General features: G+C 40.9%; 1 protein-coding gene across 1 annotated transcript; it reads left to right on the plus strand.

The window, feature by feature from the left end:
* The first annotated feature begins 8,103 nt into the window (after positions 1-8,103).
* On the plus strand, positions 8,104-36,047 carry C28H18orf63 (chromosome 28 C18orf63 homolog). The gene is made up of 15 exons (XM_010998891.3): positions 8,104-8,157; positions 9,116-9,198; positions 10,600-10,768; positions 12,514-12,592; positions 14,429-14,485; positions 17,790-17,901; positions 18,483-18,524; positions 20,037-20,113; positions 25,210-25,319; positions 26,152-26,248; positions 26,362-26,447; positions 27,642-27,825; positions 33,341-34,363; positions 34,549-34,638; positions 35,792-36,047. The coding sequence occupies exons 3-14, from the start codon at positions 10,635-10,637 to the stop codon at positions 34,603-34,605; spliced, it is 2,058 nt and encodes a 685-aa protein (XP_010997193.1). The 5' UTR covers positions 8,104-8,157; positions 9,116-9,198; positions 10,600-10,634; the 3' UTR covers positions 34,606-34,638; positions 35,792-36,047.
* Positions 36,048-72,089: the final 36,042 nt, after the last annotated feature.

The raw sequence follows: 72,089 nt of genomic DNA on the forward strand, positions 1-72,089 counted from the left end.
CTTGTATTGTCTCCTTTGTCTTTTATCACTAAGGTAAATCCTAAATGGCTGATAGCTCTTGGAATAGCCTGGAACAGCACCTCTCCAGCTGGGCGCCAATGGGAAGATTTACAAATGTTAGAGAGAAAAAAAAACAAGGCGGGGGGAAGGGAGCTATTCCAGCATATTAAAGTCATCTGATATTTTTAAGGCCTTTTTCAGCAATGGTAGTTAATTCCAAAATAAACTCCACAACAGGTTACACCTGTAGGTCATCCTTCCAGAAACTAGGCACTGTTCTTCACACTAGATGCTGCTGAATTAGTTTTCTATCCCCCTGCTCACCTCCTCCATAGGAATGCAAGCCCATGGAGAAGAGGACATTTCCCAAACTTTCCAAACAGTCTTTAGTCTTTTCATATGATGGAATACATTGATTTTCAAATACTGCACCAGCCTTGCAGCTCTAGAATAAACCCTACTTGCTTATGATTTTTAATTCTTTTTACATATTGCTGAATTACATTTTGTTAAGAGATTTTGTATCTGTAAGAGATGCTGGTATGTATTTTTCTTTTTATGCATTTTATTTGTCTGGTTTGGGTATCAGAGTAATATTGGCTTCACAGAATTAGTTGTGAAGTATTCCCTTTTCCTCTTATTTTTTTTTTTTTTGGAAGAAAATGTGTAGAATTGCTGTTATTCTTTAAAAGTTTGGTAAAATTCTCCAGCAAAATCATATGGACTGGCAGATTTATTTTTCAGGAATTTTTAAACTATGAATTTAATTTCCATAACAGTTATAGGACTATTCAAATCTGTTTCATACTGGGTGAGTTGTGGTAGTTTGTATTTTTCTGGGAATTGGTCCATTTCATCTAAATTGTCAAATCTGTATGTGTAGAGTTGTTCACGGTAGTTCCTTATTATCCTTTTGACATCTGCAAGGCTTGTTCTGATATATTCTGATTAATCCTGATATATTCTGTTTAATCCTGATAGTAGTAACTTGTGACTCCTCTCTTTTTATTGTTGTTGTCAGCATTGCTAAAGGTTTGTCAGTTTTATTGATCTTTTCAAAGCGCCAGCTTTTTGTCTTTTCTCTATTATTTAAATGTCCTTGGTTTCTGCTCTATATTGAGTCCTTCTGCTTGCTTTGGGTTTAGTTGGTTTTTTTCCTAGTTTCTTGATGTAGGAATTTAGATTACTGAATTGGGAATTTTCCTCTTTTCAAATATATGCATTTAGGTTATAACTTTCCTAAACACTTTAGAAGTAGTAAACCAGATTATGTATACTATTTCCTTAACAGTTCTCAGGACTGCTGAATCTCCCCATGACTCTGACAGAGCAATGAGTCTCTTGAGTGCATGGCTACCTCTATAATCCTATGTCAAGACTGTTTCAGATTTCAGTCCCAATTCCAAATAACTAAAAACAAATATTGGTGCTACTAACCTGGATCCTATCCCTGGTTTAGTAACTTATCAGAATATGACTATGACCCAATTATTTATCTCTTGTAAGCCACTGCTTATAAAATGCTTAGCACAAGGTCTGGCACATAAAAAGCAATCAACAGATTTCAGCTAGTGCTATTATCATCATTATTATTCAACAAGACTTCCTTATTTTAATTTCTCTGCCTCTTTCTAGCTTCATCCTTTGTCATTTCGCCCGCAACCTTACAGCCTAGCAGCAATGAGCTGTTTTTAGATCTCCAACATAGCATTCTTTCCTCACTCCCATACCCTTGTTCAAGCCCTGTCCTCTGTCAGAGGACTCTCCTTACCTCCTTTCTCCTGGCCAAGGACTCGGGACCCTTTATGACTCAGCTTAGGAGTCAACTGCGGAGGAGGCATGTGCTGACCATACCGTTCCCCTCCCAATGGTGCCCTCTCTGCTCCTTTATTCACCAGTCATCGCTTTCACACACTCACTGTATCATTTGTCTGTGTGTCTGTCTTTCTCACTGAACCAAGAGTTCCTCAAAGGCAGGAATGCTTAGTCACATCTTTTTCTCCAGAGCCTAGCATAGTGCCTGCTACTCAGCACATGCTCAGTAAATGTTTTTGAATGAAAAAAGATATAAATGTGATATAGAAGATGGCATGTAAGTACTTGGGAAAAATCGTAATTACACTGTAACTATACTGAGAAGTGTGGATTAATTTATCTGTCACTAGCAAGAGTATTAGCCAAGTTTTTAACTTTTCCCGGGACGTCTACTGAAACTAGAGGTAATCATCAATTAGATCCATTTCACCTGCGACCTGCCTTGACTGATTAAGCTTGCTTTGTTTTTACAAAAACTTGCATATCCTCTGAGTGTCACATAGCCTAAACAATAAGATGTTTGCCCAAGTTGTTTATTAGGAACTTGGAGTCATCTGTGTCCAGTTCAAGCTCCAGCCGGTTAAGACGGTTAAGATAGTGCAAGTGTCTATGAGGTGACGTTTTGACGTCAGAAGGCCAAAAACTCCACCCTCAGAACATTGCCCCCATTTTCTCCATGTCCCATGAAGAAGCCTGTAGCTTAGTCGTACAACAATGATTACCTCACCTTTTTCTTGTCTCCAATTACCTTTCCTCAAGCTCTCCACACTCCTCAACTTTACCCCACAAGTATCCTGAGCCTCTCGCCTTTGCGGAAGTGGATTTGAGGTTTGTTCTCCAGTCTCCTCACTTGATGGCCTCATGAATGAACTCTTTCTCTGATGCAAACCTCGGGGCCTCATCATTTGGATTGCTGCAAATCAGGCAAAACTTGGTTCAGTAACACTACTAAAAGTAAAACTGTTTCATTTCTTTCCCAGTCAAGGAAACAGGGTGGAAAGAGGCTAAATGCAGCAGAAGTAGCAGCATGAAAATAGTTTAAAATGAACAAGTGTATGGCTCAAGCACCAGTCCAAGGTGCTCATTGCATCCACATAAGTGTACAAGTAACTTGAGTGATGGAGAGGCAGTGGAGTTCTCCAGAGCTGGGAAGCCGGGAGTCCCGTGTCAGAAACACAGCTATGTACCTGAATGAAAACACCACCTAGGACCTCTAAGCCTGATGCTAGAGGAAATTAACGTTAGCCTCCAGGTGTGCTACTTCATCCCCACCCCCGCCCCATCCTTCTTTTGCTGATTCCCTCACTGATTACTGATACCACTCCCCACCACCTACCACCACCCTACTCTCCTTAATGTTCTGGCCTAAGGGTGGAAAAAGAGTCCTTTTGCTTTATTACAACAGGGCCAGAATATTCACATGAACTTTGCTAAAGGGTAGCAAAAAAATAATTTTCCACTACCTGAGAGCCTGATATAGTTTATTCACCTTTAATAAATGAAGCAGTGATGCCAATTCAAAATATCTGTCTGATTCTCAAATCTCAAGTGATTGTGGGTGCACACCCAATGAGGACCCTTTTTAGGGACCCATCCTTCCAAGTCCCAGTCTCTCTCTGTATGTTTGAGAGCAGCTGATTATACTCTACCCATAAATACAATCTTAGACATCCAAACTCTCACATCCAGGCCAAGATGCATGCTGAACCCAGCCTTAGCCCCCACTTAGGGCTTGTCATCTTAGTTCTAGTTTCCTGTCTAAAGATCTGACTCTTCCTCCAGGTAATTTTTCTGAGAAGTGACCTTCATTTTCATGTAGCACTTGCCTACCCACAAAATATGGCCTAATCTTTGCATGTCCTGGCGATTTAAACACGATGTAACACAATGCAACAATCTTAATCGTCACAAAAGAGATACATATAGTCAATTTAACACAATGCAACAATCTTAATCTTCATAAAAGAGATACATATAGTCAAACTAGTGGGTGGAATCTTCAAGAGAATTCTTTCCCATTTTGAATGCTGTGAGTGAGAAAAAGGGAAACTTAAGTTATCATATACCCGGTAAACTGAATAAGCCTGCCCACAAGCTTGTCATCAAAACGTATCCTGTGAGGAAAATTTTTCCCTGGATGAGAATTCTTGCTGGCCCTACAACATTATGTAGTTTTTTGTTACTTAAAAATTATGATATAATGTTTTATACATAGAAATGGATGTGCATATAAATTCTGAAGCATAATGACATACAAGAATACCAGTGAATGTTTCACAACTCAGGGACTATGGGCTTCTTCCATATCCCATCCTTCTGCCTCCCCAAAACCATTATTATCCTGAATTGTGTTTATCACATCCTTGCCTATTAAAAAAATAGTTTTGCATATATGGCTATATCAACAAACAATTTATTCAGCTTTTCTTGGAGAATTATTGAGCTTTATAAAAGTGGGATTATACTGTATTAGTCTTCTGGGACTTTATTCCCCAAAGTTATGTTTTAAAAATTCATCCATATTGGATAGAAGGAAATACAAAATAAATGAACAAGAATGCTCTTAGCAGCATTCTTCATAATAATTTCAAACTAGAAGCAATCTAATTGTCTATCAACTTTAGCAAGGTTAAGTATATACATACAATGTAATGCTATTCAGCAATGAAAATGAATACTGCTACCCTCAGCAATATGGGTTGATCTCATGAACATAACATTTACAAAAGAAGCTAGACACAGAGTTCATGTTGTATGCTATCAGTAATGTAAGTTTTCAAAACAAGCAAAATTAATTAATGGTGTTAGCAGCTGGGATGTGGTTACCTTGGAGAAAGTGGGTAAGTGGCTGGGAGAGGGCATGAGGATGGTTTCCTAGACACAGGTAATGTTCTGTTTTTAAATCTGGGTGGCAGATGTACAAGGATGGTCACCTTCAAAAAAACCATCAAAGTGTCTACTTAAATGTTCACATTTTAATTTTAAAAGGTTTATCCATGTAGTTGCATATTACTGTAATTTATTACTTTCTTCTTTGCTGTAGAACATCCAATTATGTAAATATAATTCAATTTATTTATCTGTTTCCCTGTCACTGAACATTTGAGGTTTCATTTGCTTTTTGCAGTTACTTATTTTATTTAACAAACAGTGCTGCTACATATTTATTGGTGCACATATGCAAGTCTCCGTAGGGAAAATGTATATATGGAATTTCTTAGTCTAAAGGGATGTGAATATTCAACTTCAGAAGATTACATCACATTTTCAAATTTACATTCCTACATTCCAACCATGTATGAGAGATCATATTCTGCTCCTGACTAACCCTTGGTATTTTGCCAATACCATGGTACCCTGTTGTGGTCTTATTTAGATTTGATAATTAATTTGGTTGAGTATCTTTTCATAGGCTTATGAGCCATCCTTTTTCTTCTTTCTGCAAAATACCTGTTCGTGACTTTAGTGCTTTTTCTGTGAATAACTGTTTTACTCCAATTGATATGTGAGAGTTCTTTATATAATCTAGAAACTAATCACTTGTGCATTATTTTTGTGAAAACATCTTCTCTCAATTTGTGGCCTGTATCTCACTTTATTTTACTTTTTAAAAACAAGTTTTCTTTTCATTTTTTTTTTTAGCTTTTCATTATAGAAAAGTTCAAACAAATACACCACAAAAATGGAGAAGACAGTAAAACACATAAAAGAAAGCACAGATAATAATAGGAACCTTCATTCATTTTCAACAGTTATCAAAACATGGCCAGTTGTTTCCTCTTTATCACTACCTTTATCTCCCATAGGATCATGCTAAAGCAAATCCCAGATATATCATTTCATCCATAAATATTTCAATATGTCTATCAGATAAGCATCTTATAAACATTATCTTTAGATGTTATATTGTCATCTAGAAAATAAATAATTCCTTAGTACAATTAAATACACAGTCAGCATGCAAATTTCTGTTTCATACATAGTTTTTATAATTTATTTAAATCAAGATCCAAATAAAAGCCATACATTTCACACTTTCTGTGAAGAGAACTGGACTATATAGTACTTGGATGTTTGGTGATGTGGGCATAATTAAAAACTTCAAATATCTTTAATTCTGCTTTGTTAAAATTATTGTTGAAGTCATAGGCCATATGGCAGAAATATTAAAAACATGAAGTGTTGACATGCGTGCTTTTCAAAATGAAGAACACTTAGCTTTACCTTTGTTTAAATAGAAAAGAAAGACTAATGAGTATCTAGTTATTATAAAATTTAAGTTGAATCTGTATTTTTTACCTTGTCTTCACAGTTTTTTTCCCTATGTGTATATACAAAGTAGGATAAAGAGCTTTTCTGTAATCTTCAAAGGTTTGTTTTAATAATTCTAATGATTGCTGACAAAAAAACCTTCAGACTTAATGTTAAGCTTAGGAACTATAATTTGTTAGAAAGTTTGTTTTAGAAGATTGTATTTTGTTCACTTAATGTTTTAAACTGTAACAGGAGGCTCATTTTACTTATTAACTTGTAATAATCACTTACAATGATCTCACAGTTGTGGTTATAAGTAACTAAACAATATGTAAGTATTAAACATTCTGTTACTGAGTTAGGAGGATATTAAAAAAATTCCTCTTTGCCAAAATTTATTTTTCAAATAAAGTAAAAAAATAATTCTAATATATCAAACATTAAACCCAACACAAAATCTCATTCTTTCACAATGTAACTTCTTGAACCTGGTAAGATGTGAGGTTGAAAAGTGGCAAACCTTCTCTTAATAAAAATCTCCTGACATTTTACCTATGAGGTTTCTCCTCATCTCCATGAGTTTATATTGGAGTCTCCCGGGATTAGTGTAAGGACTTTTTTCTACTTTTTCACTCTCTTCCAGATCTGATCTGGTCTCAGGATTTTACCCGAGATAATATATACCATATATTACACACAGATCTTTCCCCAGAACTCCACTTCTCAGTGTCCAAAACAACTCCTCCTGATTTTCAGCCCCAAATTTTCTCCCCCCAGTCTTCCCTTCTCAGTTAATGGCAACCCCATCCTCCCAAGCCTTAGCACAAAAACCTTGGGAGTTATGCCTGACTCCTCTCTCAGACCCCACCTCAATCCAAATCCAAAGCCAATTAGAACTTCGAAGGATCCTCAAAATGCAGTCCCATCTCATCACTTCCACTGCGGACACCCTGATCCAAGACGCATCACCTCTCTCTGGGATCACGGCCATCGCCTCCCAGCGGCTTTCCTTCCTGTCCCTCTGTTCCCTTCAGTCCATTCTCAGCACGGCGCCTGGACGCACCTCCTACAACGTGCTCGGCTTATCGGGCCTAACACTGTCTGTCCCGCCTCAGTCTCTGGCCTCCTGTCGCTACTTCTCTTTCCAGCTCCATCGTGGCCAGCGGCTCACCCTCCTGCCTCGGGCCTTTGTACTCGGCATTCCCTCCTTTGCAGCGTTGTTCCCCGCTATCTGCGTGGCCGCCCACTCCCACCTCCTTCCTGGCCCACATGTCACTTCTCCATGAGACCTCCAGACCTCCTTAAGGCCTCTCCTAATACCCCGTGTCCTCCCTGCCCCGCTTTATGCTTCCCCAGGGCACCTATCACAATCTACCAGACCAATATTGTGCTCATTTACCTTATTGTCTACCCCCCGACCCCCAACTAAAAGGTAAGCTCCACAAGCGCAGGGAATGTTGTTTGCTCCGTGTTCAACCACTAACTCCTAGAAAAGCTCCCGGCACACAGCAGGCGCTTCATACATACCTATGAAATGAAGAGGTGCCTGTAAGGCAGGTCACCGGGCTGGGGCTCCACGCCACGCTGCAGGGCACGCCGGTCAGAGAGTCCACTGCCGGGCTCCAGCGGACGCGAAGGGCCGACCTGCGCGTCTGGGGCCCGGCAGCCCGCCAGTGCGCTCCGCGCGGGGCCTAGGCACCTGCGGCTCCGGAGCGGCTCTACGGCGGCAGACGCAGCTTGCTTCTCTCAGAAAGACAGCAAGGGCCTCGAGCCAGGCCGAGCCGGGCCACACCGGCGCCAACGCCAGCTCTTCTCTCAGGAAACGGCTGGAGCCGGCTGGTTGGCATCGGCCTTCAAAAGCTTTGGCGGGAAAAACTGAGGCGCGCGGGGCATGCTGGGATCGTGCGCGGCGTTCTCCGGGGATTGGGGAGGAACTCAGAGCTGCCGGGATCGCGAGGAGCGCGGGGCATGCTGGGTGCACTCAGAGCGGCTGGGGTCGCGGTGCATTCTGGGAGCAGCTCCACAGAGCCGCCAAGAGGGCCCTGAGGAAAGCCAGCCGACTGGCCGCGAGACTGCGGTCCCGCTGAGGTGGGTCGGGCCTGACCCGGGAGACAACTGCTTGAGGGAGCCAGAGGGAGCGGGCCGGCGCGGGAGGCCGCTGCAGGCTCGGCCGCCCACCCCACCGCTTCCTCACAGTGAGGGAGGAGGTTCGTGCGTCTGCCTCAGGAGGCGACGGCTTTGAAGGCATCGCTTTTACAGTTTTAAAACCATTTAACGACTAATGCTCCCACCGTTAGGAGCGACCCGGGCAGGGAAGGGGCGGGCAGGACCCCCGCTCCAGGGCCCTGCTCGCCCCGGGCGGGCGGGCGAGTCTGTGGAGGGCGTGAATGGCGAGCAGGATAGCCTGTGCGCCTTGAAGAGCGCTGGTCCTGGCTTTTGAAAAGGAAAAAAGGAAAGGATCAAAGATTCATTCTTTCACGAAGGCCTACAGGTTCCAGTTTTAGGGCATCTTATTTAACCAGTAATCTATAGCATCGCCTTTGAAAGAATGCATTTAAGCTAAATAAAGACCCCAGAGATGCTTCCACCCAGTTCCGCGCTGTGGGCAAGGAAATGCGGCCCCGCGGAGAGAACACTTGCTGGTGGACCATGGAAGCTATCGGTGGGACCAGCGTGAAATCTGAGCTCCTGACCGTGTTTTTCCCACCAAGGGCCTTCTCGGAGGTGGAGATCAGTGAAGCTCCTTGGGGCTGAAAGTTGCTTAGACGTCACGTCACTCCAGTGTAGAATTTTGTGGGTACCTGTTGCTCGTTGGAAACACTTATCACCAGGGTAGACGTGCTGCGGCTGTTCTCTGAACAAGGTTAACAGCTCATCCATGTGTATTATATGTGTCCGGGTTTTGAGCGTTACAATATAGTTCTTATACAATCTCAGAAAAGGAAACACTTTAAATTTGTAGGTTTTGCCAATTATGAACTGGAAAAAATAAGGTTTTGATATAATTCTAAATAATAAAATAAATATCTTGCCTATTTCTGAACAGGTCAACGTTGTTTTCGTACAATTTTCTGATCAGTCTTTGAAGATTGACGAGACAAGGGGAGGCCCGCTCACAGGAATTCTTTGGTAACTTTGCTGTAAGATTTAAAGGGGAAATGAGGCAGAAAGTAATCTTAGCGAGAAATGTGTTTTAAAAATGAAAGTAACAAGTCTCTAACTTTCGCCCCTGGTCTTTTGACCTATTTTCATTGAAATATGCAACACTGTACCTCTGGGTCTAAGCCACAGTCAATTCTTTGTTTTATATTTTACCTCATTCATTATAGGTATTCTTTACTAAAATGCTTCAAAGAAGTGAATTTTCAGCAAAATTGTGAAGTAGATTGTATTTGTCTTGGAACTTCGTACTTCATCTTTAAAAAAAATTCACAATAGTGAGCATATAGTAGCAATAGAAGAGAGAAAAGCAGAGAGGAAGAAGGAATGTTTTTATTTTTAACATCAGAAATCATCTTGATTAGGTCTTTTAACACTTTATAGGAGTTTGTGTTAACCATTCTAAGAGTACTTCCATTTTTAAAAGGATTAAGTGATCTTTAATGATGAAAATTTCAAACACTGTGGGACTTGAGTGAGAAAAATGTCAGGGGGCCGGAGGGCATTACCAGCCTTCCTCAAACAGCAGTAGAGAAATTGAGCTTAAATCTTTTGCTTTACTTTTACACTGCAGTTTTCTTTTCTGTTATACATAAGATAGACTCCAAAGGTACGCTCTGTGAATTATCAGCTGTAAAATGTGTCCCAAATAGAAGTCTGAAAACCAGATAATGAGTGGAAAAGGAAACTACATAAAAGTTGAGATCTTAGTAAACGTTTTATTTCATGTGAAATGATGAAAAATATATTTCTCGACTTTGAAGTGCTTTAGAGATAACCTAAAACAGCAGAAGACTTTGCTATACTTTTTGATTTTTAAAAAGTTATTATTGTCATAGGAAAGATTTTGTTTTCTGGAAAACAAAATGAAACTTAAGAACAGCCAGGAACTTTAGAAGTATTTTGTTAAATAAAGACAATATGGTAGAAATATATCTAATACCCAGGACAGAGTAGGCATTTAATACACATTGCTGGGTTTTTGTATTATTTGTACTCAGATTATTCTATTTGTGGTATACAACTGCAGGTTTAAAATTCTAGATTATATTTTGGGGTAACTAAATTGTTCTAAAATATATTGTGATGGTGCATAACTCTGTGCATATAATAAAAACCATTTAATTGTACCCTTTAGGTGAATTATATGTTATATGAATTACATCCTACTAAAACTTGTACCCCCAAAAGATTACCTAGATTATCATTAGAAAACCTCAAAGTTTAAATATCAGTGACATTCAACAGCTGATGTCTGCTAACTTGTTTTTATCATCTTATACCAACACGATATCAAATATTCTGTGATGGGTTGGTATTGAAACCCTATTGGTAAAATAGTTTACTAACTTTTTGTTGTTTGTTTTAAAGGCCTGATTGCTGAGACATTCGTTCAACAGGAAAATATGAATGACTCTAGGCAGCAGTCACTGTTCTTCATCACACTTCCAGACTTAAGCAAACTCTGTGCTGTCAGGATAATACTGAGTAATGAAGTGGTGGATACTGAGATTAGGAGTACCCAACTAAAGATATGCAGGTAAAAAATACATCTTGTAACTAAGACTTTCTAAATTTTTTGAGACCTGTAAGAGCTGTTTTAATAGTATCTCCTTTAAAGCAATATACTTAATTTACTCAATCTGTTTATATGATTTTAAAGTAAAGGAATTCAGTTTTGCTCTGACCAGGTATATTGGATTACATTTAGGGAAGGACTTAAAATACTTGAGATAGAATATCTCAGTACTGAGTTTCTATATTTGTAACTTCTTGTGTGATATTTTAATTTAAAAATTTTATAGATGTTAATCTATAAATCAGGATCCCAAAACATAAATATTTACTGAGTACCTACTATTTATGAAGCACTTTACAAGATACTGTAAACATTTTAGATTCATATTTTTAAATTTTCAGGTCAATGTAGGAGTATTTCTAAAGAGTATTTCTCCAAGAACTGTCTTGAAATATCTGAGCCAAGATAGTCTTTGAAAAACAGCTTAGTTGCAGCCTAAAGTACAACTCCATGATTACTGAGGACCCACCGTGTATTCATCTCTTAATTTGTTTGAGGCACTCAAAGAAGGACTATTAGAACACATAACAAGGTTATATCTGTAACTGAATTTCTTGGAGAGGAACAAACATTTATAAGCTAGGGGCCAGAAATAAGAAAGATGCTCTTGCCATTCCTCCATTTTTTTTCTTATTTACAAACATTTTCTTCTCCTCACTCTGTATCTTCCCACTCAAGTGCATACAGGAGTCTGTATACCCTTCCTGCTAAGGTGTAATTTGATACATACTGGAGCATTTACTTGTGACCCCCTTGGAAAACAAATAGGTAGAAAACCTTAAGACAGTTTTTCAGCTTTTGCCCTCATATTGAAGGTGGCCATGCCCTTGGAGTGAGGTGTTTTGACTCATCATTTCAGTAACTGATAAAGAGGCTGGAACAGAGAGAGCAGAGACATGGTTGTGTCAGACAAGGAAAAGCCTTGCAAAAGCAAGAACCTGCTGCACCACAGTTCTAACAAAGATAGGCCACGAGAAATAGGTTCACCCATCTCACTTTTTGATGTAACCCCACACTCACACACTCCTGGTTTTTAAAATTTGTTTCCTTGGTGATTAAAAATTTTGAAATTTTTTATATTTCCAACTCTATTCCCTTTCGTGTTTTTTTTCCCACATTTTCCAACAAAATTATTGATGGTAATTTGCATTGTGATGATTTTTGTTGTAAGTTCATTTGGCTACTGAATACTAACTTAAAACTGCTACCCACTTCATTCTGGCTTGCAAAAAGAATCCTTTTGAAGAAAAGGAATCTAATCAATAGTTCTAACATGGAGGTAATTGATAACTTCTTCTGACCACCACTTTAAAATAAAAAAAGAAAAGGAAAATGGAAGAAACAGTTAAAAGAGCGGGATTCTTCATAGTTTAGACTTTTTCAAGTCTAAACTTAAGATAGAAATGGAGTTTTAAAAGAGAATTTTTGGTTCACATATGAAAGATGTTAGGAAACAGATGTGGACAAGTTTTCATATTAATATATCCAAAACTTTATAATTCTCTCATTTCAAATCTTGGCTGATCACTTACAGTGTTTGAGGTACCATGGTAAATGTGGGGAGAGATATAGAAATCTGTGATAAAATTCTTGCCTAGAAGAAACTCAAACTTTTGATTGGAACTAAGCAAATTTTAAATGTTCTGATAAAGTAAAAACAGATAGTGAATAATCCGTTTTAAAATTAATACATTTCATCTCCACAGGCAATTGCTGTTTTTGTACCAAGATATCTTTACATCACCTGTACCTGGAATATTTACCCAAATTTGGGTGGTGATGGCGGTTAGTTTTTGTTTTGTTTTGTTTTTTTTAACATTTTATAAAGTATTATTACTAATTATTGGGAGCAATATTGATAAACAATAATTCAAGTATTAATTATTGTGCAAACTGAAGATGGTTTATGAAGACAAATTATGCTATGTTGTAGTTTGATCAAACCATTAATGACTCTTAACTTTGATATACCTGAGGTTTAAGATCCATTTTTGTGGCTCTAATTTCATATTTAGTTTTCTCTGTCATTAATGTTAAGATAAAGACTATTAATAAATAAAATATATTATAGCATCATTTTTAAAGGTAGCACAAGCTTAATCCTTTTCTTGTATTTTATTCTTTAGAATTACATTAAATATAAAAGAAGTTTCTCATACCAACAAATCTCCAATTGTTTTTGAAGAACTTAGGTGAACAGTTTTTTTTTTAATTTGGAAATTTCATTAACGTTAAAAGCTTTTTTTCTTACTTGGTAGAATCAGAAGAAATATATTTCCCAGTGCCATATATACCTAGGAATGATAAATGAAGTACCAAGAGTCTTTATAAAAATCGTATTATCCTGAGATTTTTGTCAAAAATCTTTCTGAAAGTCCTCTTATTTTGAGATTTTAATTCCCCAGAATCCACTGAAATTGACATTTATTAACAATGCCATTAGGCCATTCAAAATCTTCAGGTCTTTTATTTTTCTTCTAGGTTATATGGTTGTATGTCCATCTTTTATCTTCTCATCCTTAATGTTGTTTTTGAGAAAGACAAGTTCTTGGTGAACAAGAAGACACTAATGTATCTTATTTGTGTTCTTTTCTACCCAGAAATTTATGGAACAAGGAGGACATTGTTTTAGAGCTCTAGTTAATCCTGATATCTTTATCTTAGTAAGAATAATAAGAGGAAAATAGCTATCTAAAAATATGTTTTGCTTTCTTACAAAGATAGTACATGATATAAAAATGTTTACAAAAATACTTAAAGTAGAAAGTGGGATTATTATACATGCTATTTTGAAACTTACTTTTCATTTCCCCTTTAACAGCCTCTAGGATATTGTTCTGTGTCAGTATATATATCTTACCCATTTTTAAATCTGTGAAATATTTCATTGTATGAATGTATAATAATTTAATTATTACTTTCTAATGCACATCTGAGTCTTGTGCTGTTTTAAACAATGCTTCAGAAAGCATCATTGAAATTATATCATTACTTGTCTGGCAGTTTCTGTGGGTTAAATTCTTAGATGTTGGATTGCAGCACATTTAAACTATAATCTACATACTGCTAAATTGCACTCTGAAAAGCTTGTACTAGATTACATTTGATAAACAATGTGTTGAGATAATTTGTATTTCCACATCCTCACAAACACTAGGTATTAGCAGTTTTTACATATCTGCCAATCCGTTAGGTTAAAAATAATAACTTCTTTTAGTTTCTGTTTTTTTCATTGGTTAATTGAAACACCTTGGCCTTTTGAACTTTCCCCTTGATCTTCCACTTGTGTTCACTTTCTTTATTCATGTCTAAGACATTATTGTTTATTAAGAAAGGTATTGAATATTTGTTATATGAAATTTATTGGCCTTTTCCTTTATGTAGTTGCTGGGTTCAGGTCACTCCCAGAAAGGCTTTCCTCATTTTGCGAATGTACCCACAGATTCTATTTCAGGAAGAAAATGCTTATCACCTACTTCTTTTTCCAAGGCATAGAAACTGTTAGGATAATGGCCCTCTGCTGGGCCCTCTGCTGTATAATGTTTAAATTCTTTATGTAGTACATTATTTAATGATATATTTGTGTAAAGTCCTTTTTATAAATGTGGATTTTTGTTATAGATACCATTTTATAAAGCTGGAAAACTTAATGCCTACATTGAAAAATATGGAGCTAAGGTAAGTTTTAAAAAAGATAATAATTTCAGGTGGTATTTATACTTATTTTGTATTCCACTTCTTTTGTCATAAAACAAAAATTGGGGTATCTTTCTCAGAAGTTATTGCTATACATTTGAAAGAACCCAACATTTTTTCCCAGAGCAGTTATCTTGTGCACATTTAGTAGAGAAAGAGGGGAAGAGGCTTAATTTTGTTCAATACTTTCTTTCGTGCATTTTATGCATTTCGTGCATTTATAATCTCGTTTCCCATCTATATCTTCTAAGAAGTGAATATCCACATTTTTACAGATGAAGAAAATGAAACTCAGAAAGGTGAAAATATTGTCCACAATCACATAGCTAATAAGTAGGGGAACCAAACAGTATAGATTGTATTCTCCATGGTGATGAGTGTCTGGATCTTAGTGAAGGAAAAAAATGAATGTGTGGAGTTGAGCACCTCTCGTGTCTCAGTTACTCGGCCATGGAGGCTTTGCTGGAGCTCCCTTCACATCTCCCCCTGTCTCTGAGGCACTGTATCCTTGGTAATTCTAGCAGCCCATCCAGGCATCACTGCTGGCCTCTGTTCCAAGATTAAGTGGTGTTCGGGATAATGAGGTTTTTGGTCATCTCCAAGATGAGATGCTTTCTATAAGTTCTAGAAGGACAATAGTGCCTCAGCAATATCTGGTGGGGCTTTGAAGTTCCCTGAGAAGTTTTTGAATAACCTGAAAGCTGGTTTCAGCCATCATTCACAATCTGTGGGAAAGCAGTATTCTTTAGGAGCAATGAGGAAGTATTTTAGTTGAATCTTTTTGCTTAGACAAGTCTTTGGTCATCTAAGGAATCTGATTATCCTGAAACAGTTATATATGAACTATGAGGACCAAATTTAGAGTATATCATTCACCTAAAACTAGAACCTAGATCTTCCGGGGCCCCCTACAAAATTCTGTCCTTTATTGTGGAAAGCAGCTCTTGGTTTAGTGGAGACTCCCTTGCTATCTTACTGGCCTTCTCTTGGAGAATTTAATCTTCTTATTAATATATTGAATTAAAGGTCAAAATCATGGGGTTTTTTTGACAAATCTGTTATGAAAGATTAGATAAAATATTATTTTAGAGATGAATGCTAAAGATCAGTACAGTTATTTTCTGAGCATAAGAATAGATAACATTTTGACATTGATTTAATAAAAATATTTATACCAAATATCATCATTTTATATATATCTTAAGATTCCGAGAAAAAATTAAAAATTAAGAAACATATCATCCATAGTCCTTGTACACTAATAAAAACAATTAGTGTTTAGCATTTTCTTCCAGCCTTTTAATTCACACCTTTGACTTTATCACTTCAAGCTGCCCCATGTCCAAAATGTTTAAAATTTTTTAAAGGATTTTAAAGGTTTATAACCTTATCCATTCACCATATATCCTAGTTCCTGATTCCTACTAAGTAAATATGTTTTGTGCCCTTCACCAGACTTCCAGATCCTGAATTTCTTGTTATTCATGAGCTTTCTTCCAACCTGACATGCTTTCCCAGCCTTGTTGAGCCTTCATGATTGTTTTCAGTTTTTCGCTATATGGATACTTTCTACATAATAGTAATCACAGCAGATGTTTAATGAACATCTGGGACCCTGGGGGCATGTTTGAGGTCAGCATTGCAGATTGGTTTCATCCTGCTGCTTGGAGTCCTATTAATAATAGCCTTAATTAAATTGTCTATTGAACAGAGCTGATTCCTTCCACCACCAACAGATTTAATTACTTGCATCCTGGGAAAATTCACCAGAAACCAAATGGTACATAGATGAGGGTGGCAACCTAAGTGTCTGTCAATAGGTGAATGCATAAAGAAGATGTGGTGTGTATATATACACAATGGAATATTACTCAGCCATTAAAAGAAATCTTTCCATCTATAACAGCATAGATGGATCTAGAGGGTATTATGCTAAGTGAATTAGGTCAGACAGAGAAAGACAAATACCACATAATCTCACTTACATGTGGCATCTGAAAAACAACAAACAAAATAAAACAAAATGAAAAACTCATAGATACAGAGAACAAAGGAGGGTTACTGGGAGTGGAAGTGGATCGAGGTGAAAGCGATTGAGAGGTACCAACCTCCAGTTATAAAATAAATAAACAATAGAGATGTAACATACAGCATAAAGAATATGATCAATAATACTGTAATAACCTTGGGGACAGATGGTTACTAGTTTATTGTGGTGCTCATTTCATAATGTGTGCAAATATCAAATCAGAAACTAACATAATACTGTATGTCAACTGTATGTTTTTTTAAAAGGAGTAGATAATATTGTGAGACAGTTCTCGCTGGCTCTCTGACTATTCTGCATGCCTTGCTAGCAGGAGTGCCAGTGTTTTCTTCTGGGCTATATTTGCAAGGATGTTTGTGTAGCATACAGCCCTGGTTCTTTCCCAAGCCCTGTGTAGTTTCCTTATATACGTGTTATTCCATATGCACCTGAATATTCAAGGAGGGACTCTGCTGATCTCAGAGTGTTCTCTCTGTACAGCTCTCTCCTCTCTAATACTTTACCCTCAAAACCGTAGCTTTCTTGGCCTCTTTGGACTCTCAGTTCTGTCTATTCAACTCAGGAAGCCCACTGCCTCTTCCAGGTTTCCCCCTCCTTGCACTGCAGCCTGGAAACCCTCTTTAATCAATATGCTGGGGTAATCATAGGTTTCCCATCTCTTAGGGTTTTCTCTTCTTTGTTACTTGATGTCCTGTGTCTTGTGAGCCATTGTTTCATATAACCTACCCAGTTTTGCAGTTATTGCAAGTGGGAGAATAAATCTGGATCCCATTACTTCTATTGGTCGGAAGTGAAGGTTCTGATCTTTGAAACTCTGTACTAGTAGAGATACTCTGCTGGTTGCATGTGTGCACTACTAAATATATAATTGTTTTCTGATATTGAACTAGAATGAACAATAATGAAGAATATTATAACATAGTTCTGACCTTGTTTCCTTTGTATAGATCAGAATACAAAGTAAAGTTTAAGGTCCTAGCACAGGCGCTCTAAGAATTTAGGCTTATTGGTCCAGGATAAGCAGATAGAATTTGGCCAATATAGTCATAGTTTCAAAGTGAATATATTTTAACACATCTTTAAACTTAGAACCAGATAGGATTAGCTGTAGTGATAATTATAACATATCTGGGATAACCTAGTTTGTTAGCTGTGATCTAAACAGACATTTTCTATGAGTTTATAGGGACATATCAATTGCTGTGAATTTTCCTACATTTTGTGCTTTAATATTTTTAGATGGAGGCTCCACAACGAGTAATTCCTTTAATTCTTCAAAGCTGCCTGTCATATTCACTCACGGCTAGACTTGCTCCAACCTGGAATAAAATGGGCCATCTCTTGGTGCAAGGTGACTTTATCTCTTTCAGTCATTAGGATTCTCTGTAGTAGATTACTTCTATTATGTACATCTGTTTTTAATTTCAAGCTATATTATTTTTAGGGAATGTTTTTTAAAGCATAGCCCCAACCAAGCATTCTCAGGCAAGCCTGCAACAACATGTGTCATCTTCTTTCTTAGGGATTATATCCAAGAGATCTCCTAATGTTTCTTTGAAGAAAATGTTTTTTATTATATAATACTTGATGTTTAAAAAGGAATAAATATAAGTCATGGAGCATTATAATAAAATGAATGCAAATTACCAATATTGTTGGAACCGAAAGTTTATTCTGAATTTTGTGTTGCAGTGACTGTTTTCTAAGTATTTTATACCAGTAATAAATATTTGAGAGAAGAATTCTGTCCTTTTAATTGGAGAGATACTTTTTGGCGATTGTATTTTTTCTCTGAGCTGTCATCAGATACTCATTTGTATAAAACTGCACTTTAAAGCATTTTCCTTAGCTTTGATAATTTCACATAAAAAGGTTACATCAAGCATGATTTATGAGTTATAATAATATGGCATATCCTATGAATTTTTTAAGGAAGAGAATTTCTTTCTCAGATGGGAAAGCAAAGTGCTGTTGGTAAGTAAAAATGCATAAGTTAATAGATAAAACATTAATAGTGGTTGTTACAAAAACAGTGTTACAGATTGTTGGGTTGTTACAGTCTTGATGATTAGGTTATATCGGAGTTTAATCAGATATTATTATAATTACAGTTTCACTCAGGAAATCACCTCTAGTTCAAAATGTATTCTACCTACGTGAGAAAAAATTCAGTTCTCTTAATTGGAATTAAAGCTATATTTTGAATTTCTCTACCCAAAGAAAATTACAACTAAAAAGGAGTTTAATTCTTCAGACACAAAAATGTATAGTTTCCAGAGCCATATCATAAAAATTCTTTAGTACTGTTGTAAGTAAATACTTTATTGCGTATGAATACATTAGTCTTCTTTTCCTTAAAAAAGAAAAGACTGTCTAAAGAGACGCTGATGATCTAGAATACACAGTTTGCAATATGGTCTAAACTAATTCTTTCACTGGTGTGCTGTGTTACAGGTAGACATGTTCCTAAAGGGTAGTCCAGAGACAGCAGATAGGTAGAAATCCCGAGCCCAAGTGGGCATTATTATTAATCATGGTAGCTTTCACCACCGTTTGGCCATAGCCTTAATTCCCGTGCTAGCACCTACAATCCACAAACTATTCAATCTGAATTGACTTTCGAGCTGAAGCCCATCTGCCCTCCTTGCTCTGGATTTATGTTTAAGTTTGACAGTGGCAGTCACTGTGCTTTAGCTCTGGATGAACAGGTTCCTTACCTAAATTTAGTTCCAGCCCCAAACACAAGCTGTAGGAGACTACAGCTGTTGGAGATTCAAGATGCCAGTTTAGAAGAACAAAATTCCTCACTCCTGCGTTAGAATGTTTTCTTATAGTTTTACTGAATGTAATATTATACAGCAAAACTGACAAATTATAGATGCATAGCTCATTGGATTTAACAAGCTAAACATATCCTTATAACCAGTTCTCAGATCAAGAACATTACCTGTACACCAGAAGCCCCCTCATGCTTTTTTCCAGGTGATGCTTTCTAATTTGTATGAGTAATTTTAATTATGAGAAAGCAAGGTAGAAGCCTTGGGGCTCTGTGAGGTCTGGAATATATCTGCCTGTGTATTCAAGGACATTTGTTAGTAAGACTGCAGAAGTCAAAAGCCTGGCGCGGTACCCTCTTCTAATGTAAGAAGAGCCTTCATTTTTCACGCATAATAGATGTCAGACTTCTATAAGGTATTTACTGAGTTTCCTTCCCAGTTGTGGGATATCTCATCTTTCTTATTGTAACCCTGCCCTACACATTACATATGTGTTGTTTCATGCTTTTGTCTTCTTTTAGATATCTCTTCAGTAGACAGTCAAATATTATAGTGATGATTTGAATTTTACCATTATTTGAAAAATTGATTCTTAACTGTTTCTAACTTGAATAAATTGTTAAAGTAATTTTTTTGTTACTAAAATACTTTCTTTAATAGGATGGAGTAATAATTCCAGAAAGTTCACAGATAAATATTTTATTTTCAGTGTTAGACATCAATGTAACAGAAACTCAAGTTTGCCTAAGTATAGAAGCTTACACGATCAGACTGCCACCACCTCAGGTACCACATATTTTGATTTCTATAATTAATCTACCTATGCTTATTATATAATTAATGTAGTTTTTATTATTACTGACATGCTAGTAGGTTTTAATTTTTAACAAGAAGAGTGATATGAAGGTTTTTTATTATCAAAATCCATGTTATTAAATGCCTGATGTATTGATATTGTCCTAAATCTTTTTAACCAAAGAAAACGTCATTCTGTCAATTTAGTGCAGATCTAATCATATTATTCTCTTGCTCAAAAATCTTTTTAGGTGGCATTCAAGACTCCACAATCCTGCCCTGCCTCAGCACCCACTACTTGCCTCTTCTTTTACCTCCAAATGTTAAAAGTGCTATTTCAGCTTGTACTAAATGTAATTTCCCCCATTGGCATTATGATAGGTTTTTATTTTTACATCTATTTTTACATATAACACTTTTTTCCATCTTAGTAAGGTTTGTCTTTTATTTTGCTAATTTTCACAGCACCCAGCATAGAACCTTACACATTATTGGTAACTGAATAAATGTTATCTTATTTCTTCCATGACAGTGGTTCTCAACAGAGAAGAGTGGAGAGTGAAATGAGTGATTTTGTTCCCCATGAGACATTTGTAATATCTGGAGAAATTTTTGGTTATCGCAAAGTGAAAAGAATGTGTTGCTAGTGGCATTCAGTGGATAGAGGCGAGGATGCTGCTAAAAATTCAGTAGTGCACAGGACAGCAACCCCACCCCAACCCCCACAAAGAGTTTTTCAGCCTAAATTGTCAGTAGTATCCAGGTTGAGAAATATCAGGCATAGGACAGTTGACTCTTCCTTTGTTTAGAATGCCTCTCTGATTGGCTATACATTCTGCTCATTCTTTAAAGTCTAGCTCAGATGCTACTCCATTCATTTCTCTTTAATTTTTTGATTACCTGTTATGTGGAAGCAATAGGAAAGTCAAAAATTAATAGGATCTACTTTCTGGCCCTCAAGAATTATGTAAGCCAGTAGGAAAGCTGACCTGAATATAAATAGCTAAACTTGTTACCAAGTCCAAGCTCATACTGCTTGCTGCATGATAGGCTAACAAATTGAGAGAGGTATGGGGTAAGGAGTAGTGACTTTATTCAGAAAGTCAGCAGACTGAGAAGATGGTGGACTAGTCCAAAGAACCATCTCACCCAAGTTGGAACTCAGGCTTCTTTTATACTAAAAGGGGAGGAGGTGTGGCTGGTTGTTGCAAACTTCTTGGTGTCAGAATCTGTTGTTCTTGCAACTGCCGACTTACGTCAAGGCACAATGTTCCTGTAAACCTCCAACAAGACAAATATTATTCTCTATTCTCTTTTTATCTATACATGAATGAAAGTGTTATACCTTTAAAGGTCAATCCTAGGAGTCAAAGCCATGAGAATGGGCTGTCATGTATATTTCAGGTTTGTTCTTCTCTGTCAGAATGGGCAGCATCCCATGATATCTTGTACTGATGAGGAACTTTTCCACAGCTCCAAACTCAGTGTGCTCTCCCACCCTCTTAAACCTTCACGCTATTCTGCTCCATGCTCACATATTTATTTGTATTTTTAGAGTTATGCTGATTGTTATATCCCCAACTTGCTTTGTAAGGAGCTTCTGAAGGACTAATACTGTCTTACTGCCCTTCGAATTTCTACAGATGATACTTCTGTTTTATATACCTGAGTTTTGAACCAATTAGAGAATGATGAAAAAGAGTAAGGTGTATAGAGATCAGAATGCCATCTTTATTACTAGGATGAGAATGTAATTCATCATCCAAAATGAACACTTTTAAGAGTGAAAGGGACACTAATCTTATGGGATACTGGCCTAATGTGTATGAACTGGGCTATGTTAAAACATAAAATAAGATCAATCAAAATTGTATTTATTAAGAGTTTATTGTGCACTAAAAATCAGTTTGAATTATATAGTGAAACTGTGGAAGCTGTTAAATCTTTATAATGACTGGTTATAGCAATGGAATTTTCAAATGAAGGGATTGATTAAGAGTTACATCAGTTTGGAACACAATTTAAATTTCCCTTATGATGTTTGGAGGCATTTACAAGAAATAATCTAAGTTAAATTTTGCTTGTGTTGCAGAACAAGCTAAATTAGGTTTTGCCTTTGTGACTTAACTGGTTTTGTCTGCCTAAGGAATTTTCAAGTTTGGTCTCCACTTTATTCATTTTAACTGATATATATGGTCACACTTTTTATTACTGAAAAAGGAAAACAGCTATTGGAGAATGTGACCTATTGGAACTCTAGAATTAGGTAGACTGATCCACCACTTATGGCAGGAACAGAAACCCACGGATTCCCATGGGAGATCAGACATCAGATCAGATAGAAGACATCTTTTCCTTCTAGAAGTTTTTATCTTGGTCAGAAGAAAAGGCATTCACACACAAAACTTACCAGGAGAAAGGAACATGTACTCAGCACTGGTTAAATTCACACACCTAAAAAAAAAGTCAGTGTAGGCTTAGAACCCCATAAAAATCCCCAGTTCTGCCCTTATTAGCAATGCCTCTTTGGGCATATTACTTAATCTCCTTGGATCTCAATGTTCTTGTAAATTGGGAGTAATGATACTAACCTCATATGATATTGGGAGGTTAATGGGATGAAGTACACCAAGTGTACATAGTAGAGGTTCAGAAAGGAAAGCTATTGTTATTATTTTATAAGTAAACTGAGACACAGAGATTAAGTAACTTGTTCTAGGTCATCATGTAAGAGATTCAGGATTTAGGTTTTGTCCTTCCATTTTGTTCTTTCTGCTATACTATATCCTACTTCTTCACCTAGCCTTGGCTCAAATTTCTGTGTCCCATAGAAGTGCTTACCTAATAAGTATTGGGGGAAAAAACAATTAAATATCAGGTTTTTTGGCAGTAGAATATCAAAGTAATTATAGGAATTGCATTTCTGTAGGAGTTCAGACAAAAAGGAGATGTCTGAGGAAATTCATATTTGAAACCTTTGGAACTTTGACACAGTTTTCCACCTTCCCTTCTTAAAATCATCTCCTTTTTTGATTTCTCTGAAACTGATTTTTCCCCCCATGTTCTCCTCCACTCATTCATGGCTCTTCTTTCTCTTATCCATTGTAAATGTTGCTGGTCCCAGGATTCTGTTTGAACCTTCTTTTCCTTTTCTTAGCAAACTCACCCATTCCAGTGATGAACCTATACAATGATACCTCCCAAACATTCTTGATTAATTTCCGCTTGTCTGTCCTCTCTTAGATACTTTCACATGAATGTACTAATAGTACCCAGACCCAGTTATGTCTAAAACTGAGTTATTTACTTGTCATGCTCCCCAACCTCAACTCTGTACCTCCTTTGAATTTTCTCTTTTGATTGATGGCATCAACAGCCAATAAGGTACCCAGCTAAAGACTTCAGAGTCCTCTTTGCTTCTTGAGTATCTCAATATTGCCCAGCGAAAATCAAGTCCAGATTCTTTAGATTGGCATTATATGAAGTGATATTCATGGAGTATTTTCTTAACACTATGGCTTTGTTCACATAAGGACACATAAATATTTGTGAAGTAAATAAATGCAAAGGGTTCAAAATAAACCCTAGATAAATCAGAGTCTCTTGGGTTATCTGGTGAAGAGTTGGGTGGTCTTCAGAAAACTCTAAGTTGAGGAAGACCAATATAGACTAGTTCTAGTCTCACAGAGATCCCTGCAGCCGTTGGCTTGAGTCTCTGAACAATATAGACATACCCAAAAGGATATAAACTCAAGCTATGTAAGTTGGTGTATGTGAGAACCTATGAACTGCAAACATTTTGACCTGATACCTATATTCCCTGAGTTCAATTTCAGTTTCTGTTTTCCCTTGAATAATCTGTTCATCCACCTTCAGCCAGTCTTTTCTGATGCTCATAGCCATCCCTGCACTGACCATCTTTTTCTTATAATACAGCTTAGGTGACTAACCTCTTAAGCATAGAACATCACAGTACAAGATTTATCTCCAGTGCACAGCACAATAGGTATCTTTTCTTTCTTAGCGTCTTCACAACATGATCAGCACTTATCATCTTCCCCTTCCCACATCTCTATTTTTTTGCTCTGCCCTGCTCCCCATTTCCATTAGTCTAATAAATGCAATAAGAATTCAGAGAAGGATAAGTCACCAAATGTGAGGAAGTGGGTCTAGATCTAGGCCTGTAAGACTGGTATGGTAGGACTCAGATAAATCAGAGTGGGGGCAATGCTTTAAGCTAGTGCATTACTGAAATGCTTATGACTTGTCCAGGCAATAAAAAAAATTGGCCAGGTTAGCTGGAGTTCATTGAAAAGCAGTAGGCAATGAAATTAGAACATTGTTTCCCAAAAGATGTATGATGATAGGGGCAAGGGATTGTGAACCATCCTCTCTAAACATGATACAGTGTCCTCTCACCATTAATCCTTTATTTTTCGCCTCCCTTGGGGTCTCTCCGTTATCTCTGGCTCACTGTAAGAAAATGCCCCAGGAACACGTCCCATGGTGAGAAACCTGTAAGAGGCAAATTGTGGTGCTGCCTACAGGCTTAAATATCCTACAGATAGGACACCTAAGGACCAGGGGAAAAAGTTTTTCAGGACATGGAAGAGGGATACAAAAAGAGAGTGGGAGTCTTGAGTATTGGCTGTCCTCTCCCCTCCAGAAGACCAGGTAGAGGTATAACTCCCTAACACATTCTCCAGTTTAAAAAACAAAACAAATAAATTTAGTTGAGATGCTACACTGACAAAATGTAAATACCTTCCTTTGGAAAGAGATTCAACTTCCCATAAATTAACGTAACTAGAGAAACTGAAAACCGGTTCAAATAAATACAAAATAGGAGCTTTGGTTTGGAAGAGGAAAGGCATGAAATGTTTAATATGCTGGATAGGGGAGAAATGGTCAGCTGAAACATTGATTACAATATATAAAGTGGTTATGTATGATTCAGTGTAATTTAGCCTTTGAAACTACTTTATAACTGACTCTGTGCGTGTATAATAAATCTGTGTTTTAATGTTTATTGTGTTTGCCAAATTCTTTCAAAGGCTTATGCATTAAAATCTTATTTCTATTAAAAGCTAAGAGAATTTGATATTTCTCGGAGTATTATAAAGGATTTTGGTACTAACAAGAATGCTGTTATTGAGGGACATTCGATTTTAAGCAACTGGTGCTACGTTTTACCAAGGTGAGCTTTCAATTTGTAGTATCTAGGGTGGTTCAAGACACAGTTGTTTTCTCTTATTTTGCTTCAACATTGATGTGTGCAAAAGTATAAACCATTTATGTGAAGTTTTGAAACTGAATTATAACTTTAAAAGAGTATTGAAGCAATATTGTCATACTTGCAAAAGCCATAAATTTCCTTTGTCAAATTACTAAAATAATTTTATTATACATTTACATTTTTATTAAGCCTGGTTTTAAAAGAGTAAATGTTCTAGAATCTCATTATGAAATTACAACTTTTGTAGTAATATCAATAGACCCTTACAAACTTGTGCATATAATTGATTCATTATCATTTTATATGAGCTAAGTTTTAAGTTTGTACTATATTCAGGAGGAAAATGGCTTGTTACTAACATAAATATGTCTATTGGCATGAAATTTTAACCTTTTTAGGAAAAAGGACTTTACATAGCAACATATGCATAATAATTTGGTCATTGAAGCAGAGCAGATGTAGATAGGGAACATAGATTTGACTACTATTCATTCAACTCCTAACAGACTTTTCCCTCAAGTCTAACAATTACCAGGCATACCTCTGTATAGAAATATTACTCATTATTTTGTGTTTATAACTGGCATATTGTTTGCATCAGTTCAACAGAATTTCACCTAACAATTCTAGCTGTTAAGATTTAAAACAATGTGTATTTGGAACTGGGAGCAAGTGAGTAGCTTATTAGTTGTGTGTTAATAGTTGCTAAAACTTTTTGAAAGCCTTCTAAGTCACATAGTTAAACTGTATCTAAGCATTGGCTCATAATATTTTACCAACTCATTTTTCATAGTATGAAAATGGGACAAATAATAAGTATTCTTCACACCATACCTCCTGACTGTCCTTTTCACTCATATGAAGATTTGCAGGTGCACTGGGACGACCTGGTAAGGAATAGAAATATATATTATGTTGAAAGTTACTTGATTTTGCTTCTTGTAATTTAACCTTAAGTTTAGTTTTCTCTCAAAAGAATTTCCACGTTGTTCTTAATTTTTAGTATGGCTATAAACTTCCAGAAGATTGTGGAAATATTCAAATATACTGCAGCATCTACTTCAAAATGATAGGAGGAAAGATCTTCATGTATCCTTTACAGATGCCCTCTGCCTACTTCATCGTCCAGGCTTCCCTGCCCCTGATGTCGTAATCATTTTCAGCCTTCTTTAAGTTCAAATGGAACTACTTTCTCTATAATTCTTTTTATCCAAATGAGTATTTTTGTTTTCCCTAGAATTTTCCTATTTTTATTTGAGGATAAGCTAAATAATGATGATTTTCCTCCTTAAACACTACTGCAACAATTTAGACAGCAGAAGAAACTTTAAGTAGAAAAAATGTTTACATGATTCCTAGTAGAAAGTAAGAAAATAATCGTAAGATTCTCCTTAGCCAAGGGCTCCCTCTCGTGGCATTATGGATATTATTGAAAGGGTAGAATAAAAAAATTAGTCATTTAATGAAACTTTCTTTTTGGAGACTATTTAATTTTACAGGCAAAGTTTAGAGGACTTCAGTTGCACTTAATGTGCTCCACTGAATTAAGAAAATGTTTTTCTTAATGTTATTTTAGAAAATCTACAAATGAATAGTACACAAGTGCTCAGGTGAAACTCTTCCATCTTAGTTAGTACTAGTTTCACCATTCCTGCCTCCTTGTATTTTGATTAGCTGGAGTTTCCAAATGGAATAGGGAGGAACCTAGTGTTCTTTTTCTATATTCTACATTTCCTAACCCAAATCTTAATATAAAGTTAAGGTTGACAGGTGTCAATTATTCCTCTTCATTAGATGCCAAGACATTATTCCAGGTCTTCAGGATATTTTTCATCAGACTGCTTTTCTCAAAGAACTTCTTTCTGAGCTTGAATACAATCTATATGTGTTGTTTCTCTGCACTAAATTTTTATTGCTCTTGGAAGTGCAACCTGTTTATTATTTATTATAAACACTTTTAAAAAATAACCCATAACGGTCATAGTGTCTTTTTTATAAATCACTTTTGGGATGTCTTAGCTTGCCAGTCTACATAGAAAGCCATAGAGTAAGGATACTGTTAGCTGTCTTTATTGTGAGTGTTAAAATAGAAGGAATTGGGACTCCTGTGAGAAAACATAGTTTACAGCTTTGGCTAATGTGGAATGAGCAATGTAGAAAGTAGGTAGGATTTAGTTATGTGTGCCTTTTTGGCATTCTATTTTAAGATCTTCTTACTGTCATTAAAAAAATGCTGTCTCTTATCTGTAAAAAAATGTTCCATTTTTCTTTAACATTGTTCAGATATCCTCTCAGTTGCATCAGAAGTCAGCCCATACAGTTCTTTCCAAGGGTAGATATGGAAGGTGTGTTAAAAAGTTTTCTTTCAGAATTAAAATCTAAACTGCCCCATATATGTGGATTTCCCATAAAGATGACAACTAAACCATGCTACTACACACAAGAACTAACGAAAGTGCATCTACAGGTAAGAAATTTCATGTCCTACCAAGTTCTCTAAGACATGCTATGCAGCTGTATTACTTGGATCTCTTTCCTTCAGTGATGGACTACCTAACCCAACTGCTTTTATTGTGTATTATCTCATTTAATCATCAAAATAGACTCTGGGGATAAAAATGTTCTCAGTTTTGCAGAACAGGAAACTGAAGCTTACAGCATTCAAATAATTTAACCAAAGCCATATAGTTAAATACATTGCAAAATTAAAACTAAATCCCAGAGAATCAGATTCTCAGTCCTAAAATTAGAAAAAGTTTAGATTTGTAGTTAAGAGCCAAGGCTCTAGAGACAGGCTGCCTACATTTGAACCCCTTACTACTCGTATAATCTTGGACATGTTATGTGATCCTCTTGTGCCTCAGTTTCTCCTGTTCTAAAATGGGGCATAGTAGTGGTGGTAATAATAGCTCTTGTCACAAATTGGGCTCTCTAGGAGGCCTACTCAGAAATGGAGTCCAGTGCGTGTGGTTTGTTGAGAACTGCCCTTGGAATTAACACCTGCGGATGGCAGGGAAGGAAGAAGATTGGGTAAAGGGAGAAGTCAAAAGCAAACCAGGTGCTAGATAGCCATGCCAACCTTCTGAGGAGCACTAAGGCTAAAGAAGCCCAGCACCGTAGTTCTGCAGTGGCCAAAATAGCCAGGCCTTTATATCCCTTTTCCATCTGTCATTGGATCTGGGCCACCTGGAGGCCAGCAAGTACTAGGGTGATGCAGGTCTCCGTAACTGAGGAAGACCCTGCAGGGGCCAGCTGCCAAAGGTGGTTTGCTCACAGCATCCTGGCAGTGGGGGAAAAGCCTTTTCTTGAAGGGGATCTGGTTGGCACATCATGTGTCTTTCCCAGTACTTCAGAGGGTTTTTTGGTTTTTGGTTTTTGGTTTAGGATTAAATACTCCTACTTAGAACATTTCCTTGTACTTAGTGAGCTCTCAATAAATGTTACTGCCTATTATTGCTACAACCTCATGTTTGCTCTAAAATTCATGCAGTGCCAAAAAGAATAAATTTAAAAAGTGAAAAATAAATTGATCAAACTACTTGATAAAACTCAACTGACTTTTAAAAAATTAAATTAGCAGGAGTGCTTACCCAAATTAGCTTTTCTTTCTTTCTTTCTTTTAACTTATAGGCATTCTCGAAAATACATAAATACTGTAGTATAATGAACTCTCATATGCCTGTCATCTAGCTCCTCCTTGACCTGTTTTGGGGTTGAGGGGTAAACTGTCGTATTTTAAAACGAATCCAAGATATGCTGTTATTTAATCTGTAAAGACTTTAGTATGCATCTTTTTTGATAAGAGATTTTTTAAATTATTTAACAATAATTCATTGATATCATCTAATACTAGTTCATACTCCAATTCCCTATTTATCTCAAAGATTTATTTTAGAGGTTTTGTTTAAATCATAATCAAGCAGAGTCCACATAATTTCATTTGGTTGTTATATCTTTTAGATCTCTTTTATTCTGTAACATTACAAACTCCCTTCCCTTTTGTTTATGATAGTTATTTGCTGGGAAAAACTGGATCGTTCACCCTGGAAAATGTCTCATATTCTGGATTTGAATGATTGCTCCCTTATTTATGTTATGTTATCATATCTTTTAAACTTAACACATTCTTCTAAGCCCCATATTTCCTACAAAACCTGTAATTTAACTGAATTCTGGTTCAACTGTAATCAGGAAATACTCAGGTGATGCAAGGCACAGAACCAGATTTTAATAGATAAAACACATTTGATCCATCATTTTAGTCAGTCCTCAAATTGTATCTAATCATTACCTCAGTTCTATGCCTCCATTAGATCTATATTCATATATAAATATAGGTTAAAGATTTTGGTTTCCTTCTATAATTTTATGTTAATGTACAAAGATACATAAATTGTATATAAAGTTCTAGAAATTAAAAGTCAACTAAGCCACATCTGCCAGTGACACCTGGCAGAATAATGGTAATAATGTGGTAAAGCACGTGGTTTCTGTTAGGCTACAACTTCACAAAGCTTCAGTTTGTTGCCCACTTAAGTATTTTAAGTTCTGTGAATTATTTATGATTTCATCTGCTGTTTACAATAGGCCCTTTTATCATCTTTTTATAAATTTTGACTATAAGCCTAGAGGTTTCCCCCTTTGGGCTATTTACTGTATTTTAGAAATTGAAAGAAAGAATAAATAATACATTGACAGGCTTGCGGGAGAAAACAAGCTCCTAGAAGTTATTTCCTTCAGATGTATATACTGAAAGACAAATGAAGATGAAACTGGGTATGAATATAAGCATTTTTCAGACACATTCTAGATTAAGTTTCATGTCAGAATACAAGTAATCTAATCTTACACAAATCTGCCTATAATGAGTTTTTCTTTTGGTTTCTCAAGTAGTATGTTATTTAAAAGTTACTACAGGGGGTGGGAAGGGACAGACTGGGATTTTAAAATGCAGAGTAGATAAACATGATTATACTGTATAGCACAGGGATCTTGTGGTAGCTCATAGTGAAAAAAAATGTGACAATGAATATATATGTTCATATATAACTGAAAAATTGTGCTCTACTCTAGAATTGGACACAAGATTGTAAAATGACTATTACTCAATAAGAAAAAAGTTAAAAAAATAAATAAAAGTTACTACAATTTATAAAACCCAAGGGACGAAAAAATAGCCATTCTTTGATTTTCTATAATTGATTCCAATTTCGTTTTTGAACCATTTTTTCATCAAATGCAAAAAATTCAATCTAGACACTTTGAGATGACTCCATCACTTCTGAAAAAAACATAAAAAACATTTTTTTGAGGTAGAGTTTCATTCAGATTTAAGAATCATTCTCCCCATAATAGCATCTATGCACAGGGGAAGTCATACATAGGCTGAGGGCAGTGGTGTGTGGTGAAGTGCGTTTGGTGTGTTTGCCTAATACAGTTCACATCAGGAGAACAAATGCCCTAAGCTCTGTTTCTGGACACCTACCAAGCTGGTGAGCGGACACTTGGGCCTATTCTAACTCTGCGACTGAGAAACCAAAGGCATTCATAAGTAAAATTCTCAGCAGAAACTACAGAAGTATGACTTTATCTCACTTCTTCCTTCCAAATATTCTTTCCAATCAATTGATTTGTTGATCTTAATTCACATCCTGAACCCTAGCTGCAAAGGAGAAAATGTTCACTTTAGATTTCTAGGCTCTAGAAGGAATGCTGGAAGGAGGGCGGAAAGAGTGTTGAACACCAATCCGTTCATCATGTCCATCACATAGTCACAGTTGGGTGGTCGAGGGGAGACGAGATGCATTAACTTCTTGATTTGAATTGGTCTGACAAAAATGTTGTACACTGTTTTCTCCTAGCTCCTTTGTAGAGGTGATCTTCTTATCTTGACATGGTATCTTGACAAAAATGTTGGTATCTTGACAAAAATGTTGTACACTGTTTTCTCCTAGCTCCTTTGTAGAGGTGGTCTTCAGAAGAACAGCTGCGTCCCTTTTTCAGTCTCTTCAGAGCTACATGTCAAACCCTGCTATGGGTTGAAGTGCCCTCCCCACCCCAAAATTGATATATTGAAGTCCTAACCCCTAGTACCACAAGATGTGACCTTGTCTGAAATAGGGCCATTACAAATATGATTAGACACTGGAATATGTGGGCCCCTAATCCAGTATGACTGGTATTATATAAAGGGGAAATTTGGATCCAGACTCATATGCAGGGAGAATGCCATGTGAATATGAAATGGCCATCTCCAAATTGAGGGAAGAGGCCTGGAACAGATTCTTTTTCATGGCCGCAATCTTGCCAGCACACTAGCCTCCAGCAGAACTTTGAGACAATACGTTTCTGTTGTTTAAAGTGGCTGTGTTTCTGGTGGCAGTGGCTTTGTTAGAGCAGCCCTGTCGAACAGTGCAAACCCTTTGTTGCTGCGTGCTTTTCACTCGGCCTAGCAACCTCCTGGCGTTATAGACCAGCTCTTACTTCTCAGTTAGCCCCTGCATCCCTTCACTTGGGGTCATGAAAGTTGGCTGGGTCCTCTTCTGTGCCCTCTGAAAATTAGAGAGACATAAAGTGGGGTGCCTTCTTGCCCTACTGACGTGGATAAGACTCCACCTTGAGAAGTCTACAGACAAAAATGAGCCCAATCACCTACTATCAGCATCACCCCAAACCTTACCCAGGATTTTCTTGGGAACTTCCCACTTCTTCCAGAAATACTCAGGGTGGGAGAAGGAGCATTGTCCTCTGTGGTGACTTTGTATTATGTCAACTTGAGTACACTATAGGTATGTGTCCTTGAATTCCTTTTTTACTAAATTTCCTTTTAGTTCTGGCTTGGGGTGCCACATGATTGTCGGGAAGGTAGAGGCAAAACAGGAGCCATGTTCACACTTAAAAGTCTGAGTGAGGCCAGTATTGCAACTCAGACTCATCTGGGATAAGCTCTGGCAGCTTGTTGGTGTGGAGTAGGAGTTTTGCCATGGCTCCTTCCACCCCATCCCATCTCCTTCAGCTTTCTAAATCCTGCGTCAGGTTTCTGTGTGGCTCCAGTGCCAAGCACACCAGGTCTTCTCTAGACCACCTGTACTGTGACGTCAGAAGCTTGAAGCTGGTAAGAAGCAGACTGCTCTCTGACATCTATTCCATTTTGAAGGTGGCCCCAGATCACATGCCCTTCTGACCAGTGACAACTCTCCTCTCGTGGAATAGTCTGTGTTCCCTCCTCTTGGGTCTTGGCAGGCCTGTGACAGAAGTGATGCCATATGACTTCCAAGATTAAGTCATTAAAAGAAAAACGGCTTCTACTGCTCTCTTGGGACACTTGCTTTACAATGTGTGAGGGGACCCAGTCCACATGAAGAGGCTGCTACAGTCCAAATCCTACTTATTCTGAAAGGCCTAGTGTAGATGCAACTACCTCCTCCATTAATTTAATTTATTTGAATAAATATTTTGTTAGTAACTGTATGAAGGATTTAAGAATGTGAAGAATGTAAGAATAAGAAAGTCATGATTCATACCCTCAAAGAATCTAGCATCTTCTTGGGGAGATTGAACATGCACACTAAAGAATAAGACCGCTACCTCGTCCTGTTTTTTTGGGTGACAAATTCTGATAGCAGATCCTTGGGGAGTAGAGAGAGATAAAATGGAGATAAGAGGGAAAGGCCTTCTGAGGAAGACGACAGCATGCATGCAACCGTAGGACAACAGTAGTCGCCACGTGTGTAGCTTTTATAGTTGATATATAGAATTTGGAACATAACTTCATCTTAAAATATTATCTTGAAAGGGTAGTATCAAAAGAAGGATACAAAACATAAGAAATATACTCGTCTTCAATAAGGCTCATTTGTTTTTTGTTTTTCTTTACCTGTTCTATATATTATATTCTTATTTTGATGATATTTTATATCTTATTTCTTTTCCATTAAGGACGTTATTACATTTTCTAAATTTCCTAATCTTTATCCTTTCAGGAAAACAAAGTCAAGCCGCCCAACCTAACCACTAAACAAAAGTTCAGGTCCTCTCTGGCTCAGCCCCCTTCCACAAGACCTGCCCTGGTTCAAAATCTTCTACCACATTTCATAGCTGCAGACCACAAGGTGGAGCTTTCAGTCAGCCAGCCGAAGTCCTACCTGCCCTCAGCTTGGCCCCTCCAGCCAGAATCTGTTCAGAGCACAAAGAAGTCCCTGTCTGGCAAGACAGCACAAGTGCATCTGGAAGTACCAAAGCTCAGCAGAGTAAATACTCAAGTCCAAGACACAAATTTTAGCTCCCAGCATAATATTGCCCCTAAATTCATACCAGTTTTCAAAAATCAGTCATTACAGATGAACAGAAATATCTTAGAACCTGACAACCTGAAAAGAAAACAGCATATTGTTACAGAATCTAAGTTGTTTTCACTTAAAACTAGCATGACCCAGTATGACAAACCAAATTTACATCCAGCTATTCAAAAAAGATCTCATCGCAGCATTCAAATGAATGCTAGAAATTTAAATCTGAAGACTGATAGATCTCTGCAAGGAAAAAACACCGAGTCCTGTGAAAATGCGACAAAAAATCCCCCTTCTGGTGGAAAATCATCGACTCTGAGTTTAAGTGAAAGTAAACCACGATCTAATAGTTCAGTATTTCAGACATCAAATAACAATTTAGGTGTAATAAAAAGTGCTGTTGACTTCCAAACGAATGGAAATGAAAATTTGACAAGCAAATATATAACACAAATTTTAGGGAAAAGCCATGTGTCACTAAAAGTGAAAAAACAACCACACATTTTTGAGTCAGACACAGAAATGGAAAATCCCCAACTGCTACAGCAACAATCAGTTGGTCAAACTGAAGAAGTTGGTGTCAGTGACCATCGGTTCACAGTGAGCAGAACAGCCCACAGGTCTAAACGGAAACTGTGTCCGGACTCTTCAAAGTCTTCGAAGAAGCCTCATTCCAGTACTGTCCAGTGTACACAATCCAGCTCTTCTAGGAACCAGGTAAAAAAAATACTTTAATCTGGTGGTGTTTACCATGTGATAGACCTTTAAAACCCTAAATAAAGATTTAAATAATTTGCCCCAAATCATTCAGAAACACAGTAAGAAACAGAGTATCTATTCTAAGCCAACTGCAGGTGTACAGTTTATTTATAACAAAATGTGATTCTTCAATCTGGTTACAGATACATAACGTGGACAAATCAAAACCTAAGAAATCTCTCATCATTCCTAAAGCTTAAGACATGGATGTGAAAGAAGAAACTATCCACCAGGTAACTTAGGTGATATCTTCTGGTTTAGTTTTTATTACATTATCCAAATTGGAATTGCCGAGTTTAGGGATGCCCAATCTCGTGTACCAAGGGAACTACTTTTAAATTCCTTGAAACCTTAGAATTAGCAAGGAAATAGTAAGTGGTGGGGACAGCACAGCCCTTGGCTAAGGACTGTGCACAGCGACTGTGCACAGCATCTGTGACGTGTTGTAAAGCCCCTGTAGAGGGTGGAGGAGGAGAGGGCGCCTGTCGCCGGCTCCCACCCTGTGCTCTGGGGCCTTTGCAGGCTGAGGACAGGGCACAGCAGCAGCACACTGCCCAAAGATACAGGATTTCTCAGCTGTTAGGACATTTGCCTTTTGGACTCTGACCCAGGATAATTACCCTTAAATGATGTTTCAGAAGTTAATCATTAAGTTAAAGTTTACTCCGAAAAATTGTGCAGTGCTGGCTAAAGTTAAACTTGACATTTAGCTGATAATACTGAGTCCACAGCCCTGAATTCACAAAACCATGCATCTGGAAATTACATTTGATTCTGTTCTGCCATCTGTTTTATTCTAAGAACAAACATATTACTAAAATATCCACAAATCATTTTTTTTACATAGAACTGTTGGAATATTTTCAATTTCAAGTTCTTTATGAACTGACTAGAAAACATTTTCTTCTTTTCTCTTCCAAATGCTGTTTCCTTCTATAATTAATAGAATTTTTAGCCTGATTTGAATTAACCAAAAGATACTTAAGTCTATTCTCATATATTTTATATTGTTGTGTTTCATGTAGTTTTTGATATCTTACTATATATGCAGTCAGTAAGTGGTTGAGGAAAAGATGTATATGCTAGAATGCCTTAAAATTTTTTATTTTCATTTTTATAAATAAATGAAATGTACTCTAGATTTCTGTTGTTTAAGAAGTATAGCACTTTCTCACTTTGAATTACTTAAGACCTAGCACAATTCTTTACAATTAAAAATAATTCCATCAGCTAGAAAGAATAACATAATGAGAAAAATAGGCTATCATTATAGAGAATTTCCCCCAAATATAAAATTAATATATACCCTTGTAAAACTTTTAAGTAATACAAAACAGTTTCAAGAAAAATGTTTTTTAAAAACCCGCCTGCAATTCCTCTTTGCAGAGATAACCACACTGGAGAGTGGATGGACATTTACACGCACTCCTGTGAACATGGAATCAGGCTCCATCCACTGCTGTGGAAATGCTTTTTTTCACTCAACAGGTTTTTTCATAGTTACATAGTATTTCTTTGCATGTGGGTGTAATGTATTTAACCGTCCCAACTGATTGACATTTAAGTTGTTCCCAACTTTTCACTATGACAACAATGTCATATTTAGTCTTGTGCAGATCTTTGCAAATATCCAGTTATATAGTAGTTCTGTTAGTTGGAAATATCTTTATTTTGCTTTTACTATTTTTATTGTTGAAATTTATTTGAATTCATTATTTTTACTACTGAACCTTTCAAGCCATGCCATATAGTGATAATAGTATGAGGAAAACCTCTAAGTACCTGTCACACCCTGCCTCAACAGTTATTTATATTTTGCCACTGTGTCATCTATTTCTCACAGATACACTTTTTTCTCTACTATTTTAAAGCAAATTCAATGCACTGTATAATTTACCCATAAACATTTTAGTATATATCTCTTACAGATAAGGGATAACATATTTTTAGAGAAAAAAAAGAATGTGTACCTATACATTAACTTTTGGGGTCTACCATGTCTTTATTGATTCACTACATTTCACTTTAGTTTAACATGCAAATGACAGGATGCCCTCAATAAAAATAAAATCTATTTCACAGAAGAACTAGAGCCTTCAGCCATATAATCAGAATATTGGAATGGAGGTTTATTTGTTCAGCCGTGTTCATTAAGTACATGCTGTGTGCCAAATGGTAGGCTGGGCACTGGGTTACTGGAACAAAAAGACTGCCATTGACCACATGGTCTGGTCTCCAGCAAACCCATTCTGGGTTCCTGGCAAAGACATAGGAGTGTAAATGTATGGAAGCAAATGGCAACAGCGACACGTTGGTCCATATTACAGCTGAATTCTCTAACACGTAAAAAGAAAGCAACAGAAATGGAGCTTCTCTCCTAACTAGCATTATTCTGGCTTTCAAAAAGTTTAGGTGTTTAATTTATAAAATGTGATATAATTTTATAGTAAGTTGTTTAAAAGAAGCCAAAAATTCTCATTAATATTCCACTGAAATAATCCTTCATAAATAAAAAAGAGCCAGCAGATAGTAAAGTATAAGCTGAACCTAGATTTTTTTAGTGTGATTTACTGCTTTTGCTACTTCACTAAACCATAGCAATTGAAGGCAAAAATGAACACAAACTCAACTTCAAAACTGTAAATATAATTCTTGCTCTTGAAAGTGTGCCTTGTTAATTAATTTACTATATGTCTTTACTGTAAATATTTCTGTTTTCCAGAATCATCTCTATTTTATAATTATTTTCCATTTTCATAGGGAAATACATCTGGTTTAGAGCCTATTTTGAGTGTGCCTTTCTCATTCTAAAACAAGTATGATAGATAACTAGTAGACTGCAGTGAAAAAATGGTATGTCATTTCGTTTGTGAAGCTGCAGTGAAAATATTTTTTTATGAAGGTGCTGTTAGCAAGGATATATATTTGGTCACTTAATAATCCACAGCACATACTCACTGCAACCAGTCTTGCCTGCTGCACCATGTGTTCCCAGGCTGCCTTCCTACTACTGCCAGTTATCATGCCTTAGGTAATAAAGACTTATTTTGCTATTAGACTTAGCAAAATAATTTTAAAAGACAAGCCCATTGCTTAAGTAGTATGTAGTATCTTCTAATTCTTTATATAAATCATCTTGATAGCCCATCCTCCACTCCGTTAGTATCTAAAACTTAGAGTTTAAAGGATAGTATTTCTTTAGTTAAATGTTAACCTACATGGCAAAGCCTGCTTATGTTAGGATCAGTCTATTTTCTGGTGCAAAGTAGGTTTATTTTTCATCTTACAATATTTATCCTAATGAAAGTTTACCAAAAAAATACATACACACACACATACATACGTGATTTACTATAAAAATATGTCAACAGATTGATTGATTGATCATTTATGAGTCCATGTTCAGAGATGAGATTCCAGACCAAATTGTGCTCTAAATTACTAGAGAAATCAGTGAAGATTTCGTTTCATTTTAGAGATTATATTTTTGAAAGCCAGAATAATTCCAAATCTAATCAAGGAAAACTGAATTGTACTTCCTTGTTTAAATTTCCAGTAATTTATATGCATTGTGGAACACCCCTCACCCTGCCTCCAAATCATCCTTCAGTTTCCAACTGTATGTTAGTTTTAGAACCATTATGATTTTAAAACCATAAGTAAATGGTTTTATATTTGCCTATATACAGAATCTTAAAAGATCAGCCATTGCATTTAAAACTGAATGTGCCAAAATTATCATCATAGTACAGTATCTAAATAGAAATGTAAAAACCCTTTTTCTGTACTATTCGTATTTTAAATTTCACAGTATTTGTTGCTTATTTTATTTGTATTTTTAATCTATATTTTATTGTATGTTATTATAATTATTATATTACGCATTATTATATATTATTTTATTTACATTTTATTTGTTGCTTACATAGAAAATAAGTAAAAAATATGGATTAGTCAACGGTTAACTTTTATCTGACTAACCAGTTGGCTAATCAGTGTTTGCTCTCCTTTTCAAATTGCACGTCATCTGCCATTATGCTAAAACTAACAATATACTGAGTATCTGTTGATACTTAAGAATGGTCACTATTTATAAATATTTAGAGATGTCATGGTCATTATTTATTGATGCTTAAAATGTTCATGTTGTATCCAACTAACTGTCATAATGTCTTATTTTTAATTAAAAAAAGTGCTTCAAATAGGTGTATTTTTCATACATCAGAGTGACTGTATATAGGAATGGAAAGGCTTAGATAAACTACAAATTCTTCCACATCTGCGATTCCATTTCTTCACATTCATTTGCTGCTGGACCCATGTGAACTATTTTAGGTCCTCACCACTTCCCAAAACTTTTATTCTCAAAGTCTTTAATTCTTTCATTCAGCAGACATTTGTTTAGTATTTGCTATGTGCTTGGGATGTATCAGTGAACGTTAACAGGGAGAGAGAGACAATAAACATGACAAATAAATAAAGTACATAATGTATTAGAAAGTGACAAGTATAGCAAAAAGAGAGATAGAGCAAAGTAAGGGATGTGGTTTAAGTGGGATTCCTTGAGCAAAGACATGAAGGAGGTAAAGGAATTAGCCACATGGGTAACTGAAGGGTGAGCTCTCCAGGCATAAGGAGCAGCCCGTGTGCTCAAGGAGACGTCAGGGAGCCCAGGGTAGACAGAGTAAAATGAGCCAGAGAGGGGAGGCCAGGAGATAAGACCTGATTGGGAACACCTACTTCTGCACTGAGTGAAATGGGGTTGGGACCAGAGGGGTGACACAATCCGACTTAGATTTCAACAGCATCATTCTGACTGCTGAGCTGAGACTGGACCAGGGGTAGAGGAGAGCTCAAGGGAAGAAACAGGAAGGCCTGCTGGGAGGTCGCTGCAGGAACCCAGGCAGAGACGAAAATGGCTGGTAGCAGTAGAGGAAATGAGAAGTGTCTGATTCTGGATATATTGTGAAGCGTAAGGTCCACTGGTTCGGGGATTTGAGAGAAAGAGAGGTGTTGAGGATGACTCCACGGCTTTTGGCTTGATCGCTTGGGAGGACAGAGCTGCTACCAACTGAGATGAAAAGGAGCAGGCTTTGGAGTAAGAGGAGGACTGGGAGTTGACCATCGGATTTCACAGTGTGGGGGGTCACGAATGACCCTGACAGGCAATGTCTGTGTCATGGTGGAGGTGAAAGTCTGACTGAGTGCGTTTAAGAGAGAAGGGGGAGGTGCAGAGTGGATTGAAAATCGTGAGTGTGAACAGCGCATTTGAGAAGAGCCATTGATGGATTTTTCTAACTCCTTATTTTCATTTACTCCTTAACAAGATTGTCCTTTGATTACCCCCTTCTTGAAACACTATTCTCCCATGGCCTCTGTAATCTTACGTCTCTGGACACAGTTTTTCTGTTTCCTTTCCTGACTGGCATTGAGTACTCTAGACATCTTGAAGGATGAACAGTGGTTATGCCAGACACACCTGGGACGTGGGAGGAGTGGGAAGAAGGGCATTCCAAAGAAAAGACCTAAAATGAACAAAGGCCTGACAAGGTTATACATGTTTAAGGAGCAGTGAATACTGATTCTGGGGTGGTTAACATATGCTTCGTACAGGGACCAGAATGACTGCAAACTGGGCCGTGATGGTAAAGGGGAGTTTTAGGTGTGTAGAAGTCATCTGGAGACTGCTCCAGAAACCTAATCCAAGGACCAGAGAAGGGAGAATAAGACAGTACTGACAGACCTGGAAATGGCTGGTCAGGAAAGCTGGCTGCAGAGGGTGTGTGCTGGAGAGGTAGGGTCAGAGATGAAGCTGGATTTTCAAGCTTGATCACTGCAAGAGGAGTATTCTTTTAAAAATACAGAAATGGAGTAGTAGTTGGGAAAATGTAACAGGAACATGACTGATCTAGTCCATCATAAACTGGGTTGGACAGAATCAATGGACAACTAGACTAAAACTCAGGAAATGGTATCGTCTGGGGAGTCATCCGCATAGAAATGTTAGAAGGTTTGCGTGAGCGTGTACACAGCGAAGGAAAGAACACAAATGACAATTTTGAGGATGGGATATTGACGCTTAAGGAATGGAGGGGAGGGAAAGGTGCAGACTAAAGCAGTCAGGATAAGGTCGGAAAGCAGAGGTGTGGAGTCCAGAGACAAGAAAAAGGAGGGTGCGGAGTAGCAACACTGGTGTCAGTAAAAGCCCAGGAGGAGGAGGCCTGCCAGGCAGCAGCTCTGTCTCAGCGGTCTCTAGTGGCTGCTGCGGTTCAAAGGTGAAGCAGAGAGCATGGTCAGGTACACAGGAAGACAACGCTGGAGTTCTCTGTGAGAAGTTTGGCTCTGAAGGGAGGGCGGTTATTTGAAGAGATGGCAAGATTAGAGGAACCTGTGTGATCTGAAACAAAAGTATAAAACACTGCGTATACCCAGGGGAAAAAAAGCTAGTGAGAATATATCAAATGAATAGAATTTTTCAATTTTAAGCTTTTCCTCTATGATTTTTAAAACTCCTGGAAACTGCTCCTTCCAATTATTAACAGAAAAACTCATAAACAGTTGATCATCTTAGTTTATCAGCTTGTGTTTTTAAGAATTTAAGCTCCTAATGATTGATTTTTTCAAATATTACATATATCTTTCATATGTTTTCTGCCAGTGGAACTTTTCCTAATTTCCACAAAAAATAAAATGTGTTAATGCTTTACTGTATTTCACAAAGATCATCCTGGCTAGTTTATATTATTAAATTTCTGAATTTAAATAGTCAAGAAATGTTTTGCTATTAACATTCAGAAATTAAAGAAAGTATGTATAGTATGTACATAACATTTGTTCCCGTAGCTTTTTCCAGAGCATCAATGGGAATTATTTCCAGTTGGTAGCCTGTATTCCTGTATAAAAAGTAGAAATCTGCAATCATATTCAAGGGGAAATCTGGCAGAAATAATTGGCTCTGTGGTTTACTGTATATTCACTTATTTCACCATTAAAATGTTTTGGAATAAGATATTTAAATCTCTGAAGAACATGAATTAAGCTGCTTTAAAATAAAGTCCTGGGTCTGCATATAGAAAGAACATATGTCAGTATAATCATTTTGCTAAAATGAATAGTATAATGGAATTTTATAAACATGTTGTTTAAACTATTATAAGATTTTATTTCTAAGAGTAAGGATTTTATCTAAGTTGTGTTTTTCAAACCTATTTCTAGCTTGGCTCCTTACCAATGCTGCCAAACTGAAAAAAATAAATAAATGTGGGACTTCTATGAAGCAGAGACAGCCTCAATTCCCTTGTTTCCCTTTGGTTCTCAGCTTGGTAAATGTTTGTTTTGGTCTGAACCAGAATTTAAAAACTAGCAACCTTTATGGAGTTCTTGTTTTTTTGATAATGGCAGGCTAGTTTATCCAAACTAACCCTCTCATGGAAAGCAACTAAAAATGCTGGATGAATTTTTTTTAAGCTCATAGAAACATCCAAGAACTAAAGTGACATAAGTCTAAAAACCCTAAGAAAAAAAAGAAAGGTAACCAGAAAATTCAAAATCACTTTTACTCTTAAGATAAATGATAATCCAGACTTGAAATTGAGCTGTGTTTTGATGACATTGAGGAGTGAGGGGAACAGAAATTAAAAAGTCCAGAGCCTGCAAAGACGGGAATCCTGACTGGAGGTGCCCACCACACACTGCAGCACACGCACGCGTTGCTGGGGTCCTGGAGGCTGTGTCCATGATGAAGGTAAGCCATCGGTAACCAGCTCCCTTCCCTGCACCCCCAGGGGGCTACAGGGTGCACCACCCTAGCAGGAGAAGAGTAGGCAAAGGCATCCCTGTAAAGGGCCCCCCAGTGCATTCCTGCCCAAATTCCTGACACCAAGGTGATCCAAGAAACCTCAAAACAAGAAATTAGTTTAGAATAATATCAGAAACATGAAATTATCAGAAATACCAAAATCTATGGGGAGAAAACTAAACTTTATTGAATTATATTAAAGAATATCTCAGTAAATGGAGAACTATGTCATTTCATAGATTGGAACTCAGTAATGGCAAGATTGAATGTGATTTTGATCCAAATTTCAACATGTTTGTTTTAGAACCTGGTAAGCTTATTCTAAAATTGATAAGGGAATGTGAAAGTCAAGAATAAACAAAGACTCAGAGGAAAGCAAGAAGGGAGAACTTGCTCTCCAGATAGCAAAGGTTATACAAAGCTGTAATAATTAAAACAATATGGTTTTGGTATGCAGATAATAAACCATGGGAACAGAACAGAGTCCAGAAATGACATATAAGATTTCATGCTATTACTTTTCGACATAGCTCAAACACAATCTAAATGGCCATTATGAATCTTACCAACAAAGAAGCAGGACACGAATGAGCCTCCATTCAGGTGAAGTTCAAAAACAGGGAAAATTCAACCATATTGTTTAAGGATTCATATATATGTGTAAAAATTATAAAGAAAAGCAAAGAAATCATTATTCAAAAACCCAGTACAGTGGTGCCCCAGGAGAGAGGGAAGGAATTATGACTTGGGCAGGTAGATGGTGGGGACAGTGAGGAGGTCCTTCTGGAACAGTGGTAATACCCCTTTTACCTCTAGTCCTGGGTGACAGTTACACAGGCATTTGCTGTAGAAGTATTCGTTAAACTGTACCTACATGTTTATGCGCTTTTCAGTGTGTGGGTTATATTTCACAGGGTGTGTGTATGTGTGTGTGTGTGTTCTATTTTGAGAAAAACAATACAGGAAAAACAATCGTGACGCAGCAAAGAAGCCTGAAGGGCCTTACCTTTTGGGCTGTAAGGTAGTAAAGTGGGTTTGTGGTTCGTGACAGTTGCATTCTGACAGTTCTCTGAAGGGTGGAGGACACCCAGCGCTTTCAGGCTGTAACAATGGCCTGAAAGCAGAATGAACTGGTTTACAGGGGCTGTGGGAATGTGTGGTGAGGGCAAGGGGCAAAGGGCAAGGGTAAGGCAGCACAAGTTGTGAGAGTCACAGGGTTGTTTAGTCCTTTGAGGCTCACCTTTTTCTGCCCAAAATAGTGAGGAGTTAGAATATTTCTTCATGCTTTTCAATCCAGCAATTCAGTTTCTAGGGGTTTATCCTGACAAAATTACTGGATAAGAAATCAACTATATTTATATATGGTTGCTAACATTGTTTTTGGTGGTGAAAAGATTGGAAACACTGCAGACATCCATCAAAACAGTATTGGGTCGTTCTAACGGATCTCTACACTTATTGAAAACTATGCCCACAGTCAGATGGACATGCAAGTCGCAAACCTGCATGTAGTATAAACTGCTTTTTATTGTGTAAGTGTGTGTAGGCACAGAAAATGTCTGGAGAAACACATGCTGAACTATTAAAAACAGCCATCTTTGGGGAAAGGATGAAGTATAGGTAATTTTTGCTTTCCATTTTACCCATGTCTGAATTGTTTGAATTGTTAAATAGGTGTTTTATAATGAAAAGTTTTCTATTTTTGAATAAAAAATACATTTTATTGTCATTCAATGCAGAATAAGTGATGCCCCCACCTGTAGAAACAGTTTCATGAAGTTAGTTTCCGTTAGACCTGCTAGGATGCTGCAGTTCACTTAGCATTTCTTCCTTTGGAGGTGCTTGATGTGATTGTTATGGATGATAACAGACTGCAGTTAGAAGAGTTGTAATGTGCATTGAGCACTCTTCGTGTATCAGGCAATATTCTAAATGCTTTATAGTAACAGTTCATTTTCCTTCACAATAGTCCTTTAAGCCACACACTGCTCTCGCATCTTACAAGCACAGCTCGAGTCGCGGGGAGGCCTGCTCACTTGCCCGAGGTACAGTGGTACTAGATGGAGCTGGATTTCATTTTATTTAAGAATATTCCTGTTGAAATATACTTGGTGTATAATATTATATTAGTTTCAGGTGTAAAACATAGTGATTCAGTATTTTTATAGATTATATTCCACTTAAAGTGATTTTTAAAATATTGCCTATATTCCCTGTGCTGTACAATATATCCTTGTAGCTTGTTTTATACATGGCAGTTTGTGCCTCTTAATCCCATACCCTTATCTTGCCCCTACCTTCCCTCTCCCCTCCGGTAACCACTAGCTTGATCTTTATATCTGTGAGTCTGTTTCTGTATTGTTATATTCATTCGTTTTATCTTTTAGATTCCACATATAAGTGATAACATTCAGTATTTTTCTTTCTCTGTCTGACTTACTTCACTAAGCATAATATGCTCTAGGCCCATTGCAAATGGCAGAATTTCATTATTTTTATGGCTGAGTAATATTCCATTGTGTGTGTGTATTTATGTATATATATAATATATATATAATATAAATATATATTTATATATAATATACCACATCTTATTTATTCATTTATCTGTTGATGGACACTTAGGTAGCTTCTGTATCTTGGCTATTGTAAATAATTCTTCTATGAACATTGGGGTGCATATATCTTTTTGAATTAGTGCTTTCATTTTCTTTGGGTATATATCCAGGAATGGAATTGCTGAATCATATAGTAATTCTATTTTTAGTTTTTTGAGGACTCTCCATAGCATCTGCACCAGTTTACATTCCCACCAGCCATGCACTAGGGTTCCCTTTTCTCCACATTCTTGCCAGCATCTGTTATTTGTAGACTTTTTGATGATAGCCATTCTGGCAAGTGTGAGATGATATCTCATTGTGGTTTTGATTTGCATTTCTCTGACGATTAGTGATGTTAAACATTTTTTCACGTGCTTGTTGGCCATCTGGATGTCTTCTTTGGAGCTGAATTTTAAAGTCAGGCAGTTACGCTCCAGGGTCTGTACTCTTAATCACTGTGTCTTCTACTGCTTGGGGAACTCCTGGTGATGCTGTAAACATCAGCTTCAAAATCGCATCATCTAAAGTTCATAACTGCTCTTTTGCAAGCTGCTTATCCAACAGACAAAAATATAGTTTTTGTCTTCCTATCCTATTCTTTTTAAGTAGTTTGGGAACTACTCTATTAGCAGATATTTAGTAAGCATTTTCAACTATTGGATTCCATCCTATTTTACGCATTGAGGACACAGAAGTAAAAGTCCTCATAGTCAAGGAGATCACCATCTGGTTAGGGACCAGACAGTTTCAGTCTATCATAATAAGTGCGGTCTGTGATTAGAGACAGCACAGGTTCTGTGGGAACACAGGATATGCGTTCTCTCTTAGTGCCCCCTTTTTGTATCTGCTGTTGCTAGGAAAGCACTAAAAATCGCTACTGGAACTTAACAGGTAAATCCTTTATTTTATTAAGAAAAAGTACATTAGTACTGCTTTAGCCAGTAGTGTTGCATCGTGCTGGTAGATTAACAACTTACAGCAACTGAGATGAGCTACAATTCTTTCTACTTCTGAGTGCTCTGTTATTGGCAGAAGGGCCTGTCTCCTCAGAGAGCGTGATCAAGGCTGCTGGAGTCCAGCTGGTGTTAGCAGGTTTCCCTGCTACCCTTACCCGGGCCATGCGATTGCTCTGTACACGGTGAAGCCACAGGATGGCAGAGCTGTCAGTGCCCACCTCGCCTGGGTGATGATCTGTCACCTTAGAAGGTCGCAGGCTCATCGAGCTTGCTTTGGCACCCAGTATAAAAGGCAGTTAATGATCATGACCTAGACTTTTATGGCATATCTATAAAACAAAGAACTTTAATACGTAATAAAATTGAGCAAGCTCTGCTTCCCAGAGCAATAAATGCAGCCTGCCTATCCCTCCTAAGAACTAGTTTCAGTACTTTGTAAACTGAAGTAAGCCATGCTATATATGGGGCTGCTGAGATGAAACAAAGTATTTTTAGTCGTATTTCTCTTTAACCAGATTTACCATATTTCATTACTTTCCTGCCTACTATTGCCCTGCGGTCCCTATGGAAATAGCTAGATGAAATTGAGAATAAAAACAACATAAAGTAGGATATTCAATACCCCAGGCTGCAGATACCCAGTCGAGTTGCACAATGATCAAATTTCGCCCTAGTTAACCTGATTTCAAGGGCAGTTCCGTTCTGGGGGCTTTGAGAAACAGAATGCTCGCTCTACATCATCAAGAGAATACTTATGTTGAAACACATGGTTTCGCATTTCCCTGCCATGTAGAAACATTGACACACAACAGGCGGGTTCTCCTTTGAGAGACCACAGAGTATTGTATTTGTACCATCAAGCTGACAAAGATTTTATTTGACCAAGGAGCACATTCACCCAGCATTCTTTCCTGCTCCTCTCCCTGCCCGCTCGTGTGACCTGTGGCATCTCTGCCCTGCTGTGCTCCAGGAAAGGGCAGAAAGTTTCCTATGGGCAGCTCCATTTAGACTTAGTCTCTCAAAGCTTTTCAACTTTGAATGTATTGTCTCATTGTTCAAAAAGAGGCCCCGAAGCACAGGGTATCCGTGTAACTCAGAAAGAAGAATTTTCAGGCATTTAAAGTTGATTCTATAACAAGACTGCGTAATTTCTTCCTAGGGAAGGGGAGAGTGGGATTTACAAATCAAATTGGGTGACTTTTGCCTGGTCTGGTTTTAATTAACTGGCAATTCTTCTGAGAATTATGGAGATAGACCAGATGTCTTCTCAAGGTTCCTTCAAACCTGCCTGCTCTTTGCTGAATGACAATGTCAGAACAGAAAGAGATCTTGGCCAGTGAGTCCAGTTCCTTCACGTAACAGTGAGGGAACTGAGGTACATGGAGTAAGTGTAGTTTACATTATTATTATAATTATGAGGAAAAAATAATGACGTTGCTTTCCATTCCCATCTTGCACTTTAAAAAAAACCAATTTCTTATTGAGAAAAATATCATGGCTTAAAAAGAGTTTATAAAGTATATGTGTACAGTTTCAAGAATAAAAATGAAACAAAGACCTGATACTACCATCCTGTTAAGAGACAGTACCACCAATGCTCAGGAGCTCCCTAAGCACCTCCTCCTGATCTCACTCCCTTCCTGCCCCTGAGAAGTACCCACGCTCTTGAATAGTTTGTTAATCATTCTTACGCTTTTCTTTATAATTTTACCACTCGTATGTGTGCGTGTGTGTGTGTGTGTGTATCCCTATACAATATAGTTGAATGTCATAGAAATTAACTTAATACTATATATATTCTTCTGTGGCTTTTTTCTTTCATTCAACATTGTAATGAGGTTCAACCATGTCATACTCTAGTTGTTGTTTATTCATTTTCCTTTCAATATGCTATCTTGCTGCATAAACATACCATAACTTATCCATTCTACTGTTGATGGGCTTTGGATTGTTTCCAGTTGGCTTTTTTGATTGTTTGTTTTGATGTTTTGTGTGTGATTTGCATATGTGCAAGTTTTTCAAGTCTGGAGTTAACATGTGAAGGGAGAGCCAATAGTTGGGAAAGTGATGTTTGAGTTTGAACTGAGTCCTGGAAGGAGGCAGTGATGCGAAGATTGGCAGAAGAATATTCCAAGGAGAAGGAGCAACATGCAAAAGCTCTAGGGTGTGAGGTCTCGGAGGGCTGGAGGAAGAGCTAGAAGGCCCAAGTGGGTGGTGAGAGGTGAGATCTGAGACAGAGTGGAAGCCAGGTCATTTTGATGCCATGCCAAGGTTCTTGCAGTGGGAGGCCAGTAAGGAGGCCTCTCTCAGTGAAGTGTGGAGAAGGGTTAAAGTCCTAGGACGGAGTGAGATTTATCCTGTCCGCCCAGAGGAGGTGTCGAAGGGAGGAGGCCCCAGAGCTAACCCTGAGGTGCCCCCAACAAGTTTTGGACAAGCTGAGGGAGAAGAGCCAGCAAAGGATGGCGAAGCAGGGGGGGACCGTAAATGGTGGCATCATGGAAGCAAGAAATGAGACTGTTTCTGGAAGGAATGCTGCCCAAAGTTCAGACAAGATGAGGACAGAGAAATAGACAGACAAGCAGAGACAGACGGTATCTGTCTGATGAAAAGGAAAATACGCATCTATGTTACATGTACAAAAACTTCTGACAACAAGTGCATGAGAACATTATCAGTGGTTATTTTGTGTATTGTCTGGGGTGATCCCTTTCTTCCTATACTTTGTTAAATGTCCAAATTGTCCATAATAAACAGAAATTATTTATCTTAGGGAAAAGACAGTTTATGTTATTTTAAAAAATAGTTAGAGCAAGACACAGCATTTTCTCTTTTGGCCAGACAGCCATTTCCTTTTGCTTGATAAATGGAAAAATATCACAGAAGTGATACTATTTAAATTTAGGTTAATTCCACTTTGGTTTTTCCCTTTTATTCTTATCTCATCTGTTTCATCTTCTTCATGACATTAGGCATGTTTCACTCAAGACGTGTGCCAAGATATTGCTTACACTCTTTCTAGGGCACTGGGCAATCACCCAGATCCTTATAAGTAGTCCTACAAGAGAAGCACGCCAGGATCACTGCCAGAGAATTTCACTCAGTACCTTTCATGACAGGAAGGTGATGAAATGGGAGGGCTCTGGGGCCTTACAGAGAATCCCAATAACTCATTTAACTGAGAAATTGCAGTTTCAAGTAGTTGAAGCCACGAGAGATCAACTTTCTCAGTGGTGAATATTTAAGTAATTAGTGGAGCCGGAGTAAGAACACACTTCCCAGGAACCACACGGGTCCCCAGATAGAATTCAGGGCCGTTGTCAAGCTGTAAGAGTGAGTGCATGCTGGGCAACAACCAGTGTTGACCGCAGGCTGTAATCCCAAATCCTGACCTCATCGACCTGTAACCACAAAGTTAGAAGTCATATTTCCACTAAAAGAGGCTTTCATTCATTTGCCAAATATTTAGTTAGCACCTACTGTGTGCCAAGAACTATGCTAGGGGCCAGATAGACAATCTCAGATGTAAAAGACCCAGTCAATCCTCCCCCAAACCAGCAGGGAAGAGAGACAGTTGAACAGGTTGTGAAGAGATGTTAAGTGCTACCACAAAGGAAGCACAGAGAGCTAAGATGGAAGCTGCATCTATAGCAGCAGCAAGGCTTCCAGAAACGAGAGAAGTTTAAGGTAGGATATTTCTACGGGTGGGAATCAGCAGTGTGCTCTGGAGGTAAGAACGGTCTAGGCAGAGGAAAATGTGTGTGAGAAGACCCAGAGGAAGGCATGATAGCCCTGAAGAAGGTCAGTGAGGCTGGAATGCAAAGAGGGAGGAGCAGTGAGAGACGCAGCTGGACAGAAGGGTGGAAGGTTTGGGGTTAGAGGTAGGCAAGACTGGATACAGGGGGTCTGTTAGGAGGCTGTAGTAGCAGGATGGAGAGAAGTAAACTAAGAAATATTTAGGAAGTAGAACTGACAGGACTCAGTGATTAACAAATGTGGTGGAATCTTAGAACACTGATACTAGATCTTTCTCTCTCCTACTATAAGCATTTAAGTGCTGTAACTGTCCCTCAGAACACTGCTTTAGCTGCACGCCATAATTTTGGCGTGTGTTTCCATCTTGATTCAGCTTTAAATACTTTCAGATTTCTATTTAGGAGCTTGTTTAACTTCCAAACATTTATGACTTTTCCAGATGTTTTTCTTTTATTGCTTTCTAGTAATTCTACTGTGGTCATTTAAATTTACTGAGACTTGCTTTATAGCCCAGTGTATGGTATGTACTGGGTCACCCCAAGCCCAGTCGACCCTTTTTATCTGGCCTTGCTTGCCATTCTGACTTTTCCTTCTCTTTCTCTTTTTCAATGGTCTCTCCTCCAGTGCAGAGAAGTAAAGAGAAGGCCAGACCTGAATAGATTTCCTGCAGTCTAGGGGTCTTTTCTAGACACTGCCTTTGAGGAACAAGGCACCAACTTCACAAAAGTAAGCAATAAAATATTGGCACATTGTAGGATAAACCCAGTATTTGGGAAAGAAAATTACTCTAAAAAATCACAATCTGTAGAAATATGACTCTGACCACAATAATTACAACCTTTCCATTGTTGTGCAGAGGAATTTAGCTCTTTGGAGCCACAGCCACATGGTTTCAGGTATCTCCTTCCCAGAAGAGGGTATTTCTCCACTGGGGTGGCTTCCCAGAAGAAAAAGACCTTCAGCCTCAAAGAGTCTTGGAGGATAGAGCTGAGCCCGGAGAGGCCAGTTCACTCCTCAACATCCAGACTGGGGGACCGGAGCCTGGAGGTCAACATACAAGCTGGGACTTGCCAAAACCGCCAAGTGAGGCACAGGGAAAGTGAGGACAAGGAAGCAGACTCCCCACCCACGGCCCGGGGCCTTCCCACTCCACCGTCCTACTCAGGCACACAGGTAAATGCTGGGAACACCGTGCACTCGCTCCTAGACAAAACCAGGGCTTGTCAGGCACACATCAGGAAAGAACGAGGGACCCAGCCCTACCCCATGAGAAACTAAGGAAAGAGAAATGCTTCAGGCCTGTAACACAGTGTGTTATTTCTTAGACTTGCAGACGTTTGCCCAGCCCCAGCTGTCCGGGCACGTTCTCAAGAAACTCTGCAACTTAGGCCTACTGCAAGGGCTCCCGGGGAGAGCGTGGTGGAGTCCTTAGGGTTCCAGCTTATGTGTTATGGTCTCATGTTTCCCAACTTGAAACATCACAGTTGATGCATCAGCATTAAAAATGCAGCACTCAAGGTATTTACTAATGTTCAATTTAATCATACGTGTCTCTGGCACCTGGAGAAATTAGGCGCCTGGGGTGAACAGTAATTAGCAAGCATTCGAGCCTTGGAGTGCCCTGCAAGTGCAAAAAGCACTTTTAAGTGCTTTTAAGATACGAATCTCTCAGCAGCTCTCCCATGAGAAGGCCCCTCTGCTCCAGAAAAACTAAGCTGGGTAGTTTCTACAAAGTATCGTACAGGTGAGGGAGGTGAGAACTCTCAAATTTTAGGTCCAGGTTTGTCTTCTTGTATAAAATTTGGGGGGATACGTCTTCAGCACAAAGCTGGGTGTAAACCTGGAATCAAGGGGCCACCCTCTGCAAGTCTCCACCCCATTAGCAAAGGGGAAGGAGACCCTTCCCCCTGGTAGACTTTCGTATGTAGAACATGCAGATCACGTTGTACCCTTTTCCTCTGACACGGTGAATCCCAGCTTCCTCATACTTCTTTATCTCATTCTGCAACACCAAAATGGCTTAGAGGGCCACAGCCATTCAGACGATACCAGGTGTTCTTGCAGGAGCTATGACTCTCCCCCTTCAGTTGCACAATCCAAACAGCTGCGGGTCTGAGGATGCCCGGGCAGCCCCAGAGAGAGCACAGCTCAGTGAACGCACCCTATTTTAAAGGGGGAGGCAATGCTTAACATAAAAGGGATGCATTGCTAGCTGTGGAATTCCATGTATCCACAGGGGTTGGGGAAGGCAGGAAGAGGGGTCCTGTCCTTGAATCTCCCTACTCAGACGGTAGAAGCCAGCCCTAAAGATGACACCAGCTCCTGCAGACTAGACTCCCTGACTGTACTGGAGGACGGTTCTCAAACGTGTAAGTCTGGGCTGGGACTCGCATTTCTTACAGTTCCCGGGTGGTGCTGCTGCGGCTGGTCCAGGGACCAGGTACTCCGAGAACCAGTGGGCTGGAAGCCCCTTTCTCAGGTACCTGACTTCATGTGGTTGAAGAAGCGTCTAAACCTGCCTTCCCTATTTACTCACTGTGTTGACAAGCGCTGGATTTGAACCGTGGTGTGCGCTGCAATTCCCACCTGCAATACTGTGATTTATAAGAAAAGTGTGTATTTGGTCATTCAGATGAGAAATATGTACTTGGCTATTCATCCACAATTCCTGGCTCTTAGCTCCCAAACCCTTGGAATTCTTTGAGCCATAGGAGCAATGAGATATTATTTGGTCTCTTGTCCTTGGTTCCTGAGAAGACTTCAGGGAAGGTGACTTTTCGATCCCACCCAAGGGTGGGGGCTGGTTGCCCTGAGAACCATGTGATTAGTCCACCGGTGATGTCATCAGGCACGCCTGTGTAATGAAGGCCCCATAAAACCCCAGAGGGCAGAGTTGGGAGGAGAGCACCAGGTTGGCGAACACGCGGAGATTCGGGGAGAGGGGCTCCTGGGGAGGGCGTGGAAGCTCCACGACCCTTCCCCAGTGTGTCTTTTCATCTGGCTATTGATTCGTATCCTTTAATATCCTTTCATAATAAATCAGTGATCTAGTAAGAAAACAGGATTGCTGAGTGCTGTGAGCCATTCTAACAAATTATTCAAATCTGAGGAGGAACCTCTGAGTCATAGCCAGTCGGTCAGAAGCACAGGTGACAACCTGGGATTGGCATCTGAAGTCAGGGGTGGTCTTATGGGACTGAGACCTTAACCTGTGGAACTGATTCTGCCTCCAGGTGGTGGCATCAGAGCTGAGTTCTTAGACATCCAGCTGGTGTCTGAGAATTGTGTGTTGGTGGCAGGGAGCCACACACATGTTGGAAGTGGATCCGGGAACCCAAAAGACCATCCCACCTCTGTTTTTCTGTTTGCTGGATTTAAAGAGATTTAAGCCAAATCGTTTCAGGCGGGGAGGGAAAGTTTTCAAGATGAAAAAGAGAGACTGTGAGCTGCTTTGGTTTTGTTATTAAAGAAAATTCCTAGGCTTTGGGACCGTCACCTTTAAGATGGAATCGTGTCCACGTATTCCTGCTGAGAACCTCGAGCTCCCAGGCACGTGTTCTTTTTCTGTTTCCTCGTCTGAAAAGTCACACTTCCTCCCTAAACAACTGCTAAGCTTGTCTTGTCTTTCCAGCCACCAGATTACGTGAGGGCTGTTCTTGTTTTAAGGGAAGAGCAAAGAAATATTGAAGAGTTCGGTCTAATAGCCGGAAGAGCCAGCAGATGCAGAAATGAGTTATAGTTCTAGCACATTTCTCTGCTATAAATAAGCCAGTTCCAGAGTGCCCCACCTGCCACACGAGGACCCCTGACTCTGCCCACAGCTGCGCTTGGGGACCAGAGCCAGAAGGACCCTGGTCCCCCACGCCCAGCCCCTGGTTAGAGCCTGGGCACAGAGGGGGACACTGAGCTGGGTTTCCATGTGCCGTGTGAGCAGCTCTGCCCTAGGGTTTTCTTTTCCCCAAAGCGTATAGTTGGCCCCTTTATTACTGACCAAAAACCTTGAGGGTCTTAGAAGGCCTTTGCTCATCGGGTCAGGTTAAATGCCGTGGAGACGCTAGCACACTATCTTCAGACCCTCCCCCCGTCCCCATGGAGAGAACCCGCCGAGATCTCCCCGTCAGGCTAGGCAAATGGCTGCACAGCACCCACGGGGGACAGAAAGATTTATTAACAAGGGACAGTTTCCAACAGTACTATGAATACTACATGTGGACAAGCCCTATATTAAGCATTCGGGACAGAAAAAATTGATGTAAAGCCATTCACTGAATGAGCCAAAAATAATTGCCCAAGAGGCTTGGGATAAAGCCAACAAAAGCACAGAGCAAAGCCCGCAGAAATGCACGAAGCCCTGACGTACATTTGCTTCAAACTCTGTAGCTTACCAACCAATTGAGGTTGGTCCTCCCTGTCCTGCTCCCTATTTAGAAGGAAACCAAAAGGAGGAAATACACAGCCCCCCAAGTGCAGGTCAAGAGGAGTAAAGAACCCCCAGTGGCTCAGAGCGTAACCTTGGTTAAGTCAGATTCTGTAAGTGGCAAAGCTATTGGACTTCATTTGCTTTGGAGGCTGCAATAGGAAGCGTGGCAACAGGCAAGAGGAGCAGGGGTTACTGAGCCGAACTCCACCCATCACTCGCTCCATGCGCGCCGGGGCTGTGCTGGGCGGTGGGCGGCACAGGTGCAGGCTGTGAGCACTCCAGAGCCCCACAGGGTGAGGGGGCGGGTGGGAAGCGGAGCGGCTGGAAAGACGTAAGCAATTCCTTATGATCCAAAATGTGGAAGAATGACATGAGGCCCCATGGGGACATCCTCGGTGAGCAATTGCCGGTCCTGTCTTGCTCAGCAGATGGCCGGGCCAGAGTGTGCAGGTTGACAAAACTCTGAGGGCAGGTGGGAGAAAAGAATGGAAAGCTTAAGAGGAGATCTGGGGGTAGGGGGTGGGAGGGAAAGAATAGGGATGAAACAGCTGCTGTAGGGAAAAAGAATCTCGGAGAAAGAATGTTTTAAAGAGAGGACTTTAAATGGTTGCTACTGGTGTGGTGGCATAAAAACCAACCATTTTTTTATGCTCACAGATTCTATGGATTAGAATTTGGAAAGCCCACAGTGGAGACAGGAAGGAAGGTCTACTTCCAAGATGGCACCTTCCTTCCTGGGTCTGGCCCTGGTCTGAGTGTAACCCTGAGCACCTGCGTGTGGTCTCGTCAGGGGCTTGGGCTTTGCATGGATGGTGCTGGTTCTGAGCAGGAGCTTGCAGATGATATTTGATTCCAAGTCAGAAAGATCTTGCAGGGGAGGATATACCTCAAGTGGGAGAGTGCATGCTTAAGCTTAGCATGCACAAGTTCCTGGGTTCAATTCCCAGTACCTCCTCTAAAAATAAATAAATAAACAAACCAAATTAGAAAGATCTTGGTCTTTGAGCTATAAGAACATTCTGGTTACTGAAATTGCATCTGTGTTGCTCAGAGAAAAACGGAGCAGTCCTAGATGGCAAAAGGAAATGTCCTGTTTACAGGGGTATAAACTCATTCGTACACAGCCACGAGGGCTGGTACACTTGTGCTCACGTATGTGCTTGTGATCTCTCTGTTTCCATTTTTCTCTCACGCTTTCAGCATGAACAGATGGTCCCTGGGTTGTAAACCTAGGTAGCCTCTTGGCCTTCTGATCTGCTCAACTATTATTTAAGCTAAAATTGGGCATTTATTGCCTCCCTTGGGAAACAGAACGTGCATGGCATGAAGCAGCTAGAGAGAAAATGACAGTGGTGTCTCTAGAATGAAAGTGATGACTACCGTGCTCCTGATTACAGCTTCACGGGTCTCCTACTTGCTCTTTGAGGGGAAGGGTGCTACACAGAGCTAGGCTGAAAACATGCAGATAGAAGCAAGCCTTTCCATTCTTTTCCTGGAAACAGAGAAAATGTTCAGTCAATTGCTTGTGTAATAAAAAGTCCAGGGTTACTGTAAAATTGATTTTTTCTCAATATGGAAGTCATTCTCTTACCTTTCCTTCAGGATTATGATAAATGTGTATTTGATTTGAGGAAAAGCTCCCCAAGATAGAAGGACTTAACTTTATATCTTTTAGAAAAAAAGGAAACAAATGGCACTGATTAAATTAATTTTCCTCCAATTGACCTTTGAATATGAAATAGCAACTTTAAAAAATTGCTGATCGGAACACAGTCAACAAGCACACGAAAAGATGCTTAACATCATTCGTTATCAGGAAACTCGAGTCAAAACCACAAAGAGATATACTTTACACCCATTAGGATGACTGTCACTAAAACAGCAAACAATAGAAAATAACAGGTGTTGGTGAGGATGTGGAAAGATTGGAACCCTCATACATTGCTAGTGGGATGTAAAGTGATGCAACTGTTGCGGAAAATGGTTTGGCAGCTCCAAAAAAGTTAAATATAGAATTACCATGTGACCCAGCAGTTCCACTCCTAGTGATAGACTGAAAAGAACTGAAAACAGGTGTTCAAACAGACTTGTACATGGATGTTCATAGCAGCTATTATTCACCATATACTATTATACACAGTAGTTGAGAGGTGGAAACAACCGAAATGTCCATCAATGGACGAAATCAGGATGGTCTACCCAGCCAATGGAATAATACTCAGCCATAAAAAAGGAATGAATCCCTGATAGATGCTACCACATTGATGAACCTGGAAAACATGATGCTGATCAAAAGCAGCCAGTAGCAACCATGAGAGAAAATAAACATATTTATAATATGTCTGAATACATGATCTTTGTAGATCTTTGCACTTACTTAGATCTCCTTTATGTGCTTTATTTTGTTGTTGCTTTTGCTATTATAAATAACATCTCTACCAATTACATTTTCTAACCATTTTTTGCTTCTAGCAAAAAGACTAAATTTTCTATTAATTATATTTAACCCTGAGTTGACTGATACTTTTTATTCTTTAATTCATTTGAGTTTTCTAAATAATACATTCTTTTTAGTTTTTTTATATGAATCATGCAATCTGAATACTGACAGTCTTCTTTCTTCTAATTCTTATAACTTATATTTCTTTTTCTTATAATATTACATTGGCTCATATCTCCATTTAGTACAGTGTATTTCTTTCTGCCATGTCATTTTGTTTTCTATTTGCCTTCCTTTTTATTTGGCTCCTTTCTTCATCATTTCTATTTTCTATTAGATTTATCAAATATTTTTAGTTCCTCTCTTTTTTTCCCTCCTGACAGGGAGGTTACAGTTTGAATTTCTATTCTATTTTAACATGAATTCTTAAAAACCAGATTCTTTTAAAAGCTGTTAATGTTAACCCCCAATTTACATGCCCCTCTGGGCAGGCTCAACACTCTGGAATATTCTGCAGGGATTGCTCTGAATGAAACTTCTCTGAAGGACAAGGCATCGGGAGTAGCTCCAGCCTTTTCCAAACCAGGAGGTTCTGGTTTCTGTACCTCCTTCCAAGCAGTAAGCCTAGGGAAGACCTGGCAATGGGGAGCTATTGAATATTGATTTATTATCTAATGCTGATTCCATTCAAATCATTGATCAGCAGTATCTGACGCTGCCTCTCCCTTTCCTACTTAATGGTCACAATATCTTCAGAAAATTGGTTAGCAGGGACTGGCCTCTGACGAGCTGTTGCTAGACTCCCAATTTCAAATGGCCTCTACCAAGAAAGCCACGATACATCCCCCAGTATTCCACTAAAATGCTGGGGAGTGTGAACACAAGAGTTGTCATTCTTCTTAGCTAAACTAAGCAAACACAATACACATTTCCCTAGAGTTGCTTTCAGGTGGTCAAAATCCATTTGAATATTTATTACCGAAATAGGAGACTGGAATTCCAATTTAATTAGAGGGTGACAGCTTGACTTTTCTCCCCACAAGTTCTGGGTGACTTGAATTTCTTAATTTAATTCCTTTAAATTTTAGTAGCTCAGCTAAATTATTTTCTCCTTCTTTGCACAGTAGTTTTCTCTATCACTCAAATCTTCTGCAATTCATTCTTCCCACTCAGAATTAAACTTAGTTAAAAATTTCTATCATTCTCTGGAATAAAACCAGTCCCTCAGGCTGTCTTCAGTTCCCTTCTGTTTTCCACATTATTTTTTGTCAGTTATTTTATTTTCACCTTATTTTAAAATTTCTCCAAATTCATCATTTTTAACAAATTGGGTCTTTTATCACCAACTGTACTTCAGGGGTTCCATCTTCTAAGTGGATACCCACCCTTTAGTCATTCTTTCAGAGAGAGCTTGGCCTGGCAAATGTGTTAGACTGAAAATGTTGTTATTTTACCCTTATTCATGAATGATAAGGTAGCTGAATACAGCGGTTCTACACTGACAATTTTTTCTCAACATATTTTGCTGGCATTTATTATCACTGATGAGAAGTCTATCTGTAGCCCAACTGTCATTCCTTTGTGTGGGATGTGTGGTTTTTCTTTTGGCAGGGGGGATGTGTGATTTTTCTCTGAAGTTTATTTTTCTTTATCCTTAATATTCCATAGTTTTTATGATGAGTCTAATGTGGAGTTGTTTTTATTTCTCCTGTTCAGGATGTGTGCTTCTTCAACTTGAAGACTTGGGTCTTTCTTAAATTCTAAAATCCTCGGTTTTATTTCTTCAAATAGTTCACCTTCTCTGTTCTCTGAATTCTCATCTTCTGAAGGGAACCTTGTGGGACCCTTCCTTTCTGAGCCGGTTGACACATCCTGCGGACGTGTGTTGAAAGCTTTCATTCTGTCTTCCATGCTGCTCAGTATCTCGTACTTTCCATTTCTTCAACTCTCTGTGCTGTGAGGTGACTTCTTCAGGCCTATCTTTCAATTTGCTGATGAGCTCTTCAGTGACATCCACCTTATTATGTTTCCTATCTATTGAGTTTTCATTGTAATAACCATAATTTTTATTCCTAGAGTTTCTGCTCATTCCTTTCCAAATCTTCCTGCCCTTGTTTCACATCCTCCCCTCCCTTTAGAGAGTATGAGTATATTTACAATGATGTCTCTTCCAGATCGCTCTGTCATTGGTGCTTCCTGGGAGGTTCCTATCCCAGTTGCTGCATCGGATTACTCTCAAGTGGTAGTTTGTTTCTTCACATTTGGCTGTGAAATCAGCTTCAGTGTGAGTCGTCTCCATGTGCAGTCCTGCACCTGCCCTGGGGTGTGGGGACATCCCTCGGGTCTCCCTGGGTTTCATCATTACTGGGCAGATTCACATGTTAATTTCTTGGCTCAGGGTTTCTGCACCTCCTAGGTGGTGAGATTCAGACCCTTCACCTGCAAGTGGCCCAGAACTCTGCTGACTTTTTTTACACCCACGACCTAGAGTGAGTGGCATGCTTCTGAGTCATGTCCCCAGTTAGGTGGACAGAAGTTTCTTACCCCTGCTCACAGGTGGGGCAGCCTTCCCTTGCTCCCCAGTATACGTCAAATCCCAGCTCTGCATCGAGACTAGGGGCAGGGGAGAGAGCTCACCTGTGTCTCCTTCCTTCTTGCAGGTGGAGGCAGAGTTCTGAGAGCCCCGCAGGCCACCCTGGTTCTCAGCTATGGCTTTGAGTTCCCTTCTTTCTGGCATTAGGGGGTTTTTCAGCCTGGATCTGAGTTTTCAAATGTGGTGGTGTTTTATTGAGCATTTCTGTGTGTTTGAAGCAGAGCCATCATGGGAGGAGGAGGTCTCCATATCAGCTCCATCCACCATGTCGTGTTGACTGGAAGTTCTGAGATCAGGAGGCAGAACTGGAATTTTTAATTAATAAAATAACCAAGTCCAACTTGATACAGAAACCCCAGGATGCTGTCCTGGTGCCAGCAGCTCACTCTTCAAGCCTGAAAACTGTTCTGCCCTCCTGGGCCATGAGGGAGGGGCAGCCTCGCATCTCCTTTGAGCTCCGGGATCCAGCACCACAGCAGGCCCAGCCCACGTGCTCAGACAGCAGCAGCTGCTCTCTGCTTAGGCTTCACAGACACCTCCTCTGTTGCTCATAACTTCCTGACAGAAGCGTGTTTTTAACCCCCACTAAAAATGCAGAGACTGGGACCCAGTGGCATTAAGTCACTTGTCCAAAGTCACTCAGTCAGAAAACAGCAGAGCTGGGAATTCTACCTGAGGTTTGTCTGAGCCTCCCGTCCATGTTTTTGGCCCCTCCTGCTCTCTGGAGCCTTCCAAAAGTTAGCCAAACAAAGGAGTGTGGAAGAGGAAGGAGATTTATTCTGCATGGTCTCAGTGGTAAAAGAAGATTAATGGGTAGAAGCTAAGTGGAAACTGATTTTGACTCATGAGGAATTTTTATACCACTTAAAACATCCAAATGGGCCTCCTTGGATGGTAATGAGTTCCCAGGCATTAGAGGAGTTCAGATATTGACTGGCAGGGATATTGCCAGAGAGAATTCCAGCAATTCGCTGAGCTGAGCCATTAGACTGGAAGGTTTTGGGTCCTTTCAGACCCCTGGATTCTGGGGCTATGGGACTCTAGCAAAAGCTGTTTTCACATCTATTCAAAGCTGGCCATTCACTGGACTATAATGCCTCTTTGATCTAATTGATGACCCAAATAGCTTTAAGCAGCTCTCAGCGGGTGGCCCAGCCATTGTGCAGGGTATCCTGTTCAGGGAGCTGCATACACTGGGTGTGTTTTCTCTCCACTGTGGGCACCGCGGGGCAGCCCCCCAGGGTCAGGACAAAGGAGATCTTTGGCTGCTAGGGCCCCAGCCTGTCCCCACGTGACAGTCCACGACCTCACCAGGGAGCAGAGAGGAGTACAACTGAGGAGGAGAAGAAGAAAGAGGAGAAAAGAGAAGGGGGTTGGGAAGGAGACAGAGCCTTTTGAAAGTGTTTTCCAGCAATTGATTCTGATTACCTTCCACCTCCACTGCTGCGGAAGGAAGCTCATTATGCACACGCTGACTCAGCGGCTCGGGTGACAGTATTGATGCCCACTTATCCCCCAGTCCAAGGAGAGAGATTAGCTGCCTGCTCTGGGGTCCACAAGGCAGGACGTGCTTGTCACCCAGGTTGAGGGGTGAAGCCCGAGCGTGACTGTCCAGCGGGATCGTTGATGAGCAGGGTTGCTGGGTCCAACTCTGGCACTTTCTCTCCGCCGTGCCCAGAGCTCTGTTCCCAGTGTCTGAGCCCCATGGAACACGGCCTTCCTGGGAGCAGTTGCGGGTTCTCCACTGCGCCCTCCAGTGGCTCAGCCTCAACTCAGCTTCCCGGGGCACCTCTACCCTCGGCCTGCGGTGGGGGAGGGAGCCTGGCCTCCATCCCTCCCCTCCCCTCCTGCCCCGACTCCAGGGCCCTTAACCTTGGGAATGCATGAGGAAGGCTGTCGTTCTTGTCTTAGGAAGACTCTTCTTCCTGAAACCTGCACACGAACTGGAGTTTCTGGGGTTAACATCTTGAAGAGGATATTGCTATGGCCTGCATGTTTGTGTCCCCTGCAGTATTCACAAATTGAAACCTAAACTTCAAGGTGATGGTATTAGGAGGTGGGGCCTTTGCAAGGCGATGAGTCATGAGGGTGGAGCCTTCATGAGTGAGATTAGTGTCCTCACAAAAGAGACCCCAGAGAGCTCCCTGCCCCTCCCACCACGTGAGGACACAGTGAGAAGACAGCCATCTGTGAGCCAGGAATCTGTCTGGATCTTGGACTTCCAGCCTCCAGAACTGAGAAGTAAACGTCTGGTTTATAGGCCCCCCAGTCTGCCGTTCTGTCACGGCGGCCTGAATGTGCGCAGACAGCTGTAAAGTGCTGCGAGCTGCTTTATCCCCGTCACTGCTCATCTTCCGGTCTGGGTTATATTCTAGAGGCCTGTCCACAGCTAGAGTATCGAACATGTCCTCCTGATCACTGAGCCCAGGATCTCTGCACTTCGAATCGTCCGGATCCAAGTGGGGACCGACGAGGAAGGAGGAACCTGGAGTGAGTGGACACACACCATCCCAGAGACGGAGACCCCCGTAATCCTTCTATCTTACAGCCAGAGGGGTGCGTCTCATCTGGGGGGGGGGCATTGTAATCTTGACAGAAATCATTCCTGGGCACACGTTTTCCTACAGAAAGAGGAGAGGTCACCCGAGTGCCCCAGGAGGGCCCTGAGGTCAAGGCCAGGGTCCCTTTGGTCTTAGCAGCCCCAGGGCTGGTGGGGCTCTTGGAAGGCGGGAGCCCGGAGGCCCTGTGGCGTGTTCTGGCCCTCTGGCTCATCTCTGTGTTAGAAGAGTGGGTCGGTGCTGAAATTAATGGGAGTTAAAGCCAATGGGCCAACTGAGAGCCTTTCAGATGCTGCAGGGCTCGCCCCAGGGGGGTCTCTGGGTGGGTCATCAGTGTATTACAGGGTTTGACCCTGCAAACTTCTTCCCTTTCAGGTAGACTTGGTCTGTGAACCACTCACAAGCCATTATCAGGCGAAGACCTGTGTTTTCCTGGGTGAAGCTCATCTGTACTCTGATAAGCTCTCCAGGCTAAGGCAGGCTGGTGGCTAAAGGGTTGGTATCGACCATACTCCTTAGTGATGCAGGTGGTACCCTCTGAGCCCCCACTGGTTTCTCTGTCAGCACCTAATGGCCCCGGGGCTTTGCTCCTGTAGACCCTGCGCGCTGGCCTCGACTTTCCCCTGATCTCTGTCGTTTGACTTGGACGAGGGCCGGGCCCCAGAGCCTCTCTCCCATGTTGTTGTTGGTGTCCAGCCACAGGGCCACTTTCTGGCTGAAACCTCCAGAGCACAGAGCCAGGACGGGGAAGGCCCCAGAACAGGTCACTGCACAGGGGAGCACGAGTCCCATGGCTACTCAGCCTTGGAGCCACAGCCAGACCTGAACCAGGACAGCAGGGGCGAGGGGCAGCTCGAGGAAGGGGCCCCAGTGCCCCACTCACCAGCTCCAGAGCCAGGGTCAGCTGGTGGTGTCCCCCTGATGACTGTATTGATTGGTTTGGGTTGCAGTAACAGTCCTCATGTTACTGTGTTTTGGAACAATCAATGCAGCGGTGAGACCAATTAATGTGACCATCCCTACGTAGGAAAACCAAGTCCTGGGTCAAGAACGGCCGTCCTTGCCTCCTTGCTGGCTCTCCGTCCATGGAGCACTCTGGTTTAGAAAACACTGTCTGTCACTGTTAACATTCATTTCAGCACCACCCCCATGCCAGGCACCGTGTGGAGCTGGGGTGCTGACAGTCATGCATTTGGGACCCCAGCAGCCTGGCAGGTGTTTGTGCCCAGGGCCTCTCAGGGGTCACAGCGTCTGAGCTGAGACAGAGACACTGAGGCCCACATCCATGGGTGGTGACGGGCCTTGGATTCACCTGCACACTTAGCTATGTGCCTTATTGCCTGTGAAGTTTGGGGACACTGGATTCTACCTTATAGAACAAAAACAAACAAATTAACAAAAACAGAGCTCAGAAAGAGTGCTTTGCTCAAGGTGTCCGGCTTCCCCCTGCAGGCCTGCAAGCCTCGTAGTTGCCAGGCCTCTGGACCGAGGAAAGAGCCTGGAGTCAGCAACACAGACGTCACTGGTTTATTGAACAGGAGACCTTACACGTCCGCAGCAAACGATCCTGGAGTGACACCAACCCTGCACGCAGACGACAAGCAGGATGTGGCAGTCTTCACTACGCAGGGGAGAAGGAGGCCACCATTCATGGGGGAATCAACGTCCGGTAGGCTCATCACTTACCAGGGAAACCGTCTGGGGCACATCCTCACAGCCCCTCAGGTTAAGGACCATCGGGGCAGATGTTTTCCTTTACTAAACTAGCAGGTGGGGCCTCTCTGGCCCAAGGATTAGAACACTCACTAGCTGGGGCAGGGGGCAAGCACTCTGGTGTGAGTAGGGTGTTGGGGGAGCAGGGACTGGTTGAGCAGAGGATGGACAAGGAGCAAGAGAACAGCCATCTCGAGTGACCTGCCCACACACAGGGTGACCACGGGGCCAGTAGCAGTCTGGGTGCCAGTCTTCAGTGCCTGGGGCTGCTCCCGGGGGCTGTCACACCAGCATGGAGCTCGAACCCAAGCTGACTCGCTGGGTGAGCTCCTTGCGTGACGTCAGCGAGTGCAGACCACAGGAAACAGGACTTGGGGAGCAAGCGGGGGAGGGGGCCGTCTTCCCTGGGCCCAGTCACCCACGTGGTCACCCTGGCATCCTCCTCTGTAACACAGACTTGAGAGGGTTCCTTGAGACTCTGCCTGCTCCCCAGGGGCCCTGCTGGCGATAACCTCCCTTGGGTCCCCCCTTGGCTTCATGCCGGTCCCATAGCTTATGTGCCCTTTGGGACTCTCTCAAGAGAAAGGGCACGTTCCCACACACTCGGGGTACGGGGCCGGACACTCACGTCCAAGTCGGTTCCAAGCATTAGCAGCTCAAAGGAGTTTTTCATCTTAAATGACTTTATTTGGTGTCAAAGATGAAAACATTATTATTCACATATTGCTCTAAGGAAAAGAATGTCTCTTTTTTTAAATAGTTATTTAAGTTCCGTGACCTTCTATTCATAATCTTGAGGTACTTTTAAAAATACTCCCTTTCTTTGGGCCTCACCAGAAGGACTTGTGGAAAGGCTCTGGTGATTTGTAACCTGCTGGTCTCCATTTCAGCATTTGCAGCTGTGATGCTTAGAAACGCCCCCCCATCCCCCCGTTAGTGAACTCTTGCTTCTAAGAAGAATAACGTTCTCAGAGCAGTGTGGCTTCAGGTTAAGAGGACAAAATAAACAAAGTGAAAAGCTCGGATTTCCTTTTAGGAACTCGATAGCTCAGCCCAGAAACACTCTTTGCCAACAGGTTGAAGCAGTGATGGTAATAACCACCACGTGGCCCAAGGTGTTCACGACCATCCTTTCCCGCCAGCCTCACTGTCCCACGCAGAGGTAAGCGGAGCAGGACCCTCGGACTCATCCCCCCAGGTGACTTCTGCCCATGGTGCTTTCCTGCCCGTTTCCTTCCCCCTCTGCAGAGACTCTCTGCCTCCAGACGCGGGATATCATGATGGGTCCCAGAGGCTGGTAGCGATCGCGGCAGGGAAGCCCTTCATCGCGCTCAGCTCAGTTCCTCATCCTTTAAGTCTGGCCCACTCACCCAGGATGTCCACTGAGCACCTGTCATGTGCCAAGAACTAGGAATATAAAAGCGAACTAGGCACATGCAAACCCCTGCCCTCTGACCTACACCAGATCCTCCCGTCCTGTCATCCACCAATCGGAAAGGCCCCCACTGTATCTGATTTCTCCTCGCGAGGATGAGGAAACCCAATCCACCCTTTTATTCTCTGACCATCTTCCAGTCTCACCCTGACTGCAATCCACCCACCAGCCTTGTGGCTCTTGCCTACATTTCCCTCCAAGTTCCCATTCTTCCGGTGTGAGTGGGCGGAGCACAGGGTTCTTAGGGCAGTGAAACTACCCTGCATTACAGACTGTAATAGTGGATGAATGTCAGTGTACATTTGTCAGAACCCATGCAGTGAGCCCTGATGTGAACTGTGGACTTGGTTACAATGACGAGCGGGTGTTGGTGCATCGGCTGTGACAAAAGCACCGTTCTGGGGGTGGGGATGCTGGCAGGGGCAGGGACTGTGCTTTTGTGGGGCAGGGGGTGTGTGGGGACTCCCTGTCCTTCCTGCTCAGTCTTGCTGTGAACCTAAAACTGCTCCAACAAGTAGTCTTTTTTTTTTTTTTTTTTTTTTTTGGCTTGGTGCAGAGCTAGCCTGATTCAATTCAGTACAGACTGGCTCCAGCAACTCACACTAACCCACATTATTCCCGCCGGCATTTGGACTTTTTCTAGAGGCAGTATGAGTTTTAAAGCAGAAAAAAAAAAAATAGTGAGATCATTACTGGGTTTCAGGAAGATGGTTGAATGGGGATTAGCTGAGCTAGCCAGGAGTCAGGGGACCCATCAGGACCCTGTGGAGAGGGCCCCCTCCTGCCCCACTGCTCCCAAATCTTCGACCTTAGAAACATGCAGGAACAGCAGAATTTCTTCACAGGCCCGAGGAAAACGCCAGCCTACTTTCCCTTATCACTGAGTTTTGCCATGACAGACTAGGCATCCTCCTTCCAAGAGTGAAGGAGGCAGCCTACCAGTGCTGGGTTATTCACAGAGATGACCGCCACCCAAGAGCTGGTGAACTCGGTCAGGAAGCCTTTGGCGTAGAGCTGACAGGCACAGCAAAGCCCCCTTTCACACCTGGCGAGTCTTTGGCTGTCCTCCTGTGAATGAGCGGTAACGCCAATCATGTCGCGCTGGCACCAGAAAGGCTCTCACAGAGCTGCTGGTCTTCCTCTCCAGCTGCTCCTCTTTGCCTGCTCAGATGTCTGCCTCCACCAGCTTTCATTTCCTTTTTCAGTTTTTCTTTCGCAACCAATTTCTTTGTTTAGGCCTCACTGCGTCTTCTTTTATCGATTCCCATTTACTTCCTCCAAGGAGTCGGAAGGCTTAACGTCAATTTCAATTTCCAAACCTTGGCAGCAATTGAGAAAAGTGCTTTCTTCAAATCAATACTTCCTCCCGACTCGACATGGAGCTATTAATGATGACTGGGTGTATGATTTCACTGGGAAAAAAATAGGAGCCAACAGGACTGAAATCCATGGATATAAAACTAGCTGGTTTTTCGAGATAGGTTTTACAGGGAGGCCACAAATGCTCAAAAGAAGCAGAAAGATCCTCGCGTTCACTGCACTCCCATTATCCACTGACCTTGTTACCACATCACCAGAAATCAGGTCCATTTGGCAAGAGTTCCTTTAAGGACTTGTTCTGCCAACTATGTGTGAACCTCTCTTTTTCCTTCCCGGTGATTTCAAATGGAAGGCTTTTTGCTGGCCACGCCAGCAGTTTCCTCAGCACTGTAAGTTATTTACAGTCGCTAATTGACTCATTGGGGTCCCTTCTTCCCGGACCAAAAATGTTGCGAGTGTTTCCACTCTAGGTGTGATGCTCAGTCATTCCTTCAGGGCCACCCCTCGTCCTTCTGCAGCTGTGCTTCCATAGGCGCCCCTCCCTCCTCAGGCTTCTCCCCAGAACTCCTGTCCCCGTGTTGGGGACACCGCAGGCTCCTCTCCAGGCAAAGCAGAGGGAGACACCGGCCTGCCCCCGCCTCTCCACCCCAGCCCCCCATTCTCCACACCATTGCGTATGAAGTTGAAGAAGACTCCCCTGGAGTGTTTAGAACAACCGAAGGGAATTAAAAGGTAAAAGAGGGAGATTTTTCAACAGTACAAGAGGCCCCACCTCCACAGGTCCAAGCGGAAGAGCTTCGCAGGCTCCCGGCTTCTCTCACCCACAGAGCTGCCCCGGCTGCAGACCACGTCCTCACCCCAGGGGTACCTGGCCCCCTGCTGGAGTTTGCCTTCAGAATGTGCCCTGAGGGTGTTAGAAGAGGCTGGCCGGGGGGGCCCCCCCAGCAGCACCCTCGAGGTCTCCTCCTCCTTTCCTTCCAAACATCAAGCTGGTACCAACTGGTGCGACATACACACACACGCATGCCCACACGCATGCACACACGCATGCACACACGCATGCACACACGCATGCCCACACGCATGCACACACGCATGCACACACGCATGCCCACACGCATGCCCACACGCATGCACACACGCATGCCCACACGCATGCCCACACGCATGCCCACACGCATGCACACAAGCACAAGTGCAGACGCTCCAACCCCGGTGAGGAGCAATAGAGTCAAATCCAAACAGCAATGCAGACAGTTTCCTAAGAACACCACAATTTTCAAGGTCGTGATGCCACGGGAGGGGCAGGTATGTTACTGCATCTTGTCTTAATGCATTTGCTCACCTCCACCCCAAACCTTTTCAGATTATCCTCCCTTGGGCTGGAGAAACAAGCCCTTTCTTAGGAAAGCCTGGGAGGCTGGGCCATGCTCTTCAGCCAGGGAAGAGGGGAGGGAAGTGGGAACTTGGGAGGGGGAGTTACTTGTTCCTTCGCTTCTACACAGAGGGTCTGCATTTTAAAAGGAAACTTCGGAGATGGGGGGGCGGGGTCAGGGAGGACCTAAGTCCTGTTCCCCAACCCTTCCCTGTCTCTCCTCTCGGGAACACTGAGTGCTCTGCAAGTGTGTTTGGCTGAAAGGATCCACCAGTGCGTTTATGAGGACTTGGCACCCAACTGTGAAAGGTTTCCAATTCCCGTGCTAATCTGTCATATATACTTGGTGTCCCTGTGGATTTTATTTCCCCAAAATAGTGCCATTCAATTAATATTTTTCTTTTCAACTTCTGTGCAAGCTGTTTCTAAAGGAAATACTATTGTAAGTACAGCAGATGGATAGGTGATGGATGGATACATGCTCAGTGGATCAGCGGATAGCTAAGACAGTAACTTCTCTCTCCAAACCTCACACATTCCAGCTATTTCCTTGGAACAGGCACCTAAACCTTCTGGCTGTTTATTAATTGAAAATGGGCCTCTCATTTTATTCTTCAGACTCAGCTGAAAAGGAGCTTTCGTCAAGCTGGAGAGAAGATGGCTGCATTGACAACTTCATCAGGGATCTCAGGCATGCATGTTCCAAAGAAAACCCGTGTTAAAATTTATTATGAGCCCACGTGGACCCTGGGCAGCAGCAGCAGGAACAGCTGTCTTCTAAGGCCCTTGCCGATCTGATGGACCTGAAAATTAGTTGCACCATTGGCCTCCCATAGAAAGTTCTTCACCCACCCTGCCATGAACTTTCCAAGTCACCATCCGGCACTTCCTGTCCTCCTGTGAGCCTCTCCTATAATGATCCCCCCCTGGGGAGGTTCCAGTCCCAGGAGGCTTTGGAAAACAGAGTCACGAAGATGGATCCAAGAACAAAGGTATGGCCAAGACGCAGATGTGCTGGTGCTCACTCCCAGCAGACTCCTGCACACCAGCTAATGCTGGACCCGAACAGATGTGCTTAGTCCTCCCTCTCCTCTGTCCAAAAAGTGTTTCAGAGAGATCACTACAGTACAGCCTTTGGATTTGCAAGTAAATATATTTTCTCAAGAATCCTCAAGCAGGAAAATCAAAAGCCAAACCAAAGCAAAATAAGGTATCAAAGGCCCGAAAGATACTTAGGTGAATTACCATCCAAGTTTTACAAGCCTGCTTTCTTTGTCTGGTTTTTCTATCTGCCTCTTGGAAGTTTTAAGAAAAGGCTTCACAACTCTAGTGGCCCTGATGTAGCAGCAGCAATCAGAAACGCGCCCCGCCTCAGTGGAGAGAGACCAATTTTAGAGACACGTCATTTTATCTCTGTTCACGGTTAGGTATATAGCCTACTTGCCACAAAAAATAAAATGGATTAATTCAGAAAACCGCACAACAAAAAAAGGCAATATCAGAAGTCAACTGTGCCTTTGAGTAAACAGTGCCTTGAATTGTAAAGCATTTCAAGGATGAGCAGTAGGTTCAAATAATGCAGTTTTCTCTCAAACCATGAGCACAGCCTGCCATATAAGCTGTGTTTATGTGGCGTCAAATTCATAAATACAGATTCTAAGTTTCAGAAAACATGAAATGAAGCCTCTTCCTTGAAAGCAAGTATCAGTGTACCCCTTATGTTATTCAAAGGTGGGAAGCATGTATTTTGAGTGTGAGAACAGGGTTGCTTTGCTTCCCAACTCACAGAACAGTTCTGTACTAAGGATTTGAGCAAAAAATAACCTTGATTTTTATAGACTTGTATTTTTTTTCCAAGGCCGTGGCCTATAATCTTATTAAATTAAACAGTTCAAAATAAGCTTCCTTGGGAAACTTAGAAAACTGACTCTTGGAAAACTTTGACTTTTAAAATATATATTTGCTATTAGTTTTCATTTACCCAAAATGATTATTACCAAAAAATCAGAAATATTGCAGAAGGATATAATCAAGAATATCTATTCTTGCCACCCTATCTCAGAGATAATCACAATCAGTAGTTTTGAGTGTATACTTTGAGTTTTTTTATTGAAATATAATTAATACTAGAGTTTTAAATATATATATTTGTATATGCATATTTTACTCAAATATACATACATGCACACACACACAGATGTGTTTTTTCTTTAGCAAAAATTGAATTGTATGCTAAGAGACTAAATCTTAATTGTTTCCACAAAAAAGGAATGGTGATTATGTAACCAGACAGAAGTGTTAGCCGACACTGTGGTGGTAATCATAATACCATATGTTATGTGCATCGAGTCAAGATGTTTTACACCTTGAACTTACACAACGTTATATGCCAATGATATTTCCATTTTCAAAGAATGGATTGTAATCTACCACCGTTCTGCGGCTTGCTGTTGTCATTGAAGGACCTACCCAGGACCTCTCCTGGACGGTGGAGAACAGGACGAAGATGCACCTGGGACAGTGGGCACCTGCGGCTCTGGCCCCGGAGGGAACAGGGCAGTGGGGACAACAGAGGCATTTGCTGCAGACGCTGGCCTGAGGAGGGGCTCCATACATGCTGCTGGAAGTGCTCACGCCCCAGGCCAGCCCAGGCCCTGCTGCCCCCACCACCTGCCATGCAGGAGGGAAGGAGCCCAGCGGACCCAAGCAAGCAAGTTGCACGCTCCTGCCCTCAGCAAAGTGGGCTGTAAATGCCCCCACGTGACCCAGATGATTCTATTTTTAAAGTTATGCATCATTATGCTATTAAAGAAGAGAATTTGGCCATTTTCCATGCAGGAGGCTGCATACGTTACTTTATTATGAAAAGCCGAATGCTGCAATTTGTTTTCCAGGCTACATCCCTGCTTAGTGGAGATGCTGCATTTGTTCCACAGCCCTGTCTTCTGGGGCATTCGCTGCTCTCATAACTCAGGTTAAGCGACGCTTCAGGTCCTTACGAATAGCTCCGCCTCTTTGCCCCTCCACCGCTGTCTGTGGTCGCTACGCTACGCCTGCTGTTCTAAACGATTGGGACACCCTCGCTAATGAGCAGGAGGAGCCGATCTCTCTCTCACAGAAGGCACCTTCTCCAGAGTCAGGCAGAACCCCACCTGCACTGGGCACCCCCTCCCCTGTTTCTCTCAGACTCTTCCAAACGGAGCCTGGGAGTGGAGGGCCCATCATGAAGGGAGGAGGCCTCCATCGTGAACCCGTGTCCCCCCAGCACAACTGCCCCATGGCTGTGCTCCTTCTCCCACTGCCCATCGTTCAGTCTCTTTCAAAACCTGCTTGGAGTGATGATACGCTCAGTACACCCCTGGGGAGACCTGGTCCTAACTCCGGAACCCGACGCTGCGGCTCTGGGCTGTGTGTTTGGTCCTACACCCTGAGCTCCTGTGGCCACCACCCCGTCTGACTGACTGGTACCCGGATCACGGTGCCTTCCATCCCAGCCAGGGGAGCAGGGTCAGATGCAACTGAAGATGCAGGGGTGAGAGGCGCTGGGATGGGCCTTCCAAGAGCCTAGGGAGGCACCTAGAAACCCAGCCTCCGGGAAGGGGACTCAGAACCAAAATCACTTAGTTCAGTCGCTCCGGTAATCCACACTGCCGGGTGTTCTTCCTGCGGAGCTTGGGGAGAGCAAGACCTGCACAAGGCAGCGTTCTCACCTCTGATTGTGGGCCCATCACACGCGGGCCTGTCATTCCTTTGTTTTCTAATGAGAAGGTTGAACCCCATCATCTCAGGAGCACCATCTGATTTCTTGGAGCGTCTGAAAGCTTCGGAGCCAGACAGCCCAGGGCCCAGGCACCCACCCTGTCTTGTAGGAGCTGCATGAGTTCAGGCAAATGACTGGCCTTTCTACACCTCAGGCTGCAACTCTCTGTTATGTTCACGTTAGAAATACCGCCCCTTAGAATCGAGGTGATTAGATGATGTAAGAGGTGTGCAGTGTTTACTTCATGTCCGACCCACAGTTAGTGCTGAAAATATGTTGGACACTGTTGCTACTGTGATGTTTTTTCCCCTCTAAGAACCTGTGACGCTGTGAGTGAAATGCAGAGAGCTGGGTAGATGCGAACAGGACAAAAGGGATGTGATTTTGCAAAGTCCTGCTAAGCACACCGGTCCGTGAGGGAGCCAATGACCTTTAGACACACACCTTGGCCACACGTGTCACCGGATGGTCCGTGCAGGGTGGCTGCTGGGTCTTCAGTCTCTGTCAGCCCCACGCTCCCAGCACAGCCTGGTCCCGGAGCCTGATCCTAGACCTCCTGGGAGCTTGGGAGGTGCCTCTAGCGCTCTGTGCACCCAAAGTGTCCTGGAGCTGCAGAGATTCTGCTGGTCCCCCTGCAAGAGGGGCCCCCGAGAGAAGTGTTTATTTGCATCAGCTCAGAGGCCCCCTGGGCTCTCTGAAATACTGGAACTGTGGCCACTGTTGGCCCCACACAGGACGTGTAGGTGGATTTTGATGAGGCATTTTATCTCAGTCCAGTGGAAGCGAAGGTCAAAAAAAGACCAGGCTTTTCCACTTCAGTGAGGTTCCGAGAGCCAGATTCACAGAGACAGCAGGTGAAATGGTGGGGCCAGACGTTGGCAGGAGGGGTGGGCAGTCAGTGCTTCGTGGGTCCAGAGTTTCAGTCTGGGGTGATGGAAAAGATCTGGGACTGGATGGTGGTGG

Source organism: Camelus dromedarius, chromosome 28 (assembly GCF_036321535.1).
Source record: "Camelus dromedarius isolate mCamDro1 chromosome 28, mCamDro1.pat, whole genome shotgun sequence".
In the NCBI taxonomy this organism is placed as follows: Eukaryota; Metazoa; Chordata; class Mammalia; order Artiodactyla; family Camelidae; genus Camelus; species Camelus dromedarius.

What these genes read in the sequence shown, in the direction of transcription:
- C28H18orf63 (XM_010998891.3), top strand. Translation starts at nt 10,635, where the DNA reads ATGAATGACTCTAGGCAGCAGTCACTGTTCTTCATCACACTTCCAGAC. An exon ending in TGGTGCTACGTTTTACCAAG is followed by an intron (nt 25,320 to 26,151) that starts GTGAGCTTTCAA and finishes CATTTTTCATAG; the next exon opens with TATGAAAATGGGACAAATAA. An exon ending in AGGTGCACTGGGACGACCTG is followed by an intron (nt 26,249 to 26,361) that starts GTAAGGAATAGA and finishes CTTAATTTTTAG; the next exon opens with TATGGCTATAAACTTCCAGA.